At 59.3% G+C, this 65,711-nt stretch overlaps 3 protein-coding genes across 12 annotated transcripts; all 3 read right to left on the bottom strand.

The window, feature by feature from the left end:
- Positions 1-10,027: 10,027 nt before the first annotated feature.
- C2CD4C (C2 calcium dependent domain containing 4C) lies at positions 10,028-13,656 on the bottom strand. The gene is made up of 2 exons (XM_030845721.2): positions 13,531-13,656; positions 10,028-12,932 (listed from the first exon to the last, which is right to left on the bottom strand). Exon 2 carries the CDS (start codon positions 12,893-12,895, stop codon positions 11,633-11,635), a length of 1,263 nt encoding a protein of 420 aa, XP_030701581.1. The 5' UTR covers positions 12,896-12,932; positions 13,531-13,656; the 3' UTR covers positions 10,028-11,632.
- Positions 13,657-19,151: 5,495 nt separating this feature from the next.
- SHC2 (SHC adaptor protein 2) lies at positions 19,152-49,763 on the bottom strand. Of its 5 annotated transcripts, none has more exons than XR_009563592.1 (13): positions 48,587-49,060; positions 34,459-34,529; positions 32,666-32,726; positions 32,432-32,551; positions 31,874-31,927; positions 31,694-31,745; positions 31,480-31,606; positions 30,125-30,281; positions 29,420-29,477; positions 26,392-26,535; positions 24,258-24,573; positions 21,054-21,187; positions 19,152-19,865 (listed from the first exon to the last, which is right to left on the bottom strand). XR_009563592.1 is itself a non-coding variant. In XM_060297482.1 (13 exons), exons 2-12 carry the CDS (start codon positions 34,524-34,526, stop codon positions 21,059-21,061), a joined length of 1,281 nt encoding a protein of 426 aa, XP_060153465.1. In that variant the 5' UTR covers positions 34,527-34,529; positions 49,741-49,763; the 3' UTR covers positions 19,152-19,865; positions 21,054-21,058. The 5 variants fall into 5 exon arrangements, 4 of the variants coding, with proteins under 4 accessions (XP_060153465.1, XP_030701493.1, XP_060153463.1 ...); XM_060297482.1 differs by lacking the exon at positions 48,587-49,060 and adding an exon at positions 49,741-49,763 and having other exon boundaries at positions 24,263-24,573; XM_030845633.2 differs by having other exon boundaries at positions 24,263-24,573.
- Positions 49,764-51,193: 1,430 nt separating this feature from the next.
- Positions 51,194-63,199, bottom strand: CIMAP1D (CIMAP1 family member D). 6 transcript variants are annotated; one of them, XM_060297485.1, is made up of 6 exons: positions 63,033-63,199; positions 61,226-61,410; positions 57,089-58,130; positions 56,121-56,270; positions 53,445-53,558; positions 51,194-52,191 (listed from the first exon to the last, which is right to left on the bottom strand). In XM_060297485.1, exons 3-6 carry the CDS (start codon positions 57,213-57,215, stop codon positions 51,707-51,709), a joined length of 876 nt encoding a protein of 291 aa, XP_060153468.1. In that variant the 5' UTR covers positions 57,216-58,130; positions 61,226-61,410; positions 63,033-63,199; the 3' UTR covers positions 51,194-51,706. The 6 variants fall into 6 exon arrangements, 3 of the variants coding, with proteins under 3 accessions (XP_060153468.1, XP_030701545.1, XP_060153466.1); XM_030845685.2 differs by having other exon boundaries at positions 56,121-56,228; XM_060297483.1 differs by lacking the exons at positions 61,226-61,410; positions 63,033-63,199 and having other exon boundaries at positions 56,121-56,761; positions 57,089-57,418.
- Between the last annotated feature and the right edge of the window lie 2,512 nt (positions 63,200-65,711).

Genomic DNA, 65,711 nt, shown 5'->3' with positions numbered 1-65,711 from the left:
CACAATGAGGTACCACCTCACACCGGTCAGAATGGCCATCATTAAAAAGTCTACAAAGGATGTGAGGCCAATGTGGCCAGCTAGGCGGGTATCCCCTTCCACTCCATGTGTGTCCATCCGGAAGCTGTGAGCCCGGTGGAAGAGGATGACCTTCCCTGATAGAGGAGGACAGTTCTTCGGTCAAGGGTATACAAGTAGCTGCGCTCCCCTGCTAGAACCTCCAAACAAGCTCTCAAGGTCCATTTGTAGGAGAATGTAGGGTAGTCAAGTTTCCAAGACTCCAGACACATGCAAATGAAGCACTGCATGTGGCAGTCTGCCTTTCAAAAAAAAAAAAAGTCTACAAATAACAAATGCTGGAGAGGGTGTGAAGAAAAGGGAACCCTCCCACACTGTTGGTGGGAATGTAAGTTGGTGCAGCCACTGTGGAGAACAGTGTGGAGGTTCCTTAAAAAACTAAAAATAGAGTTACTATATGATCCTGTAATCCCACTCCTGGGCATACATCCAGAGAAAACCAAATTTCGAATAGATCCATGCAGCCCAATGTTCATATCAGCACTATTTACAACAGCCAAACCCTGGAAACAGCTTAAATGTCCATCGACAGAGGAATGGATAAAGAAGATGTGGTATATATACACAATGGAATATTACTCAGTCGTGAAAAGGAACGAAATAATGCCATTTGCAGCAACATGGATGGACCTAGAGATTATCATACTAAGTGAAGTAAGTCAGAAAGAGAAAGACAAATACCGTATGATATCACGTATATGTGGAATTTAAAATATGACACAAATGAACTTATCTACGCAACAGAAATAGACTCAGAGACATAGAGAACAGATGTGTGGTTACCAAGGGGGAGGGAATGTGGGAGAGAGAAGGATTGGGAGTTTGGGATTAGCAGATGCAAACTATTATATACAGGGTGGATAAACAAGGTCCTCCCGTATAGCACAGGGAATTATATTCAATATCCTGTGATAAGCCATAATAGAAAAGAATATGAAAAAGAATATTTAAAAAATAGGGAGTTTGATGGGGACTTCTCTGGTGGTCCAGTAGCTAAGACTCCGCGCTCCCAATACAGGGGGCCTGGGTTCAATCCCTGGTCAGGGAACTGAGCTCCCACAAGCTGAGAGACGTGGCCAGAAAAAAAAAAAAAAAGATGGAAATGTGGACACAGACACCCAGAGGAGAAGGTTGTGGAGGACAGAGCTGGGATTGGGATGATGTGTCCACAAGCCAAGGAACCCCAAGAATGCCAGCACCACCAGAATCTGGGAGAGAGCCTGGAACAGAACCCAGAGCGCCAGGAAGGAACCAGCCCGGCTGACACCTTGATCTTGGACATGTGACCTCCAGAATGTGAGAGTGAGTTTCTGTTATTTGAGCCCCCAGTGTGTGGTCATCTGGCAAGGCAGCCCAAGAGATGAGCCCAGAGGGCATCTCGGGCAGGAAGGCGGTGCCGGGGGTCCCTCACCCCCTTGGGGGCACTGGATCTGTATCCAGACACTTCCAGGAAGAGCTGGCCACGGGCCTGGATGTCAGATATTCATCCATATACACCTTCAGCATACATTGGGCACCTACTCTGTGCATACCTGTATGTACAAAGTGCTAGGAGGGGAGAAAGCCAGCAGGGGTGTGAGGTGGCATGAGGGGCTGGTTCAGTAAGGCGGTATCAGGAAGCCCCACCAGGAAGGGATGCTTGAACAAGTCTGACGGAGCTGAGGGGGCGGTTTTGTGGTGGGGAGGGGCGGTGGCTGGCCGGGGCACAGCCAGGTAAAGGCCCAGCGGAGGGCGGGGATGCTGGCGTGCGGAGGCCATCGGAGTGGAGTGAGGGGGCAGCGGGAGGCCGGAGGAGAACCCCTGCCCTGGGGCTGTGGCTCCACAGGGCCGCCGGCCCCCTGCACGGCCTGACCCACCCTTCTGCCCTCACCTCCGGCCCCTCCCCCTAGCTCCCTCCGCTCCAAGCAGCCCAGGCCTCTCCGCGGTCCCTCCCCGCTGTGCCGGGCACAGGGCTGTCCCAGAGCCCCCCCCAACCCCCCCGCCAGGTGCGCCTTCGCCCCGTGTCTCCACAGGGCCCTCACCGCAGAAAGGCTTTCCCTGGCCATCCATCTAACAGGTCCCTCTTCTCCCCCTACTTCTTTATTTTCTCCCTAGCGCCCCCGGAGGGCCAGGCTGCCACCCTGCGGTTTGTCCCCGCCTGGAACAGCGCCTGCCCCCGCCTACAGGGAGCCCGCCCAGCGACAGGCTCCTGGATCAAGGGTCTGGGAAGGCTTCCCCGGCGGCGGCGTCAAGGGCGGACGCGTGAAGGACCACGAGGGCCGGGCGGCCCCCACAGATGGGCTGCGCGTGCCGGTGTAATTTTAGGTTTCCTCGCCCATGGCCCGCCCTTATTATTGTGCAATTAAAGCACTCGAGGCAGCAGATCAGGCAGTAAAAAATAGCGCATCCCAGTCAGCCACACAGGTGGGGGGCGGGGTCTGCTGCGGTCTCCGAAGGTGGGAGGAGGCCTGGCCCCGCCCCCTGCTCGCTGACTTCTCCAAAAAGTGCAACACCGTGGCATCTGGGTGGTCACTCGCCGGGTCGTGATTCAGCAGATAATTGTTGGGCACCTGTGCCCAACAGGCCTGGACAGATGTCAGGGGGACAGCCTGGCCCTCCTGGGGGTGTAGGGAGAAAATAAAGAGGGGCGGAAGATGGGGGCGTACATCTTCGATGGATGGCCATGGAAGGCCTTTCTGCGGTGAGGGCCCTGTGGAGACCCGGGGCGAGGGCGCACCTGGCCGGGGGATTGCGGGGGGTTGGGAGGGGGCCCTGGGACAGCCCTGTGCCCGGCAGGTGGGAGGGACCGCGGGGACGCCCGTGGCGGTTGGAACGGAATGAGCGACGGGGAGAGGGAGGAGGTGAGGGCAGGAGAGGACGGGGTGGGTCGGGTGGTGCAGGACCCGGGGGCGCGGAGAGCTCGGCTCTCACCCGGAGAGACGTGGGACACCCCAGGGCGGCGGGCAGAGCAGGGACGCGGGCTCGCTGCTCACAGGCGCCCTCTGGCGGCTTCGGGGAGAACAGGCCGTGGGTGGCGCCGGGAGACTGGGCGGAGGGGACGGCGGAGGTCCGGGAGGGGTGGCGAGGGCTGGCGGGGGCTGGGGAGGGATGGTGGAGAAGGAGGATGGGAGGGGACGGTGGGAGAATGGGGGGGGGGTGGGGTGGGGGAGGATAATGGAAAGGGCTGATGGGGTGGATGTGGGAGCAACGGTTGGGGTTAGGGTGGGGAGGTATGGGGGTTAGGACGGTGCCACGGTGGGCGTGGATAGTGGGACCTGACCTGTGCAGGGGCCGAAGAGGGGGCAAGAAATGGGCAGTTTCTGTGAAATGCTTTTTCCATGTCCTTTCTAATGAAATATAGCTTATATGCAGTAAATGTAAGCACATCAAGTTCAGTGAACTTTTTTAAAAATTGAAGTCACAAAAAATCATTCAAACGTGAACAATTCGGTGTCATTTAGTACAGACACAACGTGCAACCATCACCTCTAACTCCAGAACATTCCATCTCCCTGAAAAGAAGCCCCGTCCTCATTAGCAATCACTCCCCCTCCCCCTCCCCAGCCCCTGACCACCACGAATCCACTCTCTGTGTCTGTGGATCGGCCCGTTCTGGACGTTTCCCATCCATGGAATCACACCCTGTGTGTCCTTCTGTGTCTGGCTTCTCTCACTGAGCGTCGTGTTCTCGGGGTCCATCCACGCTGTAGCGAGTGTCAGGGCTTCTGTCCTTTTCCTGGCTGAGTGATGTTCCCGTGTGTAGAGGGACATATTGTGTCTATCCATCATCTGTTGATGGACATTTGGGCTGTTTCCACCTTTTGGCTGCTGTGAATAATGCTGTTATGAACATTAAGGCACAAGTTTTGGTTTGAGGAGCAGTTTTCAATTCTTCTGAGTATACCTAGGCATGGAATTGCGGGTCGTATGGTAATTTTCTGTGTATCTTTTTGAGGAAATGCCAGTCTGTCTTCCGTAGCAGCTGCACAACCTCACATTCCCTAGGCAGCTGGAAGGTTCTAATTTCTCTACATCCTCTCCAACCCTGCTTATCTTCCGTTTTCCTCATCACAGCCATCTTTTGGGTGTGAAGTGGTATTGCTGTGGTTTTGATTTTCATTTCCCTGATGACTAATGATGTTGAGCATCTTTTCATGGGGTATTAGCCATTTGTGTATCCTCTTTGGAGAAGTGTCTGTTTGGGTCATTTGCCTTTTTTTTTTTTTTTTTTTTCCCCGTTGCGGAGCACAGGCTCCGGACGCGCAGGCTCAGCGGCCACGGCTCACGGGCCCAGCCGCTCCGCGGCATGTGGGATCTTCCCGGACCGGGGCACGAACCCGCGTCCCCCGCATCGGCAGGCGGACTCTCAACCACTGCGCCACCAGGGAAGCCCGCCCATATTTTAATTGAGTCATGTGTCTTTCTGTTGTTGAGTTGTAGGAATTTTGTAAATGCATTCTGGATACTTGGCCCTTATGAGCCTAACGAACATTTATAAATAAACTCACCCAGATGAAAATGCCGACAGTGAGAGCTCCCCAGAGGCCATCCTCACCTCTCCTGGCCACTACCCCCAGGTGGCCTGACTTCTGTCTCCAAAGACTCACGTTGACTGTCCTTGAACTTCTTAGCTGTGGAATTGCGCAGAGTGTCCTTCACAGGGCGACATTCAGTGCTGAGGTCCACCCGGCTGTCACGTGCAGTGGTCCCCTCTCTGCAGGGTCGATTCTGGGCATCTAGAAGGCAGAGCTGGGTTTGCTAGCAGGCAGGACTGAATGGGGCCGAGAGAGAGAGAGGATCTCGCGGATCCCCCACCACACAGCCCTCACATCCAAGCCAGCACATCCCGGACGCTGTGCATCCTTGGTCTCTGTCAAATGTGTCCTGTCCACCTCTGCCCAGCCCAGTCCCAACGCCCTCCCACCTCCTCTGGAATCAGCAGCAGCCCCAGCCCGGTCTCCGTGCCACCCAGCAGTGCCCCTTCCTCACAGATGCTGCAGGGTCTAAAACATTAACCAGAGCCCCTCGCTCCCCGAGGCTCCCCACTGTCCTCAAGACAGAGTCCACCCTCCCGGCAGGGTCCACCTCTCCAACTACCAGCCTCCTCGATGTGCCCGGGGGGTTAAGAACTTCCCGACCTCGGATCGGTTCTGTGTCCTGCACCTCCTCCCCCAAGAAGCAGGTAGGGGTTCTGGTGACTCAGACCCCAAAACACGTGTGAAACAACCATTTTGTGGATTCTGAGGGTCAGGAAGAGGTCGGGGACGCTGGCTGGAGACTGGAAGGCAGGCCAGGCACGCACTTGAAGACTCGAAGGTGCCGTCAGCCCAGCCCCCAGAGGTGAGCTTCGCGGCGGCTTTTGCATGTGGGGATGCTGACGCTCTTCCCCGAGTTCAAGAAACAAGGAAGGCGTTTCTGTGGCTTGGCTGTGGGAGCTGAGGAAATGTTGGGGGGCAGAGTGGGCTGTGGGGGGCTGGGCACCTCTGGCTGAGAAGCAGGGGTGGCTGAGCATAAGTCAGGTGGCTGGAGGAGGGGGGCTTCCTGCGTCACCATAGCAACCCAGGCCCTGAGCTCCTAGGAAGGGCTTGGGGCGGCGTTGGGAGTTAGCCAGGCTGGAAGGTCAGAGGGCACAGTCGCCACTTCTGACACCAACTGCAAGTTCGGGGGTCCTCCAAACCACCCTGGGGTTTGATCATTCTCTGGAAGGGATTCGCAGACCTCACTGAAAGCACCTGAGAGGCTGCTCAGGTTACCAAGGGAGGAGCGTGGGGAGGGGGCCTCGCCATCACCACCGTCCACTTATGCCCCTCCCGGCACCACGGGCCCCACACGGGGGGCCAGTGCCGGTGTGACGCCTGCATCGCGCACCAGCCGACCTCAATCTCCAGGCCCACTGATGCCGTCACGCAAGGCCACCCTAAAACGCAGGGTTGGTCTTCCTGGCATGGCCAGTCCTGTCAGGCAGGACACAGATCGCCTCGAAGACCCCCTCTGGGCACGGCTAAACCCTCTACAGCCCGAGGGCATGAGGCAGAGCCTCACCGCCCAGCCCTGGGCCGGGCCCGCGGCGCCCCTGGGCCAGGTTTGGGCGCCGCGTCTGTTCTGCGTCTGCGCTCGTCTCCGCCCCCACCACGAGGGGCAGGAGACAGGGTTCTGGAGGCGAAACCGCGGTCACAGAGAGGACGGTGACTTGTCAGGATTCAAACCCAGGCGGCGTGGTTCAGGCGGGCCGGGGGCCTCTCACGGGGAGAAGGAGCCTTCCAGTACTGGGAAGGCAGCCTGGGCGGGGTTGAGGGCTCGGGGTCTGCACCCGGCGCTGCTTCGAATTGCGTCCTGTCCCCTGAGAGCTGGGTGGCTTTGGGCAGGCCCCTCTGCCTCACCCGGCCTCGGTTTCCCCATGTGTGAGTGGGAGTGGCAGCGTCTCGCTGAGGATCCAGGGGGTCGTCCCTCTCACCCGGTACAGGCTTCGTGAACGGGCCCTGCACGGTATGTGCGCAGCTTATGTGCCCTGGAGGGAGTGCGCAATGTCCCCATTGCACGGGGAGGCCGGGGGGGCGGGTAAACTGAGGCCCCAGAGCCAGGCCAGCTTGTTCGCAGTGGAGCCGGGACTCCGGCCTCGGTCAGGCGGCTTCGCGGGGGAGGGGTGCGCATCCCGGGTCCGCTCCCCACTCGCGGCTCCTTTTTATTGAAGTCATTTTTCTCCTCGCGTCAGCAGAGCCGGCTGCGGGCAGCCCCTCCCTCCCACCCGCGGAGGAGCTGAGAAGAAAACAAAGGCTTAATTGAATCCCACACGGGGGCGGGGGAGGGGGGGGAGAGGCCCTCGGCACTCGGAGGCCAGGGGAGCCCGGGCCTCAGTGGATCTGACGGGGCCTGTAATTAAAATCCTGATGTGATTAGATTAATACCATCGCTGCCCTGCGCCTGCGGCCGCGCATGGACCCATCACAGCGACCGCGTGGGGAGCCTGAGACCGAGACAAGCCATGTGAGTTGCCCAAGAACACAGGGTGAGTGAAAAATCGGGGGCTTGAATTCCGCCGTGGAACACTCCCCTCGCTTGTCAGGGTTCAGATTCCCAGACTCCAGACATGGGGTGCCAGTGAGGGGGTCGCTCCAGGCCGGGGGAGGTGGGTGCACAACGCAAGCTGCCAGGAAAGTGCATGGGTTGCAGGGCAGGGCGCCCGTAGCAGGCCTCCCATGCCAGGGTGTGGGGCCCTGGGAACTATGGAAGGTTTCAGAGCAGCAGGTGAAGGCAGAGGGCAGACTAGGGTGGGCAGTGCATCAGGGCTGCGGTGGGGTGGGATGGAGGCCTGCTGCGGGCTGGATTCCCAAGGCCCCTGGAATGTCTCTGCTGCCCCAGAGCTCCTTCCCTGTTTCAGATTCTGCTCCTTCTGCAAAGCCTTTCTTGATGAATGCCCTGATGGAAGCTCACCCCCTCACTCCAGGGCCACCTTCTCCAGCTCTGTGGGATATACAAATCCCAGGCCTTCCCCATGCTGCCTTCCTTCTCTGCTTCCCTTTCCCGTGTCAGACTGGGGCACCCCAGGCCGGTGCTGTTCCTCCTTCCTCAGACTGGAGATGCTGTATCAGTGATCTTTGGCTGCAAATGAAAAAAAAAAAGTCAAACTGGCTTAAGCAAAGAAGGGAATTTATTGGCCCTCTGAACTGAAATGGTGAAATGGACTGCAGGCATAGCTGGATCCAGGTGCCCACCATGTTGCCAGGCATTTGACTCCTCATCTTTTGCTCTGCTGTCTCCTGTGCTGGCCCCACTCTGAGAAAGGGGCATGGTTTTGCGATCTTCACCAAATCAGGTGCCTACTGCTAGTGGTGGACCTGGCTGACCACAGCCCCCACTGAGAGTAGGAAGATGTTGGATGGCAGCCGGGCTGGAAGGAGAGAGTGCTGACACCACCTTCATTTGCACCCTGGGCTGAGCACTGGGGTGTTCCAGGTGCAACAACAGACTATTCTGATAGCATCAATATTACAAGGCCGAGTATGACACTAACAAGGAATATAAAAGGGGTGTCTGACCTCACTGGGGTGGGGGCTGCCCTGGGGAAGAGGTAGTGGTTTGAGACCTCAAGGTAGAGGGAGAGAACGTGGGAGAGGGGGTTCCCAGAGGGGAACCAGCATGGAGAGGGGAGGGAGGGCGTCTCCCTGAGTCCATTTATGTCTTTGGGGGCATCCTTTTGGGGGCTGCACCGGGCAGCCACAGCGCAAGCACACATGCACAAACACACGTACACGCGCACAGCCACACATTACACAGCAACATGTGTGCACACAGGGTTACATACATGCACAGGGTGCAAACACAGAAACGTGCACAGTCCACACAGGTGTGTGAGCACACACGTGCACGCACGTGTTTATGCCCACACTGTCACACAGGTGCAAGCACGGCTGCACTCTCACACTCACGTGGCTACACTAACATTCACACACACGTGCATACGGCCTACAGCACAGTTACACATGTGCACAGAGGCGCGTGGATGTGTGCATGCACACACACATCACACACACACGCGCGCACACACCGGTTGCCCATCCATGAGTGGCTAGTGGGGAAGAGGCAAGAAGGCGCCCGGTTGCCCTGGCAACACATCCTGGAACCCGACCAGGCCTGGTTAGTGCAGCTCATCTGGCGGGCTGTCAGCAGGTGGGGGCTGCTCAGGACCCCAACCCACACAAGGTTGGTGAGGGAACAGCTGGTCTGATTCCACACCCTGGGGCTCAGTTTCCCCACCTGTCAAATGGAGCAAACACAGCCCACACCAGCTGCAACTCCCACACTCGCAAAGGCTGCGCAGTCCCGGGCTGCACAGACGCCGTCCCGTCCCTGTGCACGGCCTGACCCCCAGGCTTCCGTGATGGGAGGCCTGCCCCCCAGCCCGGGTCCCTCAGTGAAAGGAAGCCACTTCCCAGGGGACAGGGGAAGGCAGGGTCGGACCCAAGCTAGAAAGAGCGGGCAGTTCCTCAAGGGAGAGCAAAGGGGGAGGGCTGGGACCCTCGCCCTCCACTGCCAGCTCCCCGGTTCCCCAGCAACATTGCAGGAACCCAGAGACAGGGTCAGGCCACGGCTTTCCATGGATTCACACACTGAGGAGCCTCCCTGGGGCCCAGCGCAGTGCTGGGGCTGGAGATGGCCCTTCACGGAGATAAACCTGCCGGCCCTGGGGCTGGAGACAGATACGACCCCAGACAGCCTGTGAGCTGAGGTGGGACAGGGAACACACAGCAGAGGGGGCCAGGAAGCCTTCCTCTATGAGGTGCCATGTCAGCTAGGGCCTGAGAGCAGGGAACTTGAGGGGCAGGAGGCATTCCAAGCAGAGGGAACCAGCTGTGCGAAGGCACAGATGTGAATGGCCCAGAGCCGGCTCCCACGCCCCCAACCCACCGCCCCTGGCAGGGGGTCTCCAGGGTGTGTGACAAGGTGGGGGCTGCCCTCCTGTCTGACTGCAGGGGCTGGGGCAGACCAGACGGGAGCGAGGGGCATCTGAGGGGGTCCCCGTCGACGACGGCCCTGCACGTCCAGTCTCTGTCCCCAGAAGGTCAGAGCGCGGAAGGGGCCGATCCTGGCATGGCTCTCCCCGGTGGCTGCGGTGAGGGTGCGGATTCACATCCCGGCTCTGGGCCAGGCTGCCTCGGGAGGGTGACTGAAAGGCGGGGTCTCCACACCTATGAGGTGGGATGCTCGCGGCCCTGGCGGGGCGAGAGCAGCGCTCTCACGCACACCTGCGGGATGAACGTCTCATGTCCTCCTAACAGGGCCTGGGGGTCCCTGCCCTGCTGCAGTCTCGCTTCCTTGCCTCCACCCCAAGCAGGAGAGGCCCAGAGGCTCGAAAAGGCTGGGTGGGGAGGGCCTCGCTCATCCTGAAGGCTCCCGCCACCCTCCCTGGAATTCAAGACAAAACTCTTCTCTTGTTATTAAACAGCAAAGCCAGCAGATCTCCGCCCCCGCATCCCTGGAACACCTTTATTGCACTAAAAACAGCAGCTATAAACAAACACTTGGGGGAGGTTGTCTTAAAGATATACCCACAGTCAGTTTCAAACACAGATGTCAAACAGTGCAGGGGCCTATAAAACGGGGGCCCCCAGAAGGAAAGCCGGGGATGTGAGCGGTCAGGGTCAGAGAAGGGGGCTGAAAGTCCGAGCATCTCACTCCATGCAGGGCTGTCTGCCCCCTCCACCCACAGGCCTGGCCCGGTGGTCCCCCGGAGCAGAGGGCCTAAGGGAGCAGGCCCAGGACAGAGGCCGGAGGGGGCACAGCAAGGGACCCTAGTGCCAAGGGCTTTCGTTCTCGGCCTCAAGGGTGCACAGGTATGTCTCACCACATGTGCAGAAGGGAACACGTGCTCCTCCCCCCGTCCCCCGGGGTGCTGGAGGGAAACATGGTCCTTCATCCCTCCCCCAGGGTGATCTGGAGACCCAGAGCCAGGAGGGACAACGTTTGGACTGGGAGGGGCACCCCAGGATCCCCACAGACTGGCCGGGTCCATCCTCGCCCAGCAGGCAGCCCAGGAGAGGTGAAGGGGCAGAGCTGGCCTTGCCTGGCCCCTGCTTCAAACTGTATCGTTTCTGTTTCGGTGAGCAGGAAACCTCCACAGAAATCATTCAAGGACCCACAAACTGACACAATTAAACCCATGCAGCTGTTTTAGCAGCACGAAAAGCCACAACCAGGGTCTCCCCAGCCTCCCCTTTGTCCCACCCACCCTAACCAAAACCTATGTACACGAGTGGAGTAAACGTCAAGGCCATCAGTCACTGGGCATCACCTCCTGGGTAATGCACCGGAGGGGGCAGGGGCCAGGGAGGAACGGGGCCCCCGGGCTGGCGCTGCTCTCTGGGCACGTTCTGAGCAACCCCTCCAGGGGAGGGAAGTTCCCAACGTCCAGCAGGGCCACAGGGTCCCGAGTAGAGAAGGCGATGGAGGAAAACAGCTGACACGAGGGCTGTCTCGCTCGAGGGGCTGGAGGAGAGCAATTGCCCCCGTTTTCATCTGCTGGGGCTTCCTCCACGGCTGCCTGTCTTTGCCAGGCAGTGGCTCTCAGACGTGGCTCTTGCCTCCAGAGCCTGGGAGGACCGAGGACTGCCCAGAGCCAGCCCACCCCAGGAGGGGATTCTCCCACAGCCCCGAGGGGCACCGTGGGCAGAACTTGGGCCTGGCCCTGATCTCTGGGGGGGCGGGGGGCAGGGTCTGGCGGGCCGGTGGCAGGAGGACACTCATGCAGCAGAGGAGAAGATATGACTGGGCCTCAGGACCGGCGGCCTCTGGGTCTGTGATCGGCCTTAGCTGCCTCCTGGCCCAGGTTCCAGAACTCAGGAAGGGGCGAGGCAGGGGCATGGAACTTGGGGCACAGGGGGACCCTCAGCCCTGCAAGCTGACCCCTTCTTTTCCCCGGCAGCCCCCTCCCTTCTCCTCTGGAAAACAGCATGACCCAGGACACCCCCAACATGGGCTGCAGCATCAGGGCCGGGCAGCCTGAGTGGAAACCACCTCCCCTGCCGGATCCGGGTGGGGGCGGGGTCTCCTCTGCCGGCGGGAGGGGGCGTGGGGGCCTTTACAAGAAGGGAAGCAGAGAGGTCAGGGGCAGCTCCTTCTCCCCGAGCAGGGTGTCCCGCTTGAGGCTGCTGCCCTTGTTCACCACCTTGATCCTGAGCGCCAGCTTCCGCACGCTGGCCGGCCCCAGGCCGTCGAAGAAGAAGTCCTCGTTGAAGACGGGGTGGCGGCTGTTCTTGACGATGGTGCTGCGCTGCTTCTGCAGCTTGCCGGGCACCAAGCACAGGCCCACACAGCAGTTGATGCTGCGGGCGTCGCAGAGCCGGTCGTAGAGGCCCTCGGCCGCCAGCAGGCGCACGCGCAGGCGGGCCTGGGCCGCCTCATACTCCGCCAGCAGCCGCACGCTGCCCCGCGGGCCTATGCGCACAGCGTGCTCCGCGCGGGGCGCCGCGCTGGGCTCGGGGCCGGGCTCCGGGGTGGCCCTGCGGGCCAGGCGGCGCCGGGCCCCAGGGCTGGTGTCCGGCGTGCTGTCGTCGGCCGACGGGGAGCCGTGGCGGCCCACCGAGTGCTTCAGCTGGCTCACCTTGGCCTGGCTGTCCTGGGCGAACCCTTTGAGCAGCGACACGGAGCGCGAGAGCAGGGGGGACCCGAACGGCGAGGACTCGGCCGAGGACCCCGTGTCGCTCTCCCCGCCACTGACGCAGCGGCTGGGGCTCATGAGGGCACCGCCGGCCTCCCTGGGCGCCCCATCGCCCCCGTTGGCCTTGACGCCCCCCCGACGGCGCCGGGTGCCCGGGGAGCCCACCTGGGCCAGAGCCCCGTGCTCGCTATGGAACAGAGACTCCTTGCGCCGTGTGTGGGGGCTCTCGGCCAGCGTGGCGAAGCCATAGGACGTCTGGGCCTTGGGCACCGAGGGCAGCGACATGGCCCCCTGGGCCTGGGGGTCGGCGTTGGTGGCAGCCTCCTCGGCGGTCCAGTCCTCTGCGCTCTCGATCTGGATCACATGCCTGGTGGCCGCCTTCAGCAGGCTCTTGCTCTCGGCGGCCAGCTTGGCAGGCAGCCGGGGGCTCCGGGGGCCGCGGCGGGGCGCGGCAGAGGCCAGGTTCTGCTCCGAGGTCGAGGGCCCCAGCTCAGCCTGAGCCTCCGGCTCCGTGGGGCCGGCGGGCAGCTTCGGGGGGATGAAGAAGTCCGGGATCTTGTCGGGCGTGAGCACGTTGCTGTACAGGGGCCCCTTGGCGGCCCTGTCCCCACCCTCGCCCCCCGTAGCTCCATTCTCCCCTGACCCACGAAGCCGCTCCAAGAACCACATGTTGGTTTTCTTCATCGGGGCGGAGGCAGGAGCCTGGAGGGATCTGCGGAGCCTGGGAAGAGAAGCGGGGGTCGGGAGCTGCAAGGCCCCCTGCACGCGGGGGCTGGAAGAGGGGCTCCCGGCACCCGTTGGGGGGAGCCCTGCAGGGGGCCAGCGGGGTCAGAAGGCGCTGAGGCCCAGGACAGCGGCGGGGTGGGCTCGCCCCTCCCCTCCCCTCCCCTCCCCAGAGGAATCGCGCTTAACTTCCAAGTGCCGAAGCCCGGCCCGGGAGGTGGGGGCGGCGCTGACTCTCGGGAAGCTCCCAGGGGACTGCGGCTCCACTCTCGCCCCCACCCCCGTTCTGAGGATCTCAAAGCGCTTTCTAAAGGGGTCCGCGCTCAGTCCAGGGGGAAGACACCCCAGGGCGTACGGTGGACCCTGGGGTGTCCCAGCTCCGCCCCCCCCCAAGCTCCCACCCACCTGTGGCTTCTCCCGGGCCGAGGGTCCAGGCATCCGGGGTGAGGGAAGGGAGAGGAGGTGAGTCTGCGGGCTGGCGGCGCGGCGAACCGACCCCTCCCCTCCTCTCCCCCACCCCGCCCCGCGGGACTCGGCTGGGGGTGGGGGTGGGGTCCTAGCAGCCCCCGCGGAGCGTGGCGGGGCCCCGAACTCACCTGCCCGGGGACGGTGGCCGAGGCTGGCTGGTCCGCGGACACGCCGGGGTCTCGGCGCAAAGGCTGGGGGCGCGGGGACGCGGGCGCAGCCTCGGTCGGGCGGCAGCGGCAGCGCAGTCGGACTCATTCACCAGCGGCGGCGGCGGCGGGAAACCGCCCAGCTGGCCGCCGCGCCGCCGTATTCCTCCTAGTACGGCCGCCCTCCTCCCCCGCCTCGCTTGCCCCGGGGACGGGGCGGGCGGTCTGCGCAGCCCCCAGCGGGCAGAACCGAGGAGCCTCGCGGGGACTCGGGGACTGAAGGGGTGGGGGGAAGGAGGCAGGTGGTGGCGGTTTGCTGACGCCCCTCGAAACCCCGGGCCCCTGCCTCAGTTCCTCTGAGGGCCACTTCCCGACTTACGCTGACGAGTAAAAGAACAGCAATAATAATAGAGGCAGCTGAATTTATTACTGAGCGCTTTCTCAGTTCCAGGCTCTCAGCGCCCTCCCCCCAACTCATTCCACAAAAACCGGCGGGTACGTCCTATGGCTGTCTCCAGTTTGCACATGAGGAAGGTGAAGGTTTCTTTCCAGAAACAAGGAGCTAGCCGCTGAGACGCGGCTCAGTGCAGACACCCGAGAAGCCGGCCAGGGCGCTGCTCCTTCATGGGAGAGATGTTTATCGAGCACCTACTGGACGCTGGGAACATGGCTGTGGCTGGCATGCAGCTGCCGGCTTTGCGATGTGTCCTGGTCGGAAGGACGCCAATACAGAAATACACAGGTAAATACTAACCGTGGGTTTGGTGGCTCCCATGACAAATGTGATTCGGGGAGAAAGGAGAGAGTCCCCCCCTTCAGTTCACAGATGGCTAAACCAGCAAGGGTAAGACCAGGAGACTCAGGCCTGGCAGCTCTGAGACCACAGCGTGTCTTGGGATTCCACCCTCCACCCTTGTGATCTGCTGGCCTCAACCCCCCTCGTCCTCACTCCTTCCTCCCTCCCAGCCTCAGTTTCCTCTTCTGGAATCCAAGGCCGAGTGACCAGTCCCAAGTCCAGCAAGATAATGTATTGCCAGGACTGATGCAGAGCAGGGGAAGCCTAGACCTTATTTAATTATCATATTCCAGGAGCCTTCTCTCTTCCAGAAATGTCCCCGAGCATCGTCGTGGCTGGAGCTGGGATGGGGGCTGGTCTGGAGTGACGGTTGGTTCAACAGCAGAAGGGGAGACGGGGGGGGGGGGGTGCAGACTGAGCTGGAGCTGGACAGAGGCCCCTCCAACACTTCCACTTGACCTTGGAGTGAGGTGGGGCTTAGCGTCCCATTGTCCAGATTGGGAAAGTGAGGCTCCCTCAAGAGGCCTGTCTCAACTTTGCTCACCCAGGAAACATTGAGCCCCCCTTTGTTCTGGGGGCAACACTGGCGTGGCCACACAGTCTGACAAAGGAGGCAGATACCAATGAATGCATCACTTCACTGCCACCTCCAGGAAGCCTGCCCTGCCTGCCCCGCATCACAGCCCAACAGAGCCCACGAAACCTTAACTTCAGCTCTCATGAAAAATACCCTCGAGCAATTACTCGGTTGATGTCAGTCACCCCTGCTGGGCCCGGAGTGCCACAGTAGGAAGGGTGACCCTAGAACAATGCTCTTCCCCGCAGGGGCCTCGAGCCACCGCCCAGGATGGCGAGGTGACCGGCTCAGGCGTCCTGATGACAGGCCGGCCTGCGTACTGCGGCTTCGCTCCCCACACACCCTCGCCTCGCTGGGAGCGGGGTCTTCCTCCCAGCTGGGTTGGGGGAGGAGGGCAGTGAGTTTATTCTGTGCTGGTCTCTGCGCTGAGTAGCTCAGGACGCTAGTCCGGAGCCTTGTATCTGGGTTCAAATCCTGGTGCCAACTATTCCTGCTGTGTGACTTCTGGCAAGTGTCCAAATCTCTCTGTGCCTCTGTGTTCTCAGCAGTCCATGGGCATAACACCTGCCCCTGAATTGCAGCGTCAGAGTGAAGATTCCACAGGGCGAGGTACTATTTGCAAAACGCTTAGTACGGGGACCGGAAACGTGTGAGTTAAGTGTGGGTTCCACGGATGCTGCTACCGGTGAAGAAGGGGACTCAGTGGGGGAGGAGCCCTAGGACCTGACCCCACCACGGTCCAGCTCAGCCGGAAGCCCCACTCCTATCCCCACCCCATCACATTTGGGGAAACTGAGGCACGGCAGGGGGGTGCGGGAACGCACCTGGGGAAGGTCCCGAAGGCCTGCCCTGTGGGGCCAGGGACCCCACCCTGGGAGGGGCCCTTCCAGCTGGTCAGCTCAGCTCCGAGCCCAGCTCCATGTCCCTTTCTGTAAACAGGAACCTCTCCGGGTCCACAGAGCCCTCGGCTGATGGGCATGGCAGCACCCCCAGGACTCCCCCCCTCAGCAGCAGCCTTCTTGGAATCAGAAATGGGGAGGCTGCAGGCTGCAGGCTCAAGCTGGAGAGAGGGCCCCCTCTACCTCATGCTGGGTGGAGGGACCCACTGAATGGGGAGGGGGAGGTGGCAGACCTAAGGGTGGCTGGGAGGAAGCACCAGGAGGTGGCTTGCAAGAGATCTGAGCTCCAGTCCAGAGGGGCCACCTGGTGCCCATTTGACTCCAAGCAGTGGCCTCCCCTCTGAGCTCCGCCTCCTTCCCTGGAAAAGGGGGCGCAGGCCTGTCTGCAAGCTCCCGGGAGGGTCCCGGGCCCAACAAGGCACAGGGTAGCCCGCGTCGGGGGAGGGCCATCATCCCCAGTTTACAGAGCAGGACGCTGAGGCGCAAGGGAGGCCCAAGCCACAGGGCACCCTGTTCAGAGAAGGGGAGCTACTGGCCAAGGCGGCATGGTGGAGTCTGAACCCCCGTCTCTACTGCCTCCCTCCCCAAGTTTCCCTGAGGGCAAAGCTGGGGCAAGCAGCGTTTGTTGACTGAATAACTGAAGGTAGAACGGGGCAGGAGCTAGCTGTGCGGGGCCCAGGCTCCCAGCCCCCGTCACCATGGGGCACCCCAGGCCTGGCTTTCCCGACTCAGGGAGCAGGATAGGGAGGTGATGGGGTTGGAATCCAGGCTCTGCCCCCTCCCAGTGGTGTGGCCTTGGCAGTGACCTCATTCCTCAGAGCCTCTATTTCCTCATCTGTAAAGTGGGGAGAAGTTCAGGATTCCAAGTCTGTGCAGTTCTTAGCACATGCCCGGGGTGGGGTGCTAGATAGAGTCTTTGAAGGGGAACCTGGGCCTCGGAGGACCCAGAGCTAGGAATGAATGGCCTACAAACCTCCAGAATCTGACAGTCCCCCCCATCCCCCAACCCGGTCCTTTCTGCCCGCCACCCCCCAGTCCCATCCTGTCCCCCACAGCTTAATTCCCACTTGGGAATCTTATCACCTCTGTGCTCAAAAGGCCCCAAGCGGCTCTCTCTGGCACCAAGCTTTGCCCAGCTGTGCCCCCCACTCCACCCCCCTCTGATCTCCCTTCCAGCTGCTCTGGCCATCCTTCTGTCTCCTGAAGAAGTTGTGTTCCACACACCCAGGGCCTTTGCACACACCATCCCTTCCGCCCAGATCTCTCTCCTCCTCTCTCGGGGCCTCCCTGCTCATCCTCCTGGATTTCCTGGGGCCCCTAAACTCCAGGGCACTTCCCTTCCCACAGTTGTCATCAGACACTTAGCAGTGACCTGCTAATTAACGTCATTTGACAAACTCCACAAGAGCGGGTCTGTCTTGGTCACCCGTTGCATCCCCATTACCCACCAGGGGTCCTGGCAGGTGGACAAGAGGAGGTCATGAAGGCAGATTAAAGGATATTAGGATGGGGGTGTGGATGGATGGACAAATGAATGGTGAATGGGTAGTTAGATGGATGGATGTGTGATGGATAGGTGGGTAGACTGATGAACGATGGATGGACAGATGGATGGGTGGGTGAGTGGATGGATGGATGGGTAGATGGATGGGTGGGTGGGTAGGTGAGTGGATGGATGGGTGGATGGATGGGTGGATGGATGGGTGGGTGGATGGGTGGGTGGATGGGTGGGTGGGTAGGTGAGTGGATGGATGGATGGATGGGTGGATGGATGGGTAGATGGATGGGTGGGTGGGTAGGTGAGTGGATGGATGGATGGATGGATGGGTGGATGGATGGGTGGGTGGATGGGTGGGTGGGTAGGTGAGTGGATGCATGGATGGATGGGTGGATGGATGAATGGGTGGGTGGGTGGGTGGATGGGTGGGTGGATGGATGGATGGGTGGGTGGGTGGGTGGATGGATGGGTGGAAGGATGGGTGGGTGGGTGGGTGGGTGGATGGATGGATGGGTGGGTGGGTGGGTGGGTGGGTGGATGGGTGGATGGATGGGTGGATGGGTGGATGGATGGGTGGATGGGTGGAAGGATGGGTGGGTGGGTGGGTGGATGGATGGGTGGGTGGGTGGGTGGATGGATGGATGGGTGGTTGGGTGGGTGGGTGGGTGGATGGGTGGATGGATGGGTGGATGGGTGGATGGATGGGTGGATGGGTGGAAGGATGGGTGGGTGGGTGGGTGGATGGATGGATGGGTGGGTGGGTAGGTGAGTGGATACATGGATGGATGGGTGGATGGATGAATGGGTGGGTGGGTGGATGGATGGGTGGGTGGGTAGGTGAGTGGATACATGGATGGATGGGTGGATGGATGAATGGGTGGGTGGGTGGATGGGTGGGTGGGTGGATGGATGGGTGGATGGATGGGTGGGTGGATGGGTGGATGGATGGATGGGTGGATTGGTGGCTCTGTCTCCAGATCTCTGAAGTAAGAGACATGGCATCAGAGTCCCCTTCTGGCTCTGCCTTTTGATGGCTTCCCCCCTAGTTACAGGCAGACCAGAGTGGCTTTCACTGCCCACACCCTTACCAGGTCCCCCCACAGCCTGGGACAGAGCCTGCTGACAGCAGAGAAAGCACAGCCCCTCCCCAGAGCCAGACCCTGGGTAGGGGTGTGGCCCAGCCTGGCAGGGTTGTGGTGAGGCTTGGGGTGCCTCCTTGGGAGGGATGCCTCCATGTTTGTGGGAGGAGTTGAAGGAGGGTCCTGGGGAGAGATGGGGGTCTCCCTGGGAAGTAGAAATCATGTGAGGGAAGGTCAGGAGAAGAGAGTCGGGTGCCAGAGCAGGGAGCTGGGCACGCGGGAGAAGTAGGGGCTTTGAGGTCGGTAAAGGGGCCTGAGAGAGAACTGGGGTCTTCTCAGGAAAATGAGGACGAGAGACGTTGGGAGACCAAGAAGTCAGGCCATCTTTCAGGACAAGTTAGGAGCTATTTGGAGAAGAAAACAAAGAGCTTTTTGCCAGGTATCTGGGGGTATCTCGAAGGACAGAAGAAGTTTCTGGCATTTGGGAGATAGAGTGTTTCCAAAGAGAAGCTGGGGGTATGTTTGACAGAGGAGCTGGAGTGTGCTTTGTCTCAGGATAAGATTGAGGTTCTGGGAAATGTCAGGGGATTCGCCACCCCCCCCCCAAACAGGGGCACAGCCAGGGCCTGGCTCCCTCTTCCTCCGGGCCAGGGGAGGCCAAATCCGGTGCTGCCTTGGCTTCCCCCCCCCAGGAGACTGAACCCAGACCCCCACCCCAAGAAGGCCTTGTAAGGCGCAGGACGGCTCACGCGCCCCGTGGTCATTCCCAGGTTTAATTACAAACAGAGTCCAAGTGTCCAGTGCAGGTTGACAGCTGGGAGGGCGGGGGCCTCACAACCAGCCCCACCCGGGTCAGTTGTCTTGGGGTTGCCTGGATACCCCCCATCATCCCAAGGCTGCCCCCCACTTCCACATCAGCATTTGCCCTGGCCTGAGGGCCCAAAGCACCTCGATTCTCCCCCCAAAAGACAACTGTGCACTAATTTTTCAGGTGGAAAATCTGAGCCCGGCCAGGACAGGAACCCGTCTCCATGCCAGGGAACTGGGGACCTGCTGGTTCCAGGGAGGTGAGCTGACGTCCAGCCGGGAAAGGAAACGGTGCCTCCTTGCCCCATCAGGAACCTGGGCCAGGGCTCCGAGATAGAGGGCTGCTTTCTGATATACTTTCTTTAAAGGCGAGAAAAGGCTCTGTCTTTGGTATGTGTGCCCTCACTCCAGGTGAAGGCTGGCGGCAGGCAGAGGGCTCGGTGGGAGAAAGGGGTCGTGGGCTCCGTCTCCAGGCGGGCTTGACCCAGCCCAGCCCAGGGCCAGCTGGAGAAGGAAGATTCCAGAGACCCACGCGGAGGAAGGAGAGACAGCGGCGATTCCGGCCCGACCAGGGTCCAGAGAAAGGCTGAGGGCCCCTAAGGCCACCACAGGGCCATCCGGGGGGAGCGGGGACAAGGAGCCACAGGCTGAGAGTCACAACCTGGGGGAGAAAGAAGGAGAGGTCAAGGCTCAGCAGAGACAGCAACCGGAGACCCGGCTTCAGGTGTCAGAGACCTCAGTTACAAGGCAGCAAAGTGAGCCAGCGTCAAGCCTCAGGCTGAGGGCCAGGGTTCGAGTCCCAGCTCCTCCGTGGTCTTGCTGTGTGACCTAGGGTAGTCCCTTAACCTCTCTGTGCTGCTGAGAACGCTATTAACAGTGCCTTTGTCAGCGGTGCCTGGGAGTCAGTGAAGATGTGGAGAAGGGATGAGCTCAGGGCCTGGACGCAACAGCTGCTGCGTTAGCACCTGTGATTACCGCCATCGGTGTTGCTTCTCGGGTCACAAACAACTCAGGGAGTAGAAGGGAAGCAGGTCAGACCCCGGCACGTGCACACACACAGCCCCACGGTGCCGCAGATCGTTTCAGGTGTTCCACAGGCCACCCCCATCCCTGGAGCCCTGCCCCAGATTGGGAATCCTGTCTCTCCCTGCGGTGGTGGCCGAGGCCTGGCTGGGGGCAGGGAGCAGGCCAGTGCTGAGTGGAGAAGGAGGCAGAAAGAGACTGTTGTCATGGGGACCGGCGAGCAGCCCAACCTGGCCCACAAGCGCCTCTCAGCCTTTGGGGAAATTCCACCAACCCCTTCCCTCTGCGAGCTGAGCCCCCGGCTCCCAGCTTCCCTGCATCCCCGGGTCCTGCCTCTGTCTGCTCCCCAAAGACTGTGGCTGCCACCCAGACCCCTCTGCGCCCCAGCTCGGCCGCATCCTCCCCTGCCTAGCCAGGCCCCCACCTCACATTAGCCCCCCCCCTCAACCAGAGAGGCCCTGGAATCACCAAGACCTGCCTGTCCCTCACCCACTCAAGACTTCCCGAGGTTCCAGAAGTGACAGGCGCAGGTGGACCTTCTCACCCACCCACCTCGCCTCACACTCCAGCCCCGCCAGACCCACCTCCTCTGGGGGCTTTTTACCCCCAGTTAAACACAGAGTTACCCTAAACAACTCCGAGCGTGACTGCTGATGGGGACAGGTTTCCTTTGGGGGTGATGGAATGTTCTGGAATTAGATGGGGGAAGGTGGCACAACTCAGAAAGCCACTGAGTTGTGGGTGAATTATGTGGCGTGTGCACCTTAGTGTTTAAGATGAGAAAAATCTGGCAATGGGGGCTGGGAGCCCACGGGGCCGGACGCACCTGGCTCAGGGTTCCCGCCTGACGACACCACGCAGGTGCAGCTCGCTCTCGGCGGCCACGATGGGCTGCCCGTTCTGCAGGTGGTAGTCGATCAGGTGGCTGATGCTCTCGAAGAGCACGTCCTTCGTCCGCACCTGTGGGGCCAGAGGCCTCAGCATCACCACCACCAGGAGCTTGTCGGAGAGGCAAACTCTCGGGCCAGCCCCAGACCTGCTGACGGGGAGCTGCGTCTTCACGAGCCCTCCGATAGCTCGCACTCAAGGCTGAGAACCGCTGGGTCAGAGACTTCAACCACAGAATCAGCCTCAGAATTCCAGAGCTACGTGTGGACACAGGCTCCAAAAGCACCGGCACTCCGGGGCCACGCTTCCTGTAGCGGGTTGAATGGTGCCCCCACCCCAAGTATATGTCTACATCTTAACCCCTGAAACCTGTGAATGGGCTGTTGTTTGGAAAAGGCCTCTTTGCAGATGTGATTAACATGAGTTCACCTTGATGGATAAGGAAGATGTGGTCCACAGGTACAACGGAATGCTACTCGGCCATAAAATAGAATGAAATAACGCCATTTGCGGCAACGTGAACGGACCTAGAGATTATCACACTAAGCGGAGTAACTCAGAAAGAGAAAGTCAAATATCATATGATAGCACTTCTGTGTGGAATCTAAAATATGATGCAAATGAACTTATTTACAAAACAAAAACAGACTCATAGACATAGAGAACAGGTTTGTGGTTGCCAAGGGGGAGCGGGGTGGGGGAAGGATGGATTGGGAGTTTGGGATTAGCAGATGCAAGCTATTATACATAGAATGGATAACAAGATCCTACTGTATAGCACAGGGAACTATATTCAATATTCTGGGAAAACCATAATGGAAAAGAATATAGGAAAGAATGTATATACGTATGTATAACTGAGTCACTTGGCTGTATAGCAGAAATTAATACAGCATTGTAAATCAACTATACCTCAATTAAAAAATTAATTTTAAAAAAGAGTAAAAAAGGATGAGTTCATCTTGGATTACTCAGGTGGCCACAAATCCAGTGACCGGCGTCCTTATAAGAAGAGAAAAAGCTTGGACACAGAGACACAGGGAGGGGCCACGAGAAGACAGAGGCGGTGACTGGGGTGATGTGTCCACAAACCAGAGAACAAGAATTTCCGGCAGCCATGAGATGCTGAGGGGGAGGCCTGAACCCAATCCTCCCTCAGAGCCTCAGAAGGAACCAGCCCGGCCAACGCCTTGGTGTCAGACGTCTGGCCTCCAGAGCTGGGAGAGAATACATCTCTGTGGTTTCAAGCTGCCCGGTTGGCGATCATTTGGGAGGGCAGTACTAGGAAATGAATACCCGCCAGGAATCTTGTAGACATGGATCTGAAAATCAGAACCACCAAATCTAAAAGCCACCTGCATCTTAGAAAATCTTAGCATCCTACGTATAGACCTGGACGCAACACACACCCGCTGGCCGCCAGCTGCCAGACATTCATGGGCGATGCCAGGCTCGCTGGGCACAGATCACCAGGGGAGCGGGCATCTTGTAGACATGGATCTGAAAATCAGAACCACCAAATCTAAAAGCCACCTGCATCTTAGAAAATCTTAGCATCCTACGTATAGACCTGGACGCAACACACACCCGCTGGCCGCCAGCTGCCAGACATTCATGGGCGATGCCAGGCTCGCTGGGCACAGATCACCAGGGGAGGGGCTGGCAATGCACATGCCTGGGCCCACGGCAAACCGCCTATTTACCAGGCCCTGGGGACAGGACCCGGGAACCTGCATGTTAACCAAGTACGTAAGGAGGTTCTGAAGCTTCTATAGCGTCTCTCATCCTGGAGATCTGTTTACCCGAGAGGGAATTAGGCCTGGGGGAGGGCTGACGGCACGCCAGGCTGAGGTCACAGCTGTGAACGCTGCGATCAGACACGAGTGAGGAGGTGGCTCGGGGAACTGACAGAACAGGGGCCTGGAGCCGTGGCCCCACCTGGGCCAGGCCACACAGTCGCCACCCCCGTGTGCCCCGTATAGGGCACGGAGCGCACGCGGCCCCCCGGGGCGGCGCCGAGGATTCAGCTGAAGGTGGTAAAAGCACTTGCTAAACTCCGAGAAGGCCCTTAACACCCCACGCTCCTCACCAGGGAAACAGCACAAAGCCCAAGGCCCTCGGACAACGGAAAACCCTTCAAAACCCTAGCACGCCTTGTAGATCGGAAAATGCCTTGTAAACCCGAAGATGCTTTAGGAGCTATAGAATATGCCAGACCTCACTGACTCAAGGCAGCTGCAAGATGCCTCACAATTTATGTGCCACAAGGAGAGGAGAAAACCTCCAAGTTCAGGCATGATAAAAGTGATGCAGTTGGGCTTCCCTGGTGGCGCAGCGGTTGAGAGTCCGCCTGCCGATGCAGGGGACGCGGGTTCGTGCCCCGGTCCGGGAAGATCCCACGTGCCGCGGAGCGGCTGGGCCCGTGAGCCATGGCCGCTGAGCCTGCGCGTCCGGAGCCTGTGCTCCGCAACGGGAGAGGCCGCAACAGTGAGAGGCCCGCATACCGCAAAAAAAAAAAACAGTGATGCAGTTGATAGTTTAAAAAAAAATCAAGACTTCAGAGATGTCAAAATGAGAGGAAAGTGTGTACCAGAGGGTTGAAGCAATTCCGTAACTTGCAGGCCCTGAAACTCCTTGTAAATGGAGACGTGCTTTGTGAACCCTCAGATACGTTAGAAATTGAAACGACCAAATTTATCGCTCAAAGACATCACTGTTCGCAAGATGCGTTAGCAATGATAGAATGTGGGGGGGAAAAGCGCACCTCGCAAATGATGGAATATGGTACTTCGTAAGTCCTAAAAGGCCTTGAGATTGGAAAAGGTTTTGTAACCCCTCTAAATGCTTTATAGACTGGGAAGTCCTTCCTAAAACCTAAAAGTCTTCTAAAACTGCAAAATACTTTGTAATTCTAAAATACCTGGAAAAGGGAAACAGAGTAAAGGGCTCTGTAATCTGAAACGTACTTCATTACACCTAAAGGGCGCTTAAAAGGCGGGCGCCCTGGGCCTTGGGCTGAGGGGAGAGGCCAGGTCCCTTCCCTGCCCAGCCCGGCTCCACACCTGCCCCAGGCCCCCCACCCCAACCCCACCCCACGCAGCCTCCGGCCCCCTCCCCACCCCTGCCCCGCCCCCACGCCCACCTTACCACGCCTTCGGGGTCCACGAGCAGCAGGTGCTTGGGCTGCCCTGCGTGCATGCCGGTGAGGACATACTGCCCCGGGTTGGTGACGCTGTCCCGCACAAGGAAGTCCCCGTCCACTCGAAGCAGTTTCTCCGCCGCCCGACGGCTCATCTGGCCGTGGTACCAGGGCTCCTGCCGCAGCTGCTCTTCCGTGGGGGCGATGGGGGCCCGGCGGGTCGGCGGGCTGGGCCACTGGTCCTCCACGGGAAGGGGGGCTGCCGCCGGACCCGCGGCCACGGAGCACTCGTGCAGCCTCAGGGCATCCTCGAAGGGTCCTGTGGGCGAAGACCGTGCGGGAGGCGGGGGGGGGGGGGGTAGGGAGGGGCCTGGGCTGAGGGGACCTGCTCCTTCACCTTTTATTGGTTCTATTAGTAACGCAATATATTCTCTTGGATTTTCTAAGCATGTGCAAAGAACGAGCATGTCTTTCTTTCCAAGGTGCACACCTACTTCTTTTTCTTGTCCTGTTACACTGGCTTCCTTCCCAGTGTTTATGCCTCTTGTTTCAGCAGCTCGTCTGACCGCACTGGCCAGGGCCTCCACTACATGCTCCACCTCGGTGGTAGGCAGCGGGCATCCCTTTCTTTTCCAAACTCTTAATGGAAAAGCTCCGGATGGTCTTCCTAAGTTTCCTAAGGCTCCCAGCAGGCACCATTGTGACACTGTGCAAGCCCGTCACCCTCTCTGAGATGTGGCCGCATAGCTCAAACACCCTGGAGTGCAGTCGCAGCCCTGACCCCTGCCCTGGCGTGTCTGTGCTCTGCCTCCACCCTCCTTCCACTTCTGGTCCCTCCGGATCACTCCTCCCTGACTCCTCCAGTGACCTAGGGGAAGCTGACCCAGCCTCCCGCTCCCAGGACATGTGACCAGTCCTGGCCAATCAGCATATTCATCTCGCACCCCTGGCCTAGTGATTGGCTGGGGGATGAGCACATGACCCAAGGAGGGCAAATCAGAGGCAACCCCAGGATTTCTAATGGGCGCCTGGCAACAAGCATCACTTTCTCCACTGGGGTTGCTGGACCATCTGGCTGGTCACCCGAGGGGACAGCCTGCCTCAGAAGGAGTTCACACCCGGAGCACCTCCTCTCCCATCTGAAATTGCTGTGGGGGCCAGCAGGGCCACAGCAGGTGCAGGTGTCATGTCACTACTGTAATGACAAGAAATCGAGTTGTCGGTGGAGGGAAGGAGGCTTTGCAAACTGTGAAGGAAGACATTTCCAGGGCTTCTCTGGTGGCGCAGTGGTTAAGAATCCGCCTGCCAAGGCAGGGAACACGGGTTTGAGCCCTGGTCCGGGAAGATCCCACATGCCACGGAGCAACTAAGCCCGTGCGCCACAACTACTGAGCCTGCGCTCTAGAGCCCGCAAGCCACAACTACTGAAGCCCACGCGCCTAGAGCCCATGCTGCGCAACAAGAGAAGCCACCGCAATGAAAAGCCTGCGCACCCAACGAAGAGTAGCCCCCGCTCACCGCAACTAGAGAAAGCCCGCGTGCAGCAACTCAGAAAAAAATAAATAAACAAACAAACAAATAAATAATATTGATGTTGTGGGAAAGGAGTGTATTTTGGACCCAAACCTCCTCCATCAGGCTGAGCCCTCCCTCAGGCTGGGGCATCCCAGAGGGAAGAAGGACTGGCCTCCACCATCAGCTAGTCACTTTATCAAGGTGTGGATTAGGCCTACCTCCTCAGACTGGGGGCTCCCCATTAGGCTGGGATTTCCATTTTAAGGGGCTTGGGCCTCCTCCCTCAGACCATGGAGTCACATGAAGAGGGAGCTTAAACTCCCTCATCAGACTGGGAAGACCCAGAGATGGGGAGCTAGGCCTCCTGCAGACTGAGGCGTCCCATAGAGAAGAGACGCCTGAACGCCCCCCATCACACTCTTCCCCCATAGAGAGGGAGCTGGGTTACCCTCAAGAGACTGGAGGGTCCCACCGAGGAGGAAGTACCATAGGATGCACACTTCCCCACCCCAACCCTATAACCTGGGGAGAAGTCCCAAGGGGAGGACGCAGGGCATCTCCCATCAGGCCACGGGCTGCTCGGGCCCGGCCTCCTCCAGCAGGCTGGCTCGCCCCCACTTACTCATGTCGAACAGGTCCTTCTTGGGGCTGTCCTCAGGCTGCAGGGTCTCCGGGCCGTCCAGACCTTGCGTGTTGACGTACAAGTGGTCCTCGTAGTCTCGCGGGCCCCGCGGGTCTGCCTGCACGTAGCCATCCCCGGGCGGGGCTGGGGTTGGGGAGCCGGAGTGGGGTGGGGTCAGCCGGGGGACCCCAAGGACAAGGGCCCTGGAGGGCAGCCCCGCCCACACCTGTCTCCCTCCAGGAGGGAAGCCCCGCCCTTTTGCACAGCAGGGTTAGGAGTGAAAAACCGCATAAAAGCCCAGCCCGGCGCGGGGGCTGTGCAGACGCGGAGGTCACGGGGAGCCGCGCCCCCAGCCCCCCCCACACACACACACCTACGCCCGTCTGCCAGGCAGGAAAGCGGCCAGGGGACCAGAGCTTCCCAGTTTCAAGGGAAGGCAGGAACCCCAATGTTTATGTTAAATCTCCACGTTTAAAACATAATAACAGGGCTTCCCTGGTGGCGCAGTGGTTGAGAGTCTGCCTGCCGATGCAGGGGACACGGGTTCGTGCCCCGGTCCGGGAAGATCCCACGTGCCGCGAAGCGGCTGGGCCCGTGAGCCATGGCCGCTGAGCCTACGCGTCCGGAGCCTGTGCTCCGCAACGGGAGAGGCCGCAACAGTGAGAGGCCCGCATACCGCAAAAAATAATAACAATAAAATTCTGCTCTCCCTGTAATTATGTTATTAACATGATACATGGTCAGGTCATTTGTTTGCTTCCGTTCTATTTTAGGCTTTCCTTTCTTTTCTTTCCTCAGTTTTGTTTTTGAATGTATAAAGCATTCACATGGTTCAAAAGCCACACCACCATGAAAAGGTATCCTCGGTGGAGTTTCTCCCCGGGTCCCTCAGCACCTCGGTCCAGATCTGCTGGATCCTCACCAGTTTGCCTCTGCCCTGTTCCCAAGGCCTCACCACCGTGTATTATCAGACTGTTGGATTTTCGCTGACGCGGTAGGTGAGAATGGCATCCTGGGGGAACTTAATTTCCATTTCTCTTATTCTGAGCAAGGTTCAGCATCTTTTCCTACGTTCAAAGGACACGTGTGTATTTTTTTTTCCCCAGAAGTGTCAATCCATTTCTAAACGTCTCCATTTTTAATCATTGGCAGGGAAATAATGGCCTTTGAATAATACACTGTGGCCAAATGCAGCCCAAGGGCCCGCAGCCACGATCTCTGCTTTATGCCAATTATATCCTTAACCCTCGCAGACACCTGGGCTCATACATCGGCTCCACCCTCTGTGGGCATGAGCAAGTAAGGTCACCTCTCAGTGCCTCAGTCTCCTCCTCTGCAAAATGGAGAGAATGGGAGTAGCTTCCTCACAAGTAGGGGTGAAGATGAAACCGCCCTGGGTGGTTGATGGGGGCCGAGGGGCCTCAGCCCAGGCTTCCCAGTCTTCACAGAGGAGGCACAGATTCTCCCGGCCTCTTATAATCAAGGTGAAGTAAGAAGGAAGAAACCTGGGTTGCAGGAGTCCAGAGAGAGAAAATTTCTGGGCATTGGAGCTGGGGCATTGACATATTGGTAGGAGTTCTTGGCCAGAGACTTGGGAAAGGCATGATAAGAAGTGATAACATCATGTGCAAAGGCTCAGGGGTAGGAAATGCTAGTGAGCCCTGGGAGTCAGCCCATGTCCCAGAGAAATAGCTGACCAGGGCCAGATGACGGCTGGGCACCTGCTGGGCACCCAATGCCACGCGTGTTCTTTAACCACAAGCTCCGGGAGCCAGTAGGGTTCTGATGCTCGGCAGTGAAATGCCCAGATTGTTTGGGAAGATCTAAAAAAAAAAGCCCAACACATGTCAGCACGGCTGTGAGGGAAGAGGCAGCCGCAGCAGGGCTGGTGGGAAAACACACTTCCCGGCCACATGGGGGAGCCACTCGGCAGCCTCCCTCCCGTGGCTGACGTGTGCACTCCATCCACAGCTCAGCATCCGTGGGAGGGACACACGGGGGGGCCCAAGGGGTCTGCCACCCATCAAGAGGGGGCCACGTCAATAAGCAACTCCAAGGACAGGGGACTAGCACACAGCCGTTCAGAAGAGCACACGGACACAGCCAGAGCCCCAGAGAGACCGAAGGTGTCCGCAGCCTGTCTCGGGGTCCTGACTTCTTTGGGGGCCTGTGGGTAATAAAGGCTGAAAGGAGACACAGAAGTGCCAGGGGGGTGAGGTCACGACCTCGGAGCTGGGGCAAAGGGGATTTTAGCCTTCTCTGTCACTGTAAATGTCGTATAACGTTAACATTTAAATGGCTGAAAACTCTACCGTTGTGTTAAAAGCTCGTGATACCTGGTGGGAATGTAAATCGAAAGGGCAGCTGTGTGACCTGTATCACATGGAACAGCGGCCACTGTCCCAGGTACGGATTCTACGGAGGCCCTTGAACAGAGCTGAGTGGTGGACGCTGTTGTGGCGAATACCTGCGAAAAGTGCCCAAATGTCTGAGCGAGGACGGCCCTTCACGTGGCAGGGAGTATGCCGTGGTGAAAAAGAAGGGGGGCGACTGCCGTGCCCCGACGTGGGGAGGATTCCAAGCTGGGTTGTTACGAGGGGAAAGCAAGGTGGAGGGGTAGATAGCACGCCACCGTCTAAAAACCGGGGAAAGCCATGTACGTCTGAGTTGGTTTGAATGTGCATGCAAAATTCTGGAAAAAACATGGAAACTACTAACAGCGGTTACCTGATTAGGGAGGTGGATAAAACAAATGGGGCAGGGAGACTGACTTTTCACCGGATGCCTTTTTATACTCTGGTGCTTTGAACCACAAGATGCAGTACCTATGCCCAAAATACAAGGAAACTGGTCTGCACAGAAAAAAAAAAAAAAGCAGACGCTGTCAAATCTCTAAGAGCGTGGGGAGGGAATACAATCTCGCCGGTGAAAGTGGAGTGACCCAAAGAGTGGAAGCAGTGTGAGGGGCGGCGGGGACCCAGGGGGAGGGCTGGGCCCCCCCCACAGCCCAGAGAGCAGCCGACCGTACCTGAGGGGCCCACGTCCCACTGCGGGCCTCGGGCGTCTCTTCGAGCAGGAGATGCTCCCTGAAAAAGAGAGCAAGGGGTCCTCCGGCAGTGTGCAAGCCCAGATCCCAATCTCCCACGGCAACCCTCCTGATTGGCCTGTAGCACCCCCTCTTCCCAGCACAGCACCCCGGTCTCCCACACCAACCCTCCTATAAGCCAGATTTGAAGCTCGGCTCTGAACCCATCCCCCGCTCCCTGGCCTCCGTCTGCCTGTGCGCCCACCACACACCTCTGCTGCAGCCTCATGGACCGTCCCCACTTGGAACGCCTGCCCCGGCACATGCTGTCTCTTGCACCTTGATGCCCTTCCCTGCACTGCTCTCCTGGGCGACGCCTATTGACCCGTCAGGGCCCAGCCCAAACCCTGCCCTCAGGGACATCCTCCTGACCAGGGCTGGTCAGTCTCCCTGGGGTACGTTCTCGTTATCCTCCTTGGAAGCCCTGATTCAATCACTGCTGTACCCATTTCCTCAATGTCTGCGATGGGAATCCCGTCTGAAGTGTCAAGAATAGGGCCGAGCAGATCTGGGCAGCTTGGGGAGGGAGGAAGGAGGTGGGGGCGGCACAAGAGACCCTCCTCTAGGATCCCGGAGGACAGGAGCAGAAGGAGGGGCTGGGGGTCAGGCCCCCCGGGACACCCTCCCCACGAGGTCCCAGAGGCTGACCTGGCCAAGGGCCCCGAGGGCGCAGGGCTGCTGCGCAGGGGTGAGCCTGGAGTCCACCAGCCCGCCCAGGGGCGGTTCCTTCCCGGGAGTGCGGTTGTAGTAGCTGTGTTCTGTCTCGTCCTCGTCCCCCCAGGCCGAATCCTCCGGCCCGGTCAGCCTGCGGACACAGAGCCAGCGGGAGCACAGGCCCCAGCACGGGACGGGGAAGGGGCTGGCTCCCAACAGGGTGCCGAGGACCCCAGGCCCAGGGACCCTGACCGCCCCCCATCAGCTGAGCGGTGGCATCAGGAACCGTTGCTGATGGAGGGTCTGGGTGCCCCTTTCTGTCCATCAAAGGGGACTCTGCACGAGCCTCAGCGCTTTGGCTGGGCCAAGCAGGGCCTCAGAAAAGCTGGTCTCCACCCCCTTTGCCCACGCCAGGCTTGCACCAGAGCCCGGAAGCCACGGCTTAGGGTGGTGACACCCCTCAGCATTGAAAATGCTCTCGCCCTCTGGCCCTGGATGGCGCCTTTGAAGTTTATGCTATGGAGACTCATCCAGGCAAGCGTGGTTCCTAAGAGCAAAAGACGGGAAGCCGCTGACTGCCGCTCAGTCAGGGAGGGACAGCAGGTCACAGTGGGGGCCCCAGAGGAGGGCCCTGCAGCCCGGGGAGGAGAGGGACTGGGGCCGCCCCAGCGTGCGTGTGCGAGGGGCGTGCAAGCCCGTGCGAGGGCCACAGGGGCGTGCCCAGCTGCGCACGCCGGCCCCTCATCGGTGCATATCGGACTTCCAACAAATTCATTTTTTCACCACTTATTCTAGCCAATTCCTGTCTGTCCAGATATTTAAATAGCCGACCGCAGGCCACTGCCTGTCTCTGCCGGCCCAGGAGCCGAGGACGGTTTCTACACTTTTACGCCGCAGAACTGTTAAATGGCTAAGAAAACATCCAAAGAACACCATCTGATGACATGTGAAAGTCAGACGGAATTCAGAGTTTGGGGTGTCCATAAATAAAGTTCTGCTGGCACACAGCCCACCGTCGACTGCTCACACATCCTCCTTGGCTGTCTTCCGCCACAATGGCTGAGACAGCAGGGCGTGCAGTCCGGCCCTTTGCAGAAGCGCCAGCCACCCCCGTGCGGACTAATGACGACAGTATGACGGCCACCTCCCGCCAACCAGTTCCCTGAGCCCTCACCTCAGCCGGGAGTGGGGATGTTGTTATCCCAGCTTTACAGATGCGGAAATGGGGTCCTGGTGGTCGAGCCGTGGGCCACGAGGGGCACAGAGCCAGGAGGGGACAAGGATCCACGCCCAGGGAGGAGGGGCAGGGCCGGCAGAGGTGCGGGGGGACGGGGCGGGCAGGCCGGTACCTTCCCGGGGGCACGACAACCCTGGGGGGGCTGTGCAGGTACTGTTTGAAGCGCAGCTCGAAGGCTTGGCCCACGGTGCTGATGACGCTCTGGGCGAGGCCCTCGCAGCACTCCAGGATGTGGCAGGCTGGGGGTCGTGGCGCAGCATCAGCGGGGCCTCGGCTGGCTGACGCGCTCCAGCCCAAGGGCCCCTCCCGCCCCCAGCGGGCCTCACCTCTCTGGTTGATGGGGTCCTTGGCCACGTAGGCCACATAATCCACCATGTCCTGGGGAGAGAGGGCAGCGGGCGGAGGAGTCCCAGCAACGCGGGGGGTGGGACCGATGGGCACAGGCAGGGGGTCTCGGGGCTGGGGGGACAGAGGGGCCGGGAGTCCACCCCCAGTCCCGGCCTTACCGTGTCACCCCCCGACGCAAAGGAGATGGACTGCATGTGGTGGCTGGCGATGATCTGGCCGAAGAGAGACCACCAGTCACGGGGCTGCCGCTTCAGGGTCAGGGGAGGAGACAGGGGCTCGGCCGGTCACTAGACCAAGGCCACAGGGGGGGGCCGGAAGGACAGGGGTGAGGGGATGAGCCATCCCCTCGACAGTACGCCAGGATGACCGAGAGCCCCACTGGACGGGCAGCCCCGCAGCCAGGGCAGGACGCTGAGACCCACGGCCACGCGGCCGCACGGGAGGACAAACCCGCCCCGCGCTGGTGGGCATTCACACACGTGTGCACGTGGGCGCCAGGCTCAGACACGTCACCACACCCCCGACACAGACACACAGACACACGTGCTAAAATCCACACGCGTCCCGGTGCGCAGTTCACACCAACACCTGCACTTCACCCAGGCTCCCCCCCCCACCCGCGCCCAGCATGCCTCCAGGCTTCACCTAGGTGAGTCCACAGACCCCGCCCTGGGCGGGGCTGGCGGAGGCTGGGGGGAGGGGCGGGCGGCGCTCACCTGGTGCGTGGCGGGAACGGAGAGGTTGAGGCCGTCGACGGAGATGCTGACGGCGATGCTCATGCCCGCGAAGCGCAGGTTGCTCTTGCCCAGGATGGAGGCCAGTGCCTTGTTGGGGGCCTGCGGGGGGCACAGGGCACCGGGAAGGTGGGCCCGCGGTGGGGCTCCAGCTGGGGCAGGCCCCGGGATGGCCATGACTCGCTCCCACCCGGAGGCCACGGGTCCCTCACCCACCTTCTTCTTCCAGGAGCCCCGGATGCCAGGCACGGCCTCATGGAGCCGGTTGATGGCTTCCCTGTGTGGGCGGAGGAGGGAGGGGGCTTAGAGAGCTTGGAGTGGAGGGAGCAGAGGCTCAGAGAAGGGGGGGGTCAGAGGGCGATGGGCTGAGGAAGGGGTGCAGTGGATCCTGAGTGGGGAGGGGCTCAGAGGAGGGAGGAACGCTGGGGTACCTGGAAGCCTGGACTAGGGGCTCCGGGCTCCCAGCCGCCCACCCCGTGCGCCCCGCAGGTGCCCCTGCCCTCGGCTCTCCCCCTCCAGCTCTTTCTTTCTCAGTGACCAGCGGACCTCTGAGCCACAGCCCACTTGACAGATTTGGGGGTCAGATTTGGGGGTGCTGACACAGCCCTTCAGCCTAAACCCCAAGTTCTGTGTGGCCACAGGCTGGCCAAGATTCCCATCTGTGGCATAAGAGCATGACCTCTGCTCTGGGCCCCCAGGCACAATGGCAGAACCAACCCTCCCCAACAGAATGGGAGAGACTCCACGAAACAGCTCATCCCTCCGGAGGGGCTGGAACTTTTACAAGGTCCTGAGGGTCAGATGGACACTCAGAAGGCTCTCAATAATGTCAGTGCCGTGCGGGGAACCAAGCCCTCGCCCCGCAGGTGGGAAGGCAAAATGGAGCAGTAGCTCCTCAAAGTGTGAAGCGATCCACCCCCAGGTGCGCACCCTGGAGAACTGAAAACACACGTCCACGCAAAGCCTGCCCGTGCGCGGCCACCGCAGCTCAACTCACAACAGCCCGAAAGGTCGAAAGCACCCGAACGGCCGTCAGCTGAAGATGGATAAACACAACGTGGTCCCTCCACACACGGGACCATCACTCAACCCTGCAAAGGGGGGAATCCCTGACACTCGCTACAGCGTGGACGGACCCCGAGAACACGACGCTCAGTGAGAGAAGCCAGACACAGAAGGACACACAGGGTGTGATTCCACGGATGGGAAACGTCCAGGACAGGCAAGTCCGCAGACACAGAGAGTGGCTGCGTGGTTGTCAGGGGATGGGGAGGGGGTGGGGTGACTGCTAATGGGGATGGGGCTTCTTTTCAGGGTGATGGAATGTTCTGGAATTAGATCGTTGCATAACTTGGAAAACAGCAAAATACATCGAATTGTACACTTTGATTGGGTGAATTATATCTCAATAGAGTTTGGGTGTACACTTTGATTGGGTGAATTATATCTCAATAGAGTTTTTTAATGTCTCTGGTGAATGCACTCAGTCAGTTTCCAACATGCAAAACAATGGGGGCCCCTCCTGCCTCAGCCCCGGCTGTACCCTTGACTCTACGTGACTCAGGTCCAGGCAGCTCGGAACATCACGACACCACCATGCCTTCTCTGCACCAAAAAAAAGCCAGGACGGTGGACATGCCCTGGTCGCCTTGGACGGGCTCCCAGCCCCTTGCAGCCCTGCCCTGAGTCTCAACCAGGAGCCAGCAGCACCGCCCCCCCCCCTCCGGTGCCAGGACATGCTGGGGCATCCTCAGCACCCCTCGTGGGACCCACACACTCTCTGAGGGATGCGCTGTCGTCTCCAGGAGATCATCTGGGGTCCGGAGAGCGTGGGTGACTGGCAGGCGGGGACAGAGCTGGGACTGTGCCCCACCCCAGATCGCTCTGACCCTGCAGAGCACTGCTCCCCAAGCCGGGAAGGGGGAGGGAATTGTCGCCGAGTCCACCACCCTCACCTCCCAGCACAGAGCTACACACCAGACCCCCCCACCCCCACAGGCGGGCCTCACCTGGTGAGCTGGGTGCGAGTGCTGAAGTCCAGGGAGCGCATGGAACGGAGGACTTCGATGCAGCCCATGTACTGAGGGGAGAGAGCACAGGGTGAGCGCCAGCCCAGCAGAGCCCAGCTGGGGCCTGACCGTGGAACCCAGGCCTTCCCTCCAGCGAGCCCTCCGCCCTCCCCTCCCCCCACCCTGGGCTCCAGCCCCCGCCTCTGTCCTTATGAGGCCCAGCCTGGTTGCCACAGGGCCTTTGCACCAGCCAGCCCCAGCCGTCCCTTCCTTCCCCAGCTCCAGGCTCCCGGTCACCTCCTCAGAGCTGCCCTCCCTGACTGTAAGGGAGTTGTTCCCTGGAAGCGGTGGATTCCTCCAGGCTCAGTCCTGGCTGTTCGTTTAACCATCTGCTGTTCATTCTCTTTCTGCTCCACTAGAAGGTCAGCCCAGGAGGACTGGACGGTGGCGACCCTGTTCACTTCTGCGTCCCCAGGGTCCGGGACAGAGGACGTCTGGCCCGCGAAGCCCAAAGCTTTGACTGTCTGACCTTTTCCAGGGAGAGTGTGCCCACCCCTGCCCAGATTACCATTTCCACGGAAGGTAATTCGGTAATTCAAAATCTCCAAGAGACGATGCTGAGGGACAGAGAAGGCAGGAACAGCCGGGGGAGGGGTGGGGCAGGGTGGCCAGACGACGGCCACCAGCACCCCCCAACGTGCTGTCTGCACAGCTGGGAGGGAACCTGGCACAGCCATTTGCAGAGTCTGTCATGTGATCCCATTGATGGGAAACGTCCAGGACAAGAAAATCCACAGGGACAGAGAGTGGGTTCATGGTTGTCAGGGGCGGGGGAGGGGCGTAGGGGGTGACAGCTAACGGGGATGGGGTTTTTTTTGGGTTGATGGAATGTTCTGGAACTAGACCGATTTGGTGGTTGCACAACCTTGTGAATGTACTAAATACCACTGTACTGTGATTTCAAACGGTCAATGGGGGACTTCCCTGGTGGCGCAGTGGTTGGGAATCCATCTACCAATGCAGGGGACATGGGTTCGAGCTCTGGTCCGCGAAGATCCCGCATGCCGCGGAGCAACTAAGTCCATGCGCCACGACTACTGAGCCTGCGCTCTAGAGCCCGCGAGCCACAACTACTGAGCCCACGCGCCTAGAGCCCGTGCTCTGCAACAAGAGAAGCCGCCGCAATGAGAAGCCCGCGCACCGCAGCGGGGAGTGACCTCGGCTCGCCGCAACTGGATAAGGCCTGCGTGCAGCAACAAAGACCAAATGCAGCCAAAAATAAATAAATTTTAAAAATAAAATTAAAAAAAAGAAAAACAAAAGGTTAATGGTAGGGACTTCCCTGGTGGTCCAGTGGTAAAGAATCTGCCTTCCAATGCAGGGGACGCGGGTTCGATCCCTGGTCGGGGAACTAAGATCCCACAGGCCACGGGGCAACTAAGCCCACGCACCACAACCACTGAGCCTGCGCGCCTCAACGAGAGAGCCCGCGTGCTACAAACTACAGAGCCCATGCACCCTGGAGCCCGCGAGCCACAACTAGAGAGAAAAAAACCCCACAGGCCACAATTAGAGAGAAGCCCGGGCGCCGCAACGAAAGATCCCGTGTGCCACAACTAAGACCTGACACAGTCCAAAAAAAAAAGAAAGAAGGAAAGAAAATAAATAAATAATGGTGAATGGTTAACTTAGTTATGTGAATTTTACCTCAATTTTTAAAAATATTTATTTACTTACTTACTTGGCTGTGCCGGGTCTTAGTCGCAGCACACAGGATTTTTTAGTTGCAGCATGTGGGATCATTTTTCTTTAGTTGCGGCATGCGGGATCTTTAGTTGCGGAATGCGGGGTCTTTAGTTGCGGCATGCATGTGGAATCTAGTTCCCTGACCAGGGATCGAACTGGCCTCCCGCACTGGGAGCATGGAGTCGTAGCCACTGTGCCTTGGGGAAGTCCCCTCGGCTTTTAAAAAATGATACACGCACACATGCTTTGACCCTGAAACTCCATTTTGAGGACTTTATCCCACAGACACACCAGTCTGCAGGCTCCCTATGTGTGCACAGGTGGCTGTTGGGAGCCATACTCCACCTTCCCCCCAGGGCTCCGCCCCCACCCCACCCCCACCCCCGCAGGACTGGTGCTGGGGCAGGTGCGCGGGTATTTACTGCCACCACAGCCCAGTGCGGGGTATGCCTTCCTATGCTGGCCCCGGGGGTGCCCTGCCCCCGGCCGCCTGCCCCTCCCTTCCTGCGGGACTTGCAGCACTGGAGGAATAAACAAATTGCAGACACCCCAAAACTTGACACATCTAGGGTTTTGAGGTCCAACCCAGGACGCCAGTTAGGTTGGCATTTCCCATAAACGATTAATATCTTCTTAGTGTATGTCCCAAATAACGCACAAGGGCTTCCCTGGTGGCGCAGTGGTTGAGAGTCCGCCTGCCGATGCAGGGGACACGGGTTCGTGCCCCGGTCCGGGAAGATCCCACATGCCGCGGAGCGGCTGGGCCCCTGAGCCATGGCCGCTGAGCTTGCGCGTCCGGAGCCTGTGCTCCGCAACGGGAGAGGCCACAACAGTGAGAGGCCCGCGTACCGCAAAAAAAACAAAAACAAAAAACAAACCCCAAATAACGCAAAAAACATACTTATACTGACAATTGTTCGTGTTCATGGGAACTTTACATTTAACTGGGCAGCCTGTATCTTTGCTGAACCGAAATAAATCGCGGTGCTGGGAATGGAAGTCTGCAGCTGTAAAAAGAGCAAGGTGCCGACTAGAAGCCACAGTGCCTTTTGTGTGGACAAGGGGGCCGAGGAGGACACACGTGCACACAGCATGTGCGGACACTGTGTGTTTGTGTGTGCGCATGCACACGTGTGGGTGACAAGCTCTAGCAGGACACAGTAGCTGCTTCTACAGATGCCATTGGCTGACTGTACAAGTGGCCACCAGTTCCTCCCCTCCCCCATCCAGGCCCTGCGTTGGCCGTAATGCAAGCAGCACACGGACAGGTGCGGTCACCTGTCACCGGAGCTTGCTCCCCTGCTGCTCTTGGGACCCTGCGACCCTGCCGGGGTACCCTGCCTGATGACGAGACACATGGCCCACCCCCATCTCCCCAGCTGACATGGAGCCAATCGCCATGTGAAGGAGGAGACCATTCAGCCCCAGCCGACCCACAGCACCACAGGAAATAAAAAGTGTTTGTTGTTTCCATGCACTAGGTTGTGCGATGGTTCGTTACACAGCAGAAGCTCCCTAGACAGTGACCAGGAGAAGAGAGGGAGTAAGGCAAGTGAAGATCCAGGCCAAAGGGAACAGCAAGTACAGGCCAGAAGCGGGAACCAGCTTGGAGAGACCAGACTCACTCCAGTGTGGCTGGAGTGATGAGAGATGAGAGGATGTGGGACCCTGGAGCTGTGATGAGGGGCTGGGTTTCATCGTGACCAACTTGGGGGGCCGTGGGACAGCTTTAAGCAGGGAGGTGAACTGACGTGTCTCACCTTCATTGCATGGATGATAGACGATGGATGGATGGATGGAGGATGGATGGATGGAGGATGGAGGATGGATGATGGATGGATGATGGATGGATGGAGGATGGATGGATGGATAGATGGAGGATGGGTGAATGATGGCTGATGGCTGATGAGTGGATGATGGATGATGGATGGATGGATTGAAGATGGATGATGGATGGATGATGGATGATGGATGGATGATGGACGATGGATGAATGATGGATGGAGGATGGGTGAATGATGGATGATGGATGATGGATGGATGGATGGATGGACAGATGGATGGATGGATGACAGATGATGCAAGGATGATGGATGATGGATGGGTGATGGATGGACAGGTAGATGGAGGGACGGATAGACAGGTCCGCAGGGACTATGTGCCAGGCGTGCGTTAGACATGTAGAACCTCGAAGAGAATTAGCTGTGGCCCCGGCCCCCAAAGCAGACTCTCACACTGAGTGGACAGCTTTGCTGGGTGCTGGCGGCTCAACAGGTACCCTCCCTCTAACAGAGCATGCGTCTGCATGGGGCATCCGTGCTGCAGGGCCCCAGGGTCTGAGGGGTCTAATTCACCCTAACCAGTGTACAGCTCATTCTGGTTGTGTGACTGAAATCCTCCCAGTACCCCCAGCCCCTCCCCGGGTGAAGTGGGTGCATGACTCAACTGCACGGGAGAGGAGATGCAACACGGGTCCCCTTCCCGGAGGGTGGAGAACACACTACGAAGGCAGGGAAGGTAAGCAGGTGGCTGAAGCGCGTGCCGGCAGCGATGACACTGATAAGCCGCTTGTCGCATGCCGGTCCCTGTTCCAAGTGTGCTGCGCACATGACCTGTCAACCCGCTCCACCCAAAGCCCGCGCTACGCAGCAACGCGACCCCTCAGGAAACAGCCCCGAGGGCTCTGTAACCTGTTGGCAGTCACAGGTCGTAGGCGGCAGAAATAGGATCTGAACCCACAGCCTGGGCTCTGGAGCGTGCCCCGGCCCTGCAGGAGGCGGTGAAGACTGCAGCAAACTACACGCTCGGGGGCCAGAGGGGCCCAGTGCTGCCAGACCACCTGAAATCCAGGGCCTTTGCCTGAAACACCCCGATTTGTAAACAATGACAAGGAATTTTTATTTTTAAATAGAAGAAAAAAAAAAGGCAGAGGTCAAATTCAGCCTCGGGCCTGCCAGGGAGCACGACCTCTGACCTAGGATCCCAACGTCTCGGAAGGCCAGCCGTGGTGTGTGGGTGACAGCCCCAGGAGGCTCTGTCCACATGCCCAGCCTCACAGCCTGTGAGAGGGACCTTAGTGGAAGGGAACCTCTGCAGATACAACCAGGTTAAAGATGTCAGGGTCAGACGGTCCTGGATTTAGGATCGGCCCTAAATCCGATGCCACACGTCCTCACGGGAGAAAGGCAGAGGGGGGCTGAGGGACAGACACGCAGGGAGAAGCATGTGGAGCTGGAGGCAGGGCTGCAGCCCCAGAAGCTTGGAGACAGACTCGCCTTCAGAGCCTCAGAAGGAACCAGCCTGCCGACACCTTGATTTTGGACGTCTGGCTTCCAGAACCGGGAGAGGATACATTTCTGTAGTTTTAACCGCCCAGTTTGTGGTCATTTGTTACAGCTGTCCCCGGGAGACCGACAGAGAAGCCCGGGAGGGGACCCCAAACGGCGGATTTGCAGCCCACCTAACCCCTTTGCCAATGCAGAAACAGAGGCCACCCAGAGCCGGCCCTAGGATGTAAGGGGAAAACCGAGTTACAAGAGGGAAAACTGAGGCTCAGAGCAGGAAAGGGACCCAGCCGAGTTCACACAGCACACCAGGGCGGACACAGGACGAGCACCCAGCTCACCACACTCCCCGCAGGACGCGCCACCCCTCACGGTGCAATAGGTCCTGTACCATTACTACTTAGCGTTTTCATTTTAAATAAACTCCATTTATAAACATAACTGAGTTTATTTCTGAAGGCAACTGTAGGAAACCCCCCCAAAGTCCATAAACTGGTGAATGGATAAACAAAATGTCATCCATCCACACACTGGAACATTACTTGGCCATGAAAAGGAGAGAAGCCCCGCCACTCGCTACCACATGGATGGACCCTGAGGACACGACGCTCAGTGAGAGAAGCCAGACACAGAAGGACACACGGCGTGTGATTCCACTGATGGGAAATGTCCAGGAGAGGCCAATCCACAGACACAGGGAGTGGGTTCCTGGTTGTCAGGGGACAGGGAGGGGGTGCAGAGTGACTTCATGGGGACGGGGCTTCCTCTGGGGTCATGAGAACGTTCTGGAACTAGATCATAATGAGTGTTTCACAAATCTGCAAGGGCACTAAGAACCACTAAATCGTACAGCTTAAATGAGTAAGTTTTATGACACTGAATTACATCTCAGTTTTTAAAAAAATGTGCATGGGGAAACAAAAACAAAAAGGAGAAAGCAAAAAACAGAAAAAGAAAAGAAAATGTGCATGAGTGGGAATTCCCTGGCATTCCATGTTCAGGACTCTGAGCCCTCATGGCCGAGGGCCCGGGTTCAAGCCCAGGTCGGGGAAGTAAAATCCCACAAGCCTCATGGTGCGACCAAAAAAAAAAAAGAAAGAAAGAAAGAAAATATGTGCATGAAGAAAAGAGGAAACTGCATATCGCTACCATAAAACTTGGGTTTGATGCCTAGCAGTGTCTCCTAATAACCATTAAAATAAACACGTAATTATCAAAATGAAAAGTGTCCATCCAGGCAGAACTGTCCATTTTTGCTAAGACGAGTTAGTGAACGTTTGTTGGGCACCAGGCTGCTTGCAGAGTGTCAGAGTCCCCCCTCCACAGATGCAGTTGAGGAACAGACACACAGGGCTCTGGGCGGAGGGGCCCGGATGGTGGGGACTTGGGGCGGCCGGCGAGGGGGCCCCGGGCAGCAGCGGACTGCCTTTGCACACTTGGACACACCTATGTTACCCTTCCCTTTTAAAGGTCTGACCAAAAAAAAGTACATCCCCACAGATATGTGTTGCTTATAACGGAAACAAATGGGGCCTTGACCAGGGAGCAACATCGCCTTAACTGAGTGCGTTAGTCTCCTGGGGGGCGGCCTCGAACAACAGAGACTCCGTGTCTCCCAGTCCTGGGGCTCGGACGCCCAGCATCCAGGTGAAGCAGGGCCGCGCCCCAGCTGGAGGCCCAAGGGAGGCCCTTCCTGCCTCTTCCAGCTACTGGCGGTGGCCAGCAGGCCTGGGCTTGCAGACACATCCCTCCGGCCCCTTCCTCTGTGGTCACGTGGCCTCTCCCTGTGTGTCTGTGTCCAGATTTCCCTCTTCTGAGAAGGACATCAGTCACACTAGATCTAGGGTCCATCCTGCTCTAGGAGGACCTCACCTTAACCTCATTGCACCAGCAAAGACCCTATTTCCAAATGAAGTCACATTCTGAGGCCCGGCGGACATGAACCTGGGGGGACGCCACTCTCCCCCGTACACCAAGCGATCAAAGTTTCCAGCAGCCGCGTCGGGATGCACGGGCACCCCTGCCTCCCGACCAGACGCACAGAGGCTGGCAGAGCTGGCCTCCATGCTCCCTGCCAAAAACGCACAAGGTGAGCCCGCCGCGAGCATCACGAGCCCAGCTGAGGGCCGACACAAACTCAGGGGCAGCCTGCAAAATCGTGGGGCGCACTCCTCCAAAATCTGGGGAGCCCTGCACTGACGCTGGTCCTGGGTCCCCAAGGACTTCAGAGCATCCTCCTGGGCGTTCGCGTTTGTGAAAAGCCCTCACCATTCACCACGACTCCAACCTAACACCATTTTACACAGAACTCGAAGCATCTAAGGGCATTTTTTGTTTGTTTTCTTTTCTACCGTGGCAAAATACACGTAACGTTCAATTTAACATTTTAACCGTCTGTAAGTGCACAGCTCGGTGGCACTAAGCACCTTCACGTTGTCGTGCAACCATCCCCACCATCCATCTCTAGAACTTTCCCATCTCCCCAAACTGAAGCTCTGTCCCCGTGAAACGCCGACTCCCCACCCCTCCCCCGGCCCCTGGCCCCCACCGTCTACTTCCTGTCTCTGTGGATGTGACTCCCGCTGGGACCCCCTGTGCCTGGAATCACCCAGTATCTGTGCTGTGGCTGGCTTCTCTCACTGAGCGTCATGTCCTCAAGTTTCATCCCTGGTGTAGCAGGTGTCAGAACCGCCTTCCTTTTTAAGGCTGAGTGATGTTCCACTGTGTGGCTGGATCACGTTTTATTCATTCATCCATCAACGGACAGCTGGGTGTTTCTGCCTTTTGGCTGTTGTCAATAGTGTTGCTATGAACATGGGTGTGCAAATATCTGAGTTCCTGCTCAATTCCCATAAGAGAAAAATACTTATCTCCTCCCTAGATGCACACACACACACACTCACTCAACCTCACCCATATAGCCAGTCGTATACTTATCATCTTCCGGCTCTTTCGGGTGTATACCAAGGAGTAGAATTTCTGGATCACATAGTAATTCTATGCTTAACTTTCTGGTATGGTTTTAATAAGCATCGAATGTAATGAAACTTGAAACTATCTTGTATGTTAACAGAAGGCTTCATTGTGTGTCGTTCAGGCTTTACCAAGAGTTGTCCGCTGTTTTGAGAATCACACGGCCTGCAGCAACTCTAATGGTGGTACTGGAGCTGCCAGAGTAACCCTGGAGCTGTTTGTAGCTGTCGTGTGAACGGTGGCTCCTGTCTCTGTCGCTGTGCGCCTAGAGAAGCTTACGCGTTTACACACTGAAACATATTCTATGTTACTGTGAATTGCTGCCTCTGTGTTTCTCCTTTTTATTGCTGTTTTGTTACCTCGTATTGATTTTGGGGGGGGGGATAAATGTGCAGGTAGGTGTTATATATGTGATGTTCATTTCAGGGTGGAGGTTACCAAACACTAGTTATAAATGAGCAGTGGTTAATTCAACAGTATTGCAAGCAGCTGGCTTAGGCTGGTGGTTCTCAAACACGAGTGGGTGTTGGAATCAGCCGGCAGGCTGGTAAAACATCGTTCACCAGGCCCACCCCAGAGTTTCTGACGCAGCAGATCTGAGGTGGAGCCCAAGAATGAGCATTTATAACAAGTTCCCCGAGGTCCGGGCACCACACTCTGCTCACCATTGGTTCAAGCCAATTTGGTGGCCCACCTCCCCTGCCACGAATGGAGCTTGACACCTCCGGCCAGCGAGGTGTGGCGAGAAGAACGAAAGGGATGGCCTTTTCTTCCAGTGGACATGGCTGGATCTGCATGCGATACCTGGTGCTGTGGCCGCTCTTTTGTGACCATGAGGACGGCTAAGCCAGCATGCTGAAGACGGCAGTGGAAAAGATGGAAAGACCTGGGGCTTCAGGGATATGCTCAGGTCATTGAAGTAATCCACCCTGGAGCCACCCTACCCCTTGCCTTCAAGGAATCAGCTGCATTTGCAGCTAAAAACACCTGAGAACAGCTAACCTCCCAAGGTTCCCCACACACCACCACCTACGAGACCAGCCTTCAGGAAAGACTGGGCGGTGGAGACAGCCAGGCCTGGGCCCCTGGGGCGGCTCTCAGTCTCTGTGTGCCCCATTCAAAGCCTTCCTCGTGAGAAACTCGAGAGAGCGCACGGTGAGGGCACCTCGAAAAGCAGAAACGGCTTGTTAGTAGAATTTTCGTAAAAGTGTAATAGGGAAGAAACCTTGTATTCTATTACAAACTAATCGCTATGGGGATGTTGTCTAAAAGCTTAAATTAAACACAGTGGCCCATCTCCGGGAATCCTGCCTCCTGCAGGAGGAAGAAATTAACACCTGCCCTCCGGAGGCTGACGGGAACCAGGAAGTGCTTGGCTTTAGTCCCGCCCCTTTCAGTACGGAAGAAGCGTGCACGCTCTCTCAGGGAAGATGGCTCTTTGGGACGCACGTCCACTGCCTTCTCCAGATCAAGTCGCTATTCCTTGCCCCAACGACTCGGCTCTCGATTTACTGGCCTGTCCTGCATAGACCAGTACAAGCTTGGACTCGGTAACAAAAGGAGAAGTGCCCGGCGTGGAAACAGCCCCGATGGAAGGAAACGGGATGGATCCACAGACGGGGCAAGTATCCATCTAGACCAGAGCCGTCCAAGAGGGGCGCGGAGTGCCAGGCGACCACTTGAACTTAGCTTAAAATGAAGCAAACTGAAAGTTGAGTTCTTCAGCTGCCCCAGCCCCATTCGAGTGCTCGTGGCCACACGTGGCTACCAATGGGACAGCACGGACCTGGAACATTCCACGTCCGCCTCTGGGCGGCACTGGTCTAGGCTAGTCCCACGGGCAGTTTAGGGAACGTCACAGGACACTGTCTGGGGCTTTCTGGAAAGGGCATCCTTATTCACAGAAGGACCTGGCAGGAAGAGGGCTCTTTTCTGGAGGCTGAGGGGACAGAGGAACTGATGTGAGAAAGGAAAAGCACGGCAAGGGTGCTGCATACGTTTTGGGGATGTCTGTGCCAAAGCCCCACAAGGTGGACGGCTCAAAACAGCAGACGTTTCTTGTCTCCCAGTCCTGGAGGCCAGACACCCCTCACCCAGGTGTCGCAGGGCCGGGTCCTCCCGGAGGCTACAGGGGAGGCTCCCTCCCGCCCCTTCCGGCCTCCACTGTAGCTGCCCTCCTGCCTCCCTGGCCTCGAGCTGCGTGGCCAGCGTCTGCACGCGTGTCCTCACATGGCTTTCTCTCAAGGCCGCCAGTCACTCGGTCCAGGGCCACCCTAATGCAGGAGGACCTCTTCTTACCCAATGACATCTGCAAAGACCCTATTTCCAAATCAGGTTGGGGACACTATTCACCCCCAACACAGATGAAAAGAACGTGAATCCATGACAGGGTCCCCAAGCTGTGAAATTAACCAACCCCACAGCCGCCACCCGCCCGGGGCTGCTTCTCCCGTGAGATGATCGATGTCGTCGTGGGTCTAAACTGCTCTGGGTGAGGACTGCCGCGATGCCGCTAAGGGCACCACAGCTGCTACCACCCTCGCCGGACTCCTTGACGCGGCTGTGCCTCCGTTTCCTCCCCTAGAAACTGGGTAGGAAATCTCAGGGTTGGAGGCGCCACACTGGCGTCTAGAAACCCAGGTGCCCTGATTGCATGCATCACTGCTCGCTGAGTCTCCCTTTTCTTGTCTCAAAACAGGGACCATTCCAGGGTTTTGTGAGGGTTCTGTGACATCAGGTAGGTGAGTCAGCTGCTGTATTAGTTTCCTCTTGCTGCTGTAACGAATTACCACAAATTTAACATAAATGTATTCCCTTACAGTTCTAGAAGTCAGAAGTCCGACTGGGGCCTCACGGGGCTAAATCCAGGCGTGGGCAGAGCTGGTCCTTCCGGAGGCTCCAGGGCAGCACCGGTTCCCGCCTTCTCCAGCTTCTAGAGGGACCGCACCCCTGGCTCGTGGCCCCTCCTGCATCCTCACAGCCAGCAGCACAGCATCTCCCGTCTCTCTCTGCCTCTGACCCTCCCGCCTCCCTCTTATAAGGACCCTGGGATGACGCTGGGCCCCCCGGGGAATCGAGGGTCCTCCCCATCTCGGGGTTCTTAACTTAATCCCTCCTGCAAAGTCCTCTCTGCCTTGTGAGGTGACACATCCTCGGGGCCCGGGACCAGGACGGGGACGTCTTTGGGGCCGTTAGTCTGCCAACCACCCTGGTAGTTGCCACATGGCAACGAGTTCAGGCTCCGAGAGGAGCCTCAGCTCTGGGTCTGGTCCTGGATTCTCACCATGTAACTGCCCTGCCTCCCTGTGCCTCCGTTTCCCCACCTTACATAAGTGGGGACACACATCCCCTCTTGAGGACCCAGGGTCGGACCTGCCTGTCCTTGCGTAAGCTGGGATACGGCTGCTCCTGCCTTCACTTCACACTTCTCTGTGAACCGGGAGGGGACTCCGTGGCTCCCAGGACACCTGGTGGATGCAGGTGCAGGGAGACAAGCGGCTCCCAGGGGAGGAGCAGGCCACGGAGGCTGGTTCAGGCCCCGCGGGGCCGCGCCTCTCCAGGGAGCCTGCGTCAGGACACCACACCCATCAGCCAGCGACTCCCGCTGGCTTGTCTCCAACACGGATGCTGTGGGCCCTCTCTCCCCAGCCCCACGCTGCCCTGGTCCATTGCATCCGCTAAGCCGACTGCTCCCCAGCCACCTCCGAGGTCTCTCTGCTGCCCTTCCAGCCCCACCTCCAGCCCATTTCCACAGGAAAGATCCTTTCAGCTCCAACGCTGCCCTGCGACCCTGCCTAGAGCCATCCAAAGCCCAGCTTCTCCCCACAGCCCCCAAATCTTATTCCTGCTCTTGTCTCCCTCCATCAGCCCCACCACGTGGGTCTCCGGCGACTCCCCGAATGTGCCCGCTGAGCCCCTGCCTCGGACTCTCTCTCCCCAATCGTTTCACGTCTGGGGCCGCAGTGGCTTCAGGTCTCAGCTTAAATGGCATCTCCTGAGAGGCGCCTCGCCCACCAGCCCGGCTAAAGGCAGCCACCAGTCTCTTGCTCTGACATCACTCGATTGTAATTTCTGCACAGCATCTACCAGTGTCTGCCATTTCCCTGTTTGTCTCTTATTTATTTACTGTCAGCCTCTCCCTCTAGAAATCTGAGCCCCGTAAGAGCAGGGATCAGATCTTTCCCATTTCCTACGATACCATCAGCACCTGGCAGGGCGAGGCATGCATTAAATATTTGCTGCATCGATGAAAACGTCGAGATCGGGCTTCCCAGGTGGCGTAGTGGTTGAGAGTCCGCCTGCTGATGCAGGGGACATGGGTTCGTGCCCGGGTCCGGGAAGATCCCACATGCCGCGGAGCGGCTGGGCCCGTGAGCCATGGCCGCTGAGCCTGTGCATCCGGAGCCTGTGCTCCGCAATGGGAGAGGCCACAACAGTGAGAGGCCCGCGTACCGCAAAAAAAAAAAAAAAAACCGTCAAGATCATTGGAATAATCCAACAGCCTGCACTTCAACAACACGAGTATCTGAATTCTGAACACTCCTAATCCCCGTGGCCGTGGCCGGTGGGCAGACACAGCTCGCCCCTGAGGGGATGTGGTTTGAAGCCCAAGGCATCACCCACAAAACATCTCACTACAAAATCAGTCTTGAATCCAGTGAAGCTGAGATTCAGCGAAAGAAGGGGCCACAGCCAAGTTAGAAGACGCCAGGAGAGAACAGGCAGACCCAGCGTTTGGGGCAGCCTGAGGCCCGGCACGTCTAACAGGCTTCCAGGATGCAGTGGACCCTGCCTGGACCACACATGGACAAGAGTCAAGGCCACTGGGGGCCGCCACAACAAAGCACCACAAACTGGGGGCTTAAAACAAAGAAATCTAACCCTGACCCTACTGTTCTGGAAGCTGGAAGTTGGGAATCAAGGTGTGACAGGGCCCTGCTCCCTGGCGGTGATGGGCTCAGGGGAGGGCCCTTCCCGCCTCTTCCAGCGTCTGGTGGTGGTGAGCGGCCACCCTCAGTGTCCCTTGGCTTGTGGATGCATCGCTCCATTTCTCCCCTATTGTCACGTGGGCCCTCCCGGTGCGTTTGTGTCCAAATCTCCCTCTTCTTATCCAGTACGCCGCCCTAATCCAGTGTGATCTCATCTTAACTTGATTATGTCGACAAAGACTCGATTTCCAAATAAAAACCATATTCACGGGTTCCTAAGGTCATGAATCTGGGGGGATACTATTCAACGCAGTACGGGGGTGGGGGGCGAGGGGGGGAGAGGTTGTAAAAGAACCAAAGACAAAACAACCAACTACAAAGACACAGACCTCCAGGATCCTGGCCCCAAAAACCAGACTGAGGCCCTGTGAATACTGCCGGACCCTGGATGTGACAATGAACTGTGGACGGGCAGGGCCCCGGTGGGCCAGGGGGCCGCACGGAAGCATTTTACGGAGCGTCTTCCCCCGGGCCGCTTGCCTCCTGACGGTTCATCAAAAACTACACACAGGGGCAGACAGGCTGAGCGGGGAGCGTGCAACGTTCACAGGCGTGGGTGCTAGTACGGGCCGGCCAACGGCCCACGTCTCCGTACGTCCAAAAGGTTCATAATAAAACCAGGACAAATGAAGACCTGTTCCCTTACAGCACCTTCCAAGTTCCCGGAGTCTCACATCTCGAATCCTGGGGCCTAGCGGGGCCCGGCCTTTCTGCGCCCCACCTCAGGCCAAGGTCTCCGGTTCTGTAGTCTGGGAAGGAGGTTTCAGTGGGGGTCTGGGTATCAGGACGCCCCCACCCGCATCCTCCCCCCCCCCCCCCCGCAGACGGTGGCCAACGGAACGGGGGCTCCGCTTAACCCGCGCATGCGTGCCCCCCTCCCACCAGCCGCCCTCTCCCCGCCCCTCCCCACGTGACGCCGTGGGAACCTGGACCCCAGCGCCTCCCGAGTGGGGGCGGCCCGCTGAGCGCGGGCTGGCGATGGGGGTCTAGGGTGATGGGGAGAGAAGGAGGGACGGAAAGAGACCTGGCTCTCGGGGTCCAGAGTGTCCCAGAGAAAGAAGTGGGGGATGGGAGCCCCTGTGCCCAGGCTGGGGCTCCGGGGAGGATGGGATCTCAGGGTCGCGCCGGCCCACTCACCCGAACGATGTAGGAGACCCCGGGCCCCAGGACCCTGGCGTCCGGGTGTAGCCAGCCGTGCGCCGGCTTGTGGATGAAGCTGCCTTTGCGGATCCACTCGTCGGCGGCGGAGTCCGGGGGCCCTGCTGCCCCCCGCGCGCCCCGCGACCCCCGCGCCCCGGCAGCCCGGCAGCGGCTGAGCGCAGGCAGGGGGCAGGGCGCGGTGCAGCGCGGCTCGCAGGCGCCCAGGACCGCCGCCGCCAGCGCCGGGACGCCGGCCGAGCCGGCCGGCTCGGGCTCGGGCTCGGCTCCCCCCGCCGCCCCCGCGCCCCCCGCAGCCCGCGCCGCCGCCGGGCCGCGGCCCAGGAAGCCGGCTGGGGCCGCGAACTTCCACTGCGGCATGCGCGGCAGCAGCGCGCAGAAGGTGGTGGGCGCCTCAGGCTCCGGGGGTGCGGGGGGCGGGGGGGCCGCGCGCCCGCCCGGACCCTGCGTCATGGCCGCGGCCGCCCGACCGAGCCCGACCGGGCGCTGAGCCTGGCGCGGAGGAGGCCCTCCCGCTCCCTCCCGCTCGCTCCCCGCCCCCGGCCCGGTGATGTCATCCGTCCGGCCCAGCGCGCAGCCGCGGGGGGCTGCGCCCCTGGGACCCCCGGCCCTTGGCGCCCCGGTGCCCGGCGGGGAGGCTGGGGAAACTGAGGCCCGCCGAGGGCACGAGCGCTGACTCGGGTCCGGCAGCCAGGGAGGGAGCGAAGTTTCGAACCCAGGTCCGGGGCAGCGACCCCTCACTTCGCCCCCCACCCGTCGCCCGAGTTCCTAGAAGCACAGAGGCGGGAGAGACTTATAAATCACTTCCTGTCTTCCCTTCTCGCCGTCGGGAAACTGAGGTCTGGAGAGGGGCGGAGGCGCGGTCAAGGAAGGAGAGCGCCCCAGCCCCTAAGCTTAGCTCCTCTGTTCCTGCCGGAAGTACTTGAAAATCAGGCCCTGCTTTATATCCTGACAGGGGAACTGAGGCTCCGAGAGGGGAAGGGGTGCGCGCCCGAAGACACGCAGCGCAGACTCGGGCCCTACGCTGCCTTGCCCTGGGCCTCACTTTCCCCGGCTGTAAGCCAGGGGCGCGGGCCGGAGGGTCACGGGCTCCTCCTCCATTTCTGGGGGGCCCCGTCCGGCATCAACTCAACTGAACTCCAGGGCCTGAGCCTCCCAGGCCTGCCGGCTTGTCCGTCCGCCAAGGCCTCAAGGGTTGCCGCCTCTGCACCGGGGAGCGGACGGTCTCGGTCACCCCAGGACCCAGCCTCCCAGCCCGGGGCTGGCCGATCCCCTCCCCTCCCCCTCCAACCCCGCCCCAGGCAGGGCCGGCTGCCGGGAAACAAAGGGAGAGGCCGGGGCCGGGGCAGGTGGCAATGGAAGGGAAGGAGGGGCGAGGCCGCTAGGGGTCGGATCGATAAATCAGAGCGGTGAGATCACCGCGCGGCCGCCTCCCGCGGGCTGGGGAGGAGGCGGCGATGGGGGCTGGCGGGAGGGGCGCGCGCGGCCGTCATTGGCCGGCGGGCTGGACCGGGGGCTGCGATGCCCGAGGCCCCAGCCTCTCGCCTAGGGAGCCATTGTGCGCCTGCGGTCCGCGAGGAGCGGGCGGGGACAGTGTGGCCTTGGGTCGGTGTCGGGGGGTGACGTTTGACGGGGTCTGGAGCCCCCACCTGGACTCTGTGCGCTCTGTGTCTGTTGTGGACCACAAACTTGTGGGCTGTGTGAGGGTTGGGTTGTATGTATATTGTGTGCGGATGTGACCGTGTGTGTGTCCAGGTGTGGGGGGTGGGGAGAGGGAGAGAGAGGAGGGAGTCTGGGTTCCCGCCCAGGTGTGTGTGTAGGGGGTCCTGGTATGTGTCCACCTAGTTGGGTGAAGGGTGTGTGTTCAAGTTTGGCACCCCAGGCTGGGGGGAGAGAGCTGACCCCCACTCCAGGAGCCCTCTAGGTCCTGCCTACTGCGCCCACCCCCACCCCACCCCACCCCACCCCCCGCTCCGTGTCTTCTCCTCCAGGGAGTCGAGGTGCATGCAGTCTGTGTCCCTCCCAAGCTCCTGGGTTAGGGTCTTTCTGGGCTGGGGTTTATAACGTGTCATCCCATGGAGGGTTCGGTTATAGGACTCCATCCACGTGTTTCCTTCCCGTCCCTGGGAAAGAGCGGCAGGAACAGAGCCCAAAGGGCAGGATTTACATCCTGGCATCAGAAGGACACACACTCTCAGTGCCCTCAGACAAGTGTCCAAACTCCCTGAAGCCCTGTTTCCCCTTGGTAAACATGACCTGCCTCCTGAGTCACTGTGAGATGATCTTATCGATATCCGGAACACGGTAGGAACCTACTGATGGCAAATGTTAGACTCCATCAAATTCCTATGCATCCTTCAAAGCCCAGCGTCAGTGTCCCTTCTTCCAAGAAGCCTACCTGGCTAGCTCCCCCCACTCAAAGCCGTGGCCCCACCTCTCGCTTCCTGTACCCCTGGATCCTGTCTCTGGTCCCATCCAGATCCCCAGGGGCTGCAGAGTTGGGGGTCTGGATCTCGAGAGCAGTGTTTGGGTTTCCTTCCCGTGACATGAACAGACAACGTGTGTGTGATGCGGACAGCTCCTGGTGCCACGGGGATTTATTGGCAAGCAGCTAGAGGGTGTGAAGGGGCAGCAGGGCTGTTTCCAGCCTGATTCGGGGCTGAATTCAGTGCTTCCATGAGTAGCAGGAATGAGCCCAAGTTTGGCAGAAACCCAAGCTGTGCTGGGGACCCAGGCCCTAGCGGGCAGACACTGAGTTCTAGGACACAGGAAGCCGTGCCTCCAGCCAACAGCTCGAGAGGACCAGAGTGTCCCTTTTTCCACCTGGCCTGGCCTGACCTGGCCTGGTGTGACCCGGAGAGAAGAAACTGGGACGCTGGAAGGAGGCTCTCCCTGTCGGGACCACGGGGTCACAGCCCCCCCGGGACTGGAGAAAGCAGGTGGCCTAGAAGGACCTCAGACGGTTCAGAGAACAGGAAGAAAGGAGGCACCTTCCCCCCACCCTGGCTTCTAGGCATGCCCACCACCTGCCCACACCCCACTTCACAGCATGGGAAACTGAGGCTCAGCCCAGGCCAGGCGTCCTGTCCCCCAAGGGCATCAGGGTGCGGTGTCCACGGCCATGGTGGTGGCCCGTTTGGAGTGGCGGATGCCCATGGTGAATGCCGGGGCCCTGGCCTTGGTCATGGTGACCTGCTCGGGGCTGTGGGTGCCGGGGCCAGGCGTCTCATCCGGGGGGCGCGGGGCTCGGGGCCGCCCCAGCATGGTGAAGGCCGGCCGGCGCTGACGGTAGGCGTTGGGGTCCGGGCTATCATACTGGCCTGGACCCGGTATCTCAGTGGGGTCCTGCGGGGGTCGGACGGGGGGCGTGCGGCCTGCTGCCGTGTAGCTTGGGCTGCTGGGCTTGGTGAAGATCTGGGAGCCCCAGAGGGAAGGCAGGGTGTAGGTGTTGGGGGCAGGGACTGAGGTGTCCAGGGGCCGCGGGCGGATGCGGGAGCCCAGGGTGAAAGCTGGGGGTGTCCGCTGGCGCGTGGGGGCCACCTTCTCTGGGCTGTAGGCCCCAGGGCCGGGCGTCACCTCCAGATCTGTAAGAATGGGGCAGGAAGGTTGGCAATGGACAGGGTCCTCAGCTCCTCAAGGACCTGGCGTGGCTCCCCGTCGCCACATGCGTCATGGAGCTCACAGAGCCCAACCTCCCTCTGTTCTCTTTCAAGCCTCTGGCCTTTGCCCAAGCTCAACCCTCTGCCAGGAATGCCTCCCATTCCCCGTTCCCACCGCCCAGGAGTTGCTTTCCCTCCTCCAAGACAGTGCGAAAGGCCCCTCCTCCCTGCTGCCTTCCCCGCACCCTCCTAAGCAGAGCCCTCACAGCCCTTCCTGAGATCCCCCTGGGGTGGGTCTCTCCGCCTCTCCAGACATGGCCACACTGAGGTGAGATGGTCCCCACCTGGATCTAACCACACCAGGCTGGGGTCTCACAAAAAGCAAGGACGTGTCAAATCTACTTCAACTCTCAGCAATGGGCTTAGTACATGTTGGAGTGGATGGGTGAGTAGAAGGGTGGGTAGTGAGTGGGTGGATGAGGGGTGAATGAGTAGATGATGGATTCAGGGAGTTGTAGCTGGATCGATAGCTTGTGGATGGATGGGTGGATGGACGAGTGGATCATGGGTGGATGGGTGGGCGGGTGGGTGGATGAATTAGTGGATGTGGATGGGTGGGTGGATGGGTGGTTGGATGAGTGGATCGTGGATGGGTGGATGGGTGGGTGGACGGACGAGTGGGTCGTGGATGGGTGGATGGGTGGGTGCGTGGATGGGTGGATCATGGGTGGGTGGGTGGGTGGGTGGATTAGATGATGAATAGGTGGATGGGTGGGTAGGTTGGTGAGTAGATAGATGGGCGAATGTATGAATGGATGGATCGATGGATCAGTGGTGGACAAGTAGCTGTGTGGTAGGTCAAAGATGAAAGGGTGGGTGGACGGGAGATGCGCTCTAGGTGAGAGGGAGCTGTCTGGAGCCCGCGAAGGGGATGGTTGCATTTGCCACAGTCCCCACTGTACCCTATTGTCTCCTGATGCCGAGGGTGAGCTCCAGCTGCCCTTGTGGCACCCTTGGCCATATGTGCCCAAGATCACATCACCCTGGGCCACTTCACCCATTCAGGTTCTCTCAGAGCCCCTGGCCCCTCTTCTGAGTCCACTGGATTTTTGTCATTCCAAAGACACTGAAGGTCTGAGAACTCGGGGGTGGGAGGGGAGAAGAGTACGGAGGCACGAGATTCACTGAGGGCCTGAAGGGGCAGGGTCCTGGTAGGGCAGCACAGGTCAGATACTCACCCCGAGACTTGCCCCGGCCCTGCATGGAGTAGGCAGGGGTGCAGCTGCGGCCAAAACGGGTGACTTTCGGGTCCAGGAAGTAGACCGGCCCGGGGCTGGTCTCCTGTGGAGATGCTGGGGAGAGGAGCCCAGGGTCCTAAGGGCGCCTCCAATGACCCCACCGCCTACTCGGTGCCCTGCTTAACCCTGAGGCGCTCCCACCCCCCGAGGCCCCTGGCCCCATCTTGGAGGGCAGGGACTCAGTCCACTGAGGTATGGTTGCCCTGACCTGGGGGGCCTGGGTCTTGCTGACCGTCTGTGCGCCTGTAATCAAAGCTGTCCCGTTTGCTGTGCCCCACCCCTGACCTGTCCTCTGCCAGGGGCTAGGGGACCAGCTCCTGGACCATTAGAATTCTGTGTAGAGTGAGAGAACCAGGCCCGAGTAAGGGTCCAAGGAGAGCCCTTCCAGGGCCTGGGCTTAGCCTGCGGGTGGCCAACCTGAGGGAGGGGCTTGTGTCGGGCTCTGAGAGCCAGGTCCTGGGGAAGCTCTTCGCCCAGGTCAGCCTCCTCTTCACACTAGCAGGATGTGAAGATGGACACTGAGATGGTCCACGGAAGGGGGTGGTCCGGCGCCGGGTGCTTAATAATTGGCACGGGACTTCTGTGGTGGTCCGGTGGCTAAGACTCCACACTCCCAATGCAGGGGGCCCGGGTTCCATCCCTGCTCAGGGAAGTAGATCCCGCACGCCACAACTAAAGGATCCTGCATGCCACAACAGAGATCCCAAGTGCTGCAACTAAGACCCGGCACAGCCAAATAAGTAATAAATAAATAAATAAATAGATTTTTTTTAAAAAAAAGAAAGTGGAAAACATGCACCGACTTAAAAAAAAAAAATGGGACTTCCCTGGTGGTGCAGTGGTTAAGAATCCACCTGCCAATGCAGGGGACATGGGTTCGATCCCTCATCCGGGAAGATCCCACATGCCGCGGAGCAACTAAGTCCGTGTGCCACAACTACTCAGCCTGTGCTCTAGAGCCCGCGAGCCACAACTACTGAGCCCTCGTGCCACAACTACTGAAGCCTGCGCGCCTAGAGCCCGTGCTCTGCAACAAGAGAAGCCACTGCAATGAGAAGCCCACGCACCGCAATGAAGAGTAGCCCCCGCTCGCTGCAACTAGAGAAAGCCCGCGCACAGCAATGAACACCCAACGCGTTCAAAAAAAAAAAAAAAAATTGGGACCAGTTACTATGATTGCCATTGTTACTGTCTACAAGCCCACTCCAGGATAAATGCACATGCATCTAAGAGCAGTAGGTCTGACAAGGATCAACTGGTTTAAGTACTATGCGTATGTGTGCACACATGACACGGTACACACACGTGAAGCATGTTCATGACAAATGAGCACAGTCCAACTCATGGCATTTCCCACCTCGATGCCTATGCTGCAAGCTCTGCCTGGAGTCCCCTTCTTCTCCAGGGGACTCCACCAAACTCCTACTCATCCTACAAAGCCCAGATCCCATGCCTCCACCTCCCAGAAGTCTTCCCTGGGCACTCAGCAAAGTCTACAGTAACCACCACTACCCCCGACCCCCCAGCCTATCTGTCTCTCTGTCCCAGGATGGGTCCTGTAACTGGGATTAGAACCTGGCAACCCAGGTTGCTCTGGGCCATAGGCTCGGTTCTTGATCCTTCCTAGTGACAGATGTGACGCTGATTCCCTCCTTTGCCTTCTGGGGCCACTCGCAGCTTCCTGAGTTTTCTCTCACTTTGGTTTGGGATTGTTGCTGATTCTGAAGGCTGAGAAGAGGCTGCTGGCGCCGCACCTCCCAACAAGCCTCTGTCCACAGGAAGCAAAGTCCCCACAGAGCAAGGACCCTTCCAGCCCCCAGCCCAGCCCACTCGGGACCCCGAGCGCTCTAGCAAGTGGGTGAAGGAGCGGGTGGGCAACGCCATGAAGGCACAGGCTTGTGGGTACATGGCAGTGACGCCATCCACACAATGGGCCGCTGGCTATAGCTGGGGCCCTGTGTCCGCCCCATCACTGCATCCAATGCTCACTGACACCCTGTCGCACTCCTTCTGGCCAGGAGGAAAGTGGACATCACAGAGGCGGGGTGGCCCACGGACCAGGCCAGCCGCACAGCCTGCTGTCTCGCCAACCTTTCCTGTCCAAACACGAAGGATTCTCCTTCCACCCTCCCCGCGCCCCGTGGGACATCACGGCCCAGGAGCCCCCATCCCGCTGACTGAGGACCTGAGGCGGCACTCACACCCACAACCCTTCTTTGTGGAGCTCTGACTGGAGACCAGGCACTGCTGTAGCCACTTTGAAGGCATCCAATCCTCACTTAATGAACGTCTCCAGACATCCAAGGTGTATTTAATCCTGACCGCAACTCGGTAAGGACTGTACCGTCATTGTTTACAGAGGGGGAAACAGACACAGCTTGCCCAAGTCAAGCAGCAAGGAATTTGCAAATGCCCTGCAAAACCACACACTACTCCCCTTCCATAAGGAAACAAGGGACCAGAGAAGCACAGCAGGTTTCCTGAGGACACACAGCGGGGGTTACGTTGCACACTGTCCCGGCTTCCTGCCTGACTGAATGAGAGCTTGGATCTAAGGGGGTGAGGAAATACTCTGGGTGGGAGATTGGAGGCCCACCTCTCCCACACCGGCCTTACCCTCGCTGGGCCTCCGGAAGAGCGAGTAGGCAGGACCAGCCACCCTGGTGCAGTCGTGGTTGATGTAGCCGACGGTGGACGGCAGGGCGTACAAGCCTGGCCCGGAGCCTGCGACCAAAGCCTGAGGATCACGGCCTGGGGCCATGCACCCTAAGAGATGGGAGGAGACAGGGGACCAGCCCCTGAGCTCCCACCTGGCCTCCCAGCCAGTCTCCACAGCAGGGGTGTGGGAGTAGCAGTTGCCGGGGTGGTGGGGGGAGTGGCAGGGGCTTTGTGAGTCACAGGAGTTACAGGAGGGCGGGGCTGCAGGGCTGGGGCACCCTGGGACCGCTGAGGCCCAGACACACAGATACACAGTCACAGGTGGGAAACTGAGCCCCAGACGCAGAGATACGCAGTCACAGGTGGGGAAACTGACCCCTGGACACAGAGATACACTGTCACAGTTGCAACGTTTGGTGGCCTCTGCAAGAATGTCCGTGCTACATAGGCCACGGAATCTGACTCCAGCGGCTTTGCTACAGATGGAGAAACTGTGGCAGGGCCGAGGCGGAACGGAGATCCCAGGGTCAGTGTCAGAGTTAGGGAGGCTCAGCTCCCCCACGGACCGCTGCACAGGCTCCCAGGTTCTGCTGCTCCCTCTGAGACAATTATCACCAGTGAATACACTGCAAAGGCTTTTTGCTTGTTTTTCCTCGTGTCCGTCCCCCCACGGGGCCTCTGCTGCTCTCTTGACCACTGTACCCTCAGCACCGGGAAAGGTGCCTGGCCTTTAAGACACTCAACTCACGGGCCCTCAGGAATGCCACATTCACACCCATACTGCGGGAAGGAAAACTGAGGTTCGGGGAAGCACAGGGGCCTAGAGACTGCCTGCTCCAGCCAGGCTCCCACACATTCCAGACACCCCAGTGGGGGGCACTGGAGCAGGGAAGGGTCCCACCACCACGGCCCCCTCGCCCACCTACCGTTCTCCAAGGGGGCTACCCCGCAGGTCCTCCTCAGACCAGTCTCCGGGATTTGGCAGTCGGTGGTCCGCCGGCCCAGGGCCACCGGAGTCAGCCGTGGAGCAGGGTCGCAGGGGAGGGTCCCCATGGTGGGCAGGGGCGGGTCCGGGGCTCCTGGTGTCAGCTTCTTGGCCACGCAGCTCTGGGCTACAGGTGCCGACACCTTCCCGGATCCTGGCGGCTTCTGCGGGGTTCGCAGAGCCCCGGGCAACCACACCCTCCAGACGGCACAGACGGCCCCTTGTCTGTCGGCAGGGAGTCTGGGGCCCTGGCCCGAGCAGGCTGGCCAGCGGTCACTGGCCTGGAAGTGGGGCCAGGATCGAGTGTCGGCCAGGTAGCTGGATGGTCCAGGAAAGAATCCGGTGTCAGCAGAGCCAGTCCCCCGGGAGCCAGCTGAGCTGGGCAGCCCAGGCCAGAGCAGGCCCTGGGGAGCCGGAGCTGCAAACAGGACACCCACAGCCTGGTGGCAGGAGGGACAGGTGAGGTCATGGGCGGCCTGGCCCCATTTCTACAACTAAGGAAACTGAGGCACGGTCCAAGGTCGCCACTCTGGGAGCTGCTTCCTCCCCTCCTTCCTTCATCCGGGAAGGACTTATTGGGCGCCTACTGTGTACTAGTTTCTGTTTGGGTTGGTGGGACACGATGGAAACAGGCAGACGAGGAGTTGATGTTTTCGCGAGGGGAGAGAGGAAATAATCGATAAATGAGCACACCGTGTGTTCGAAGGCTAAATGTCCTGCAAACATACAGCAGGGCAGGGGCAGGATGAGAGGTCACTGCGGTGAGAAGGTGAGGGAACGGCATTTCAGGATAGGGAAGGGCTGTGCCGAGGCCCCGGGCAGGAGCTAGGACGGCAAGGAGGCGGCAGTGGTCCTCCGGGACAGGCCCCTGCCTTCCAGAAGCCAACAGGGATTTACTCCATCCTAATGCAGAGTTTATTTCCTTGGCGGCACCGAGGGCTACCACTGTGTCAGGCTCCAAGACGGGGCTCGGGGAAACCTGTCTGAAGAGAATTCGCATTCCTGTCTCTTCCTGGCATCCTGGTTTGTTGTTGTGTCGTCAGCCCCTTTAGCACTGCCATGTGTTACCAGCTGTATTGAGTTACAATTCACATACCGTACCGTTCATTCCACAACGTATTTTTCATGCATTCTGTAATTTTTTAACTTTTTAATCAAAAAGTCATAGTCTGTGTCAAAGGTCATAAAACGCATATTGGAAAAGAAGATCTTAAAACCAATGACCTAGAAAACTGTAGAAAGAATTCACAAAGCCCCCTACCAAAAAAGCTGGCTCTTTGAAAGGATCAACAAATTTGATAAGGCTCCAGCTGGACTGATCAAGAAACCAACGAGGTGAACCAATCCCAACATTGGGAACGGAGGACGGGCAGGGGTAACGCGGTCCGTGTGAAGCCAGAAAAAGGCCCTTTGCTGAGAGGCACCTGAGGCGCTTTCTGCGCCGGCATCATCGTGTTTAATTAACCCAGCATCTCGTACGAGGTACTGATGCTGACCCCTCTGTGGTCACAGGAGGGGAGATGACGCTCGGCAGGGAGAGCGACAGGCACGGACCCTTGACTCGGGTTTTAGAGCAAAGCTTAGGGTCAAGGGCTTCTCCCGGGTTCTAATTCCCGCTCAGCTTTCTGGAAGTGCTGAAATCCTCTGGATTCCCGTCACCCTAAGGATAAAATCCAAGCCCTCCCTGTCACACAAGGCCCCGCACGGTCTCACCCCCACTTCCACCTGCCCCGGACTCCTACTACTCAGCCCTGGTCCACACCCCTGTGGCCACATCAGCCGGCTTCCTGCTCCTTGGGTGGGAACCTCTGGGACTCTACCTGCCCACCCTCCCCCTGGGATGCACGTTCTGCAGATCAGCCCACAGCCAGCTCCATCCTCAGTCACCTGTGGGCCCCAACACTGGACAAGCTACGCGCTTCTTTCCAGAAGCTCACAAACTCCAGAGCCATGGACAGAAGCGGGCGCTGAGGAGGGAGATGGGGGATAAATACCCCACCTCCCTCTCCTTCTGCCTGTTAGCGCCTCCCATTGACCCACACTGGCCAGACTTGCAGGAGCCCAGGGACACCCCACTGAGGTCAGCCTCTGGGGCCCAGGGCAGGCAGAGGAAGGACCCCAGCCCTCCCCATGCCTGGGGCCCCCAGCCCAGGCTCCATCAGCCAGCCCTGGAGTGAAGACAGCTAGAGACACTGGTTCCAGTCAGGATTCGGCCCCCACTGTTTCCTCTCTGTGTTACAGTCCCAGAGATGAGACCCTACATTCAGATTCCATTTCCCCTCTGTGCCCTAGGAAAGAACCAGGGGCTAACACGGAGTGCGGGGTGGGAGGGATAGACTGGACCAGCAACCTGAGCTGGGAAGGGTGCTCTGGGGACCTCCAGGCCCAGCCCCCTCCCCGCCTGAACTCGGCAACCCCAGCCCACCGGCCCCCCCACTACTGGCTCACTTGTCTCTGCAACTCCAGCCCAGAAATCTTCACTCCACCAGGTGAGCTGAGATGCCAGTTAGCTCAAAGCAGATGCAAAGAGCCGTGTTTTAATCCGAACTGACACAGGGGCAGCAGAGGGCAAATCACAGAACTAGTAGTAGGAAGCCTAGCTGGGCGTGAGAGCAGGGCTCAGGCCCAGCCACAAGGCCGAGGTGCGGGCAGTGTCTGGGGAAGACTGCAGAGCCGAGCCGATGCCTGGATACAGCCGGCGCTCCACCAGTTTCAGCCCTTATCACAGTTACTGCTTCAACCAGGATTCAGCTGTGCGTCAGGCACTTTCAGGTACTGGGGAAACAGGGGTGAACAAAAACCATAAACTCCTTTCCTCCCCTTTTTATGGAGAGAGGCAGGCAAGTAAGTCTGCAGGTGTTAACGGCAAATAGCAAGGAGGGGCCGGAGGTGTGGGGAGTGCAGCTGCGGAAGCCTCACTGAGCAGGTGTCACTGGAGGAGAGAGCAGGGGAGACCTGGGGAGAGGGCGCACCTGGCAGGGGCACCGCCGGAACAAAGGCCCTGGGACAGCATTGCGCCCGGCGTGTGGGAGGGACCGCGGGGAGGCCCGTGGCGGTTGGAATGGAATGAGCGAGGGGGAGAGGAAGGAGGTGAGGGCAGGAGGGAACGGGGTGGGTCGGGTGGTGCAGGACCCGGGGGCGCGGAGAGCTCGGCTCTCACCCGGAGAGACGTGGGACACCCCAGGGCGGCGGGCAGAGCAGGGACGCGGACTCGCTGCTCACAGGCGCCCTCTGGCGGCTTCGGGGAGAACAGGCCGTGGGCGGCACCGGGAGCCGGGGCGGAGGGGACTGCGGGGGTCTGGGAAGGGTGGGGTGGGGGAGATGCGGGGGAGGGACGGGGGTTGTCAGGGAGGATAGTGGGGAATTGCGGGCCGAGGAACTGTGGGGCCAGCTTAGCTGGGATGGAGCAGGAGGGAGCGAGAAGCAGGTGAGTTCTGGGTCTACTTTTGTGTGTGTGTGTGTGTGGCCGCCTTGGGTCCTCGTTGCAGCGAGTGGGAGCTACTCTTTGTTGCGGTGGTCGGGCTTCTCATTGCGGTGGCTTCTCTTGTTGCAGAGCACGGGCTCTAGGCGCGCGGGCTTCAATAGTTGTGGTGCACGGGCTTAGCTGCTCCACAGCTTGTGGGATCTTCCCAGACCAGGGCTCGAACCCGTGTCCCCTGCATTGGCAGGCGGATTCTTAACCGCTGCGCCACCAGGGAAGCCCTGGGTCTACTTTAAAACTAGAACCAACAGGGTTTGCAGGCAGATTTGATGGAGGCAGGGAGGGAGCCACGAGCCTCCAGGATTTGGTCTGCTCACCTCAAAGAACGGAGCTGCAGGTACCTGGGAGGTCGCAGAGGCAGGGGGGGGCAGGGTTTACAAGACCATGAGTTCAGTCTTGGGATTGTGGGCTTGGGACTCCGTGGGACATGCACAGAGACACCTGGTCAGCCAGCTGACAGGGTGGGTTGTTGGTTATCTATGGGCCCTGTGGGTTCAGAGGCACCTTGCCTTTTACCCCGAGGGAGGTGGGAGCCCCGGAGGGTTTGAAGCAGTGGTCAGTATTAAGAGAAAGGGAGGTGTCAAGAATGGCTTCGACCTGAGTCTCCTGAAGGAAGTTGACCTCAACTGAGAAGAGGGCTCCAGTTGCTTTCCTTAGTTGTTTACTGTCCGATTCTGCCCTGCTCCCTCCTGACACACACACGCAGAGGAAGAGGCGGAGGCTGTGCGTGTCCCGTCCTGGGGTCCAGCACATCACCAGTCTAAAGCAGGCTCACAAATACCCTTAAAAGAAAGGGGTGAGGGGTTGTTGACACTGCTGCGCTGAGCCGAGGTCTCCCACCCGTCTCTAAAACCATCTGGGAGCTAAAAGTGAGTTTGCACCCCAGGAAGCTGGGTTACTGGATGGCCTGCTGTTCTGTCCCTGGCATGGGGGGGCCACAGGCCAGGTGTTTGCGGGGCCACCACCCCATGCAGTGCCAGCTTTCCCCCTGCCCTCCTGGCCTGAGATCTGTCCCTTCCCACCTCCCAGGGCCCTCGCAATTGTCCCTTATCCGGGCCTGACTCAGACTCACGTGCCTCGGTGGCCGCCTGCCCCTTTGTTCCGGGGGCGGGGGTGCTAACAAGGAAGACTTGTTCTTCCAGGGATCAGGACTCAGAGAACCTGCCAGCTTCCCTCCTGCCTCCATCCGGGAAAGAGCCGGCAGCGGCTCTCCACGTGGGACCAGGCCAAGCAGGGAGGCAGCAGCTCTCCTGTTCTGCTGGGTACCCCGCTGCATGCCCGCCCGAGTCCCCATTATGAGGATGAGCACACGAGGTCCAGAGGAAGGAAGGGCTCGAATCGGGGGGGGGCTGGAGAGCGTCTCAGCAGGCTTTCCTGGAGCCCACAAAGTCCTACCCGACCACGACCAGGTCCTTTCTCCCCTCTCTGGCTTTATCCATCCCTCCAGGGCCGCCCCTCTGGCCTCCCAGCTGCAGGGCCTTTGCACTCACTGTACCTTCTACCTGGTACACTCCTTCCCACACAGATGCTTCCTAATTCTCTTCACTTCCCCCAAGTCTTTGCTCAAACCTCCGCATCTGCCCACCCAACTTCATCCTACAACTTGCCCCATGTCCACACTGCCAATCCCCCTTCCATCTTTTTCTTTTTCCCACAGCATTTATCACCCACTAACATAGCGTAGCATTTGTCCCGAGCACAGTGATGGGCTGGAGCTCATGAGAGCTGACTTAGCAAGTTGATGTCATGCTGGCAGCTCCCATCAGCCACGGTGGGAGTATTTACACCCAGGAATCAGCATGAAACAAGCTACAGAGCAGGACTTTTTGCCCTAAAGTGCCAGCTGTCCAACATTTATAGGCACACTGCGCCTGTTTATCATACTTAATGTTACGCCTCCTGGCTCCCGCCCCCGCCCCGCATCCATAAGAATGGAAGCCCCTCGGGGCAGGGTCGGCCCACTTTGCTCTCTGCTGTCACCCGGGCACCGAGAACAGTATTTGGCAACTGGTGGGCGCTCAATAACTATTTGTGTCTTAATGAGTGACCCTCATCAGGGCCCCTGAGACAAAACCACCCTCAGCCATCCTCCCAGCGCTAGAGAACACACTCAGGGCCCCAGCACCGTGACCCTGGGCCGGGCAACAGGACTCTGGCCGCCTGGCACGGACTCCATCACAACACACGACCCTCGTCACGACCCCACCCTGGCCGCTGAGACGCCCCCGCAGCCCCGACGCCACGGCCCAGCCGCGGCGGTGCAGGGGCGGCTCCAGGCCCGGCCACGCTCCTCTGTGCGTTCCTCGGGGCCGGCGCCTTCCGGTTCGGGGTGGAGGACAGGACCCCCGGCCTCGCCGCTTCCCCGAACCCACCCCAAACCGCCTCAGGGGCTTCTGTCCCGTACCTCCCCGTCCAGGTCCCGGGCGATGCCGGCGCAGCAGGGGCACTGGGGGCGGGACCTTTAAGAGGCACAACGCCGCTGCCATTCGCCCTAAATTACGCGCAGACTGACACCCCCTCCCCAGCCTCCAAGTCGGGCCTGAGGGCCGCGCCACCTCGTTGGCCAGTCGGGGCTAGAGAGCCCCTGCGCTGCGCGCGGCCTTGTGGGAAACGCGCCCCGGACCGCCACCCTGGCGCCCGGGGCATGGCCGGACTTGTAGTCCGGCAGCGCGTGGCGGCCGCAGAAGACGCCGGTACGCGCGGGTGGCGGGAGCCGGGACCCGGGCGCTCCTGCCTTAGTGGCTGCAGGATGCGGCGCCTCCCGGGGCCGAGCCGAGCTGAACCGCCGCGGCCTGCTGGCCGAGGAGCTCGTCATCAGGGACGGCGGCGCGGTGGGTGCACCAGTCCGGCCCGACACTGACCCTCAACCCCGGCCCGACCCTGACCTTCAGCCCCGACCCGTAACCTTCGGCCCCGGCAGGACTCTGATCCTCAGCCCCGGAAGGACCCTGACCCTCAGCCCCGATCCCTGACCCTCAGCCCCGGCAGGACCCTGACCCCTGGCCCCAGCAGGACCTTGATCTCAGCCCCCACCCTGACCCTCACCCTGCTGGGCACCCAGCTTACCTGGATCAGTCTCAGCCTTGGATGTTGGACCTTGGCCCCATTCCCTACCCAGCACCCACAGAGCCCTGCCCCAGACACCCAGGCGCAGCCCTACCACCCCAGTTTCCCACCCTCCCTGCAGAACCACCCCCAACCCCACCTTGACTGGGCTCTGAACTTACACCCCCCCCCCATCACCCAGACCTCGCTGCAAGGCTCGGATCCTCCTGGTCCCACTCATGTCACAGGTACAGACCCTGCGCTTGAAACAGGCCCCTTGGGCAGAGAACTTTCCTGAGGGGTCTGCGCACTGGGCGCCGACGGTGACCCCAGCCCAACCACTCCCCCTCTCCAGGCAGGGCGCCCCGAGGCTCCCAAGTCGTCCATCAGCAGCCTGCCACCCAGGGTTTCCCAACCTCTGAGGTTCCCAGCACTGCTGGCACTGGGGTGCAATGGTTCTCCGGGCGCTGTGGAGGGTGGAGTGGCTCCCTGGCCCCAGCCTCTCAATGCGGGGAGCCTCCACAGTGTGACAACCACTGTCCTAACCCCTCAGCACAGTACGGGTCCCAGGGCTCAGCCTGGGGTCCGGTGGAGGACCCCAACATTTCCATTCTGTGCTCACAGACACAAAGCCAATGCAAGCCCCCCCCGCCCCCGCCAACACTGGAGAGAGTCCCAATGGCCACACAGAAAAAACGGAAAGAGAAACTGGTGCCATCAGTAAACAGAAAATCAGTTTTTAAAAGGTGCTTTAGGGCTTCCCTGGTGGCGCGGTGGTTAAGAATCCACCTGCCAATGCAGGGGACACAGGTTCGAACACCTGGTTGGGGAAGATCCCACATGCCGCGGAGCAGCTAAGCCCGTGTGCCACAGCTACTGAGCCTGCGCTCTAGAGCCCGCGAGCCGCAACTACTGAGCCCACGTGCCACAACTACTGAAGCCCACGAGCCTAGATCCCGTGCTGCACAACAAGAGAAGCCACGTCAATGAGAAGCCTGCGCACCGCAACGAAGAGTAGTCCCCGCTCACGGCAACTAGAGAAAGCCCGCGCGCAGCAACGAAGACCCAACGCAGCCAAAAATCAATAAATTAAAAAAAAAAAAAAAAAAAAGGACTTCCCTGTGGCACAGTGGTTAAGAATCTGCCTGCCAATGCAGGGGACACGGGTTCAAGCCCTGGTCCAAGAAGATCCCACATGCCATGGAGCAACTGAGCCCGTGCACCACAACTACTGAGCCTGTGCTCTAGAACCCATGAGCCACAGCTACTGAGCCCACATACCACAACTCCTGAATCCTGTGCGCCCAGAGCTCGTGCTCCGCAACGAAGAGAAGCCACCGCAATGAGAAGCCCGCGCACCGCAATAAACAGTAGCCGCCCCCCCCCACCCGGCTTGCCGCAACTAGAGAAAGCTCGCACGCAGCAATGAAGAGCCAACACAGCCAAAAAGTAAATAAATAAATTATTTTAAAAAATGCTTTATTTAACCAGGTATATCCAAAATATTATCATTTCAACATGAAATACTCAATAAATACTGAGATTTTTACATTCTGCACTCATACTAAATTCTCTAAGTCCAGCGTGTATTTTACCCTTACCTGTATTTTCTGCTTAATTTTCATTGGAAGTATTTCATCCGTATATAAGAGTTCCTAAAACCGTAGATGAGGGACTTCCCTGGCGGTCCAGTAGTTAGGACTCTGCGCTTACACCGCAAGGAGCACAGGTTCGATCCCTGGTCAGGGAACTAAGATCCTGTGAGCCCCGCGGCACAGCCCAAAACAATAAAAAATAATAAAATCGTAGATGAAAAAGGAGATTCATAAACCCAAATTGTCCCAAATGTACTTAAAAGTTTTCCAATAAGTGGATCAAACGTCTGTTTTTAGGTTGGTATTTAAATTAAAAATTACATTTCAGGGGGTGAGTAGCCGTGCCTGGCTGGCAGCTCTGCCCAGGCCTGAGTTTGTCCTGTGCCCCAACCTTGTCACCTCCCCAGCCGGGCCCTGGGATGGATCAGCTGGGCTGCAGCCAG

Source organism: Globicephala melas, chromosome 3 (assembly GCF_963455315.2).
Source record: "Globicephala melas chromosome 3, mGloMel1.2, whole genome shotgun sequence".
In the NCBI taxonomy this organism is placed as follows: Eukaryota; Metazoa; Chordata; class Mammalia; order Artiodactyla; family Delphinidae; genus Globicephala; species Globicephala melas.
The sequence above is the reverse complement of the archived record's forward strand: the minus strand, read 5'-3'. Positions and strand labels throughout refer to the sequence as shown.

Bases quoted from the DNA above. Each gene is read 5' to 3' on its own strand.
- CIMAP1D (XM_060297485.1), bottom strand. From the start codon at position 57,215: ATGGGGACCCTCCCCTGCGACCCTGCTCCACGGCTGACTCCGGTGGCC. The intron at 56,271-57,088 runs GTAGGTGGGCGA...CCCATCTCTTAG, and splicing joins GGTAGCCCCCTTGGAGAACG to GGTGCATGGCCCCAGGCCGT. The intron at 53,559-56,120 runs GTAAGGCCGGTG...TCCTCTCCCCAG, and splicing joins CTTCCGGAGGCCCAGCGAGG to CATCTCCACAGGAGACCAGC.
- C2CD4C (XM_030845721.2), bottom strand. From the start codon at position 12,895: ATGAAGAAAACCAACATGTGGTTCTTGGAGCGGCTTCGTGGGTCAGGG.
- SHC2 (XM_030845633.2), bottom strand. From the start codon at position 49,060: ATGACGCAGGGTCCGGGCGGGCGCGCGGCCCCCCCGCCCCCCGCACCC. The intron at 29,478-30,124 runs GTCAGCCTCTGG...TCTCTTTTTCAG, and splicing joins CCCTCGGGGCCCTTGGCCAG to GGAGCATCTCCTGCTCGAAG. The intron at 21,188-24,262 runs GTAAGGTGGGCG...CTGGCCCCACAG, and splicing joins TCGTGGACCCCGAAGGCGTG to GTGCGGACGAAGGACGTGCT.